The sequence below is a fragment of the Phoxinus phoxinus genome (genome assembly GCF_949152265.1).
Source record: "Phoxinus phoxinus genome assembly, chromosome: 5".
NCBI classification, from domain to species: Eukaryota; Metazoa; Chordata; class Actinopteri; order Cypriniformes; family Leuciscidae; genus Phoxinus; species Phoxinus phoxinus.
The window spans coordinates 18,389,761-18,446,254 of NC_136880.1; the positions used below are offsets into that span (position 1 = coordinate 18,389,761).

The window sequence follows — 56,494 nt, forward strand, 5'->3', positions numbered from 1 at the left end:
TCTGTTTAGTGGCGGCAGCACCTCTGTTGCTGCCCCCATAACAAATGAATAGTTGCTCTGACTTACGCCACTGGCTAGTACGGTGGACGTAGGCCTGAAGGGCACGGACTGGACACAGTCTGTGAGATCTCTCCCGCTCCAGCGTTGTGAACGGTGGAAGGCAGAAGGCCTCTAGAGTGACCGGATGTACAGCCGAGAATGGTACCTTAGGCAGGTAATCAGGATGAGGATGCAAAATCACTTTCACCATTCCTGGGGCAAAGTCTAAGCAGGGTGGCGATATTGACAGAGCCTGCATGTGCCCGATTCTTTTTAGAGAGGTTATAGCCATAAGAAAAAAACATATTTATGGTCAGAAGTTTATCAGACGCTGACTCTAGAGGTTAAAAAGGGGGTCTCAACCAGACCCTCTAGGACTATTGCTAAGTCCCACGAAGGGATCTTTGGTTCTTACGGGAGGCCTCAGTCATCTGGCCCCAATATTGAAGCGAGCGAGCAGAGGATGTCTCCCGAGTGGCACCCCGTCAACCAAGGCGTGGCAAGCCAAAGAGCGACCACATAAACCTTGAGAGTGGCGGGGCATGTACCTGTTGATAATTTTTCCTGCAGGAAATCCAGAACTGAAGCAATCTGGCAGTTGACCGGATCTGCATTATGTACAACACACCACCTTTCAAAGACACCCCATTTGTTGGCATAACTCTTTCTAGTGGAGGGAGTCCTAACACTTAGAATGGTCCCAATAACGGCAGGCGAAAGCCCAGTGTCCCTCAGTTGGTACCCATCAGGGGCCAAACATGAAGATTCCACAGGTTGGGCCTGGGATGGAATATCGTACCCTCCGCCTGAGAAGATCCCTCCTCTCCAGAATCGCCCATGGCGAGCCGTTGAGGAGAGAAATATCTCCAAGAACCATACTCTGTTCGGCCAACGCAGCGCTATCAGTAAGAGGCAAGACCCTTGCTGGCGAACTCTGGCTAGAACTCCTGGGAGCAGAGCCACTGGAGGAAACGCATACAGGCGCATTTTGGGCCATGTGTGCGCAATCGCATCCAGACCCAGGGGGCTGGGTGACTCAGAGAGAAGAGGAGACATTGCGCTGTCCGCTGGGCGGCGAAGAGGTCCACCTCCGCTTCATAAAATCTGATCCAGATCTGTTTTACTACATCTGGGTGGAATTTCCACTCCCCCATTGGTAATTTCTGTCCGGACAGTAAATTTGCTCCCACATTCAGATGCCCTGGAAATGTACACTGCCCTGAGTGACAGGAACTTTTCCTGGGCCCAGAGAAAATCTGCCTCACTATTCTGTACAGATTGCGTGAGTGTAGACCTCCCTGGTGATTTTAAGTAAGAGGCTGCTGCTCTAGCACTAGGACATGACAGCCTAGGACATGACAGCCTCTCAACTGAGGGAGAAAGTATTTCAGGGCCAGAAATACATATTTCATCAACTTGAGGCAATTGATTTGCTAGTCAAGATGATGCCTCCCCAAACCCTTGGGCTGGACGATCACTTAAGACCGCTACCCAGCCCGACAGGCAGGCGTCTGTCGTTAGCATTATGCGACGAGAAGACGCACCAAGAGTGGGACCCAAGGTGAGGAACCGGGGTCTGAACCACGTAGAAAGGGAACGAAGCTACAGCGCGTAACCCTTACCATAAACATGGATTTTAGAAAGTACACGAAGCGTTCAGCGCGTGACTTACCATAAACATGGATTTTTAGAAAGGACACAAAGCACCCAATGCGTGCTCTTGCCTCTATTTGCCCTTGGGGAATTTGAGCCACAAATGAAGTGGTCTCATGTGCAAAAGGCCCAGAGGGATCCCTGTGGACGCAGCTGCCATGAGACCTATCCTGATCTAGCCAGATGTTGCTTTAGGGTGTTAAAAAATGGTCTTGACAAGCGGGGGACAGTTGTGCCCCCGATGGTGACAGAGTCCCATTTAAACCCCAAGCACGTTGGAGAGTGAACGCTCTTCTTAGCGTTGCAACTCAACCCCATAGAGAGAAGCGTGGATCGATATTGATGTCGAAAGCGCAAGCTCCTGAGACTGTGCCAGTATCAGTCAATCGTCTATGTAACATGGCTAGGTCGAATGGAAGAACCCGATATTGGTAGGCTTCGCCCCCAAAAGCAAACCTCGGGAACTTCCTGTGTTGTGGCAATATTTCTATGTGAAAATATGCGTCTTTAAGATCGACCGTGAAGATCCAATCATGATGTTGAATTTGCAACACGATCTACTTGATAGTTAGCATCTTGAACTTGAGCGTTCTGACGGAACGGTTCAAGCCTCAAAGATCTAAAAACAGACGCAGTCCCCCATTTCTTTCTTGTGACAGCAGATGCGCCTACTTCTGTTTTATGGTAGTGGGAACACACCGTTAAAACGAGGAGGGCAACATATTCCTTTTACTGTCTTTAGGACACAAAAAGAGATACTCGGCAGTAGCTTTCACACTGCCAAAGTCTCTTAAAGGGTACCAAATTTAATACTTCGAATTGGGGGAATGTTAAATGTTCTGTGTCCTGGGCGATAACAGGAAACAACAGAACCTTCAACATTTCGCTGGACACCGCTACCCCCTGAATCACCAAAGGTGGCAGGGATGTAACAGTGGTTTCGTGAGGGTGTCAGGTAGGAGCTGATTGATGTATTTTACATGCCCTATCCCGGAGGGGCACACCCCCACAGACCTGGGACAAAAAACTCAGGATTTCTGTCTCTGGTATATTATGAGGCTGCTGAGCGCGACAAACCGGTCCCCAGTCATTACGAGGGGGAACGCAACTCGCCACACTCTGCTTTTGAGCCCTCTTTTTTTTAAATCAGATCAGCCTGGTACGTCTGCAACACTGCCATAGTGTGCAGAGCAGCACCAGTCTGACCCCCACCAGCGTGGATGTCCTTATACACAGCATGGTGGGGAGTGCTGACTCCTTAAATGACGATGAGCCACAGAGAAGAGATAGCCAGCGAGCGTCTCTTCGGACTGGCGCATCATCGTATGCACATGCCCCCATGATAGTCTAATAAATTGACGTCAAGGGCACAAAGAATAAAGTTTTCCCCATGCACGAGTTAACGTCATGGAGATCCTCAAGGAGGACAGTCTAGCTGTAATCTGGCCACTGCACGAGTCACCAACTCGAGTAACCTCTCACACGCTTTATCATAACGAGAGAAGTGCTCGGAGTCGGTACTCTCAAAGTCCATCATAATATATATATTTTTTAGATGGCTTTTACAATATTTAATCCCTCAGAATTAAATGTGGCCAAAGAACAGCCAGACAATAAATTATTACAAGCATTTGATATATTGCATTGAATATCTGATTTCTCATCATCATTCAATTCATCAGCAATAAATACAGCCAAATATCAATCAGACACGGTCTGGATGACAGGCTGTATTTAAATCTTTCATAAGATCAGCCTGGTATGCCTGTAGTGTACAGCGCGGTACCAGCCTGACCCGCTGAAAATGCATGTGATAATACGATCCCAGGGGAGAGAAAGCTCGCGCGCGTCTCTCCAATCTGAGACAGCATCATATAATCGCGTGCCTTTGCACCTGCGATAGTCGAATTGGTCGACGTCGAGGGCACAAAGACACGTCATGTATAAATATATATATTATATTTACATCTTTATTTATAATCTTTGAGTGTCTTTTTGTTGTGATCAGTGTAGTCTGGCCACTGCACGAACGATCGATCGCCCCGAGCAGTTCTCCTTTTATTATCACGGGAGGAACGCTCGTAGGCGGCAAACTCACGAGATTAAATGTCCTCTGCCCGAGCCGAAGAAGCGCCGAGGCACGCTTCGGTAGTCAGGCAAAAGGACATCGCGATCTGGAGAGAGAGCGAGCGAAAAGGACGCACCCGTCTCTCGCTTCTCAGCCAGATCGACACGCGAGCCCCACAATCGCATTGTGGGTGCCACCCCTTTGAAATAAGCAAAGCGAACGCGAAGCACTTTAGCTGTGAACATTCCACTGTGCTCGAATTCACCATGCTCAAACGCAAGGGCAGCATGCTCTTTTCCAAACAAACAAAGCAGTAAGCTTGTGTATCCAGTTCTGACATAGGACGAGAACATGGAGGGACACAGCGCTTACTCCGTCGACACATTTCTCTTTCTCCTTTTTAGATCGTAGAGAGATGAGAAAGAGAAAATCTGCACACTGTCAGTGATAAACTAAATAACTCCTAACAAAGATCTGTAGTAGATAGAGAGGAGATAAATGCTTGCACACCAAACACAGAGAGATCTCTGAAGACAAAAGACCTGACGATGCACCTGCGGCTCATCTAATTATAGCCTCGCGTCGCGGGTGCGCGCCGTTGACGTCACCGACCGAGGCTATATTACTTCCGGTCGATTTCATCGACGTGTTTACACACTATATTCACAGCAGGTCACGATTAAAGACGTTCCCAATGCGCTAAGCAGCGCAGCATCGATTGTAGCTTTCGAAAGGGAACAACAAGTTACATGGTTGCCTTAAAAATGTGAGTTCATTGAAATTAAACAATTGAGTTAATGCAATGAAGGAGATTGGTTTAATCAATAGAAACTCAAAATATTATGTTATCTGAACTACATTCATTATCGAAGTTGATTTGACAAAAGATAAAAAGTTGTGATTACAAATAATTAAATTTCTTTTTTACAGTGTGGTGAAAACTACATTACCCATGATGCTGTGCAGAAAATTACACCAATCAGTGTCGAAACTAGCTAAAAGATCTCTTTAGCTCCGCCCACTCCCATGAAGCATTGCGAATGACATGATCTAGTCAATCTTCCTAAACTCTCAAAACAATTTGTGTAGACGAAATACTTTAACGAAGACTTTTTCTAAATCCCTATGGGAAAAATGTATGGAAAAAAATACTTCCGGAACCAGTGTCGCTGAAAAGGGGGTAGGCGCTAATGCGTTCTATAGATGTAACGTCACCAGCATCAGAATATTGTCATTCCCTCATAAACTACATTCCCCATAACTCACTGCCCGGTCTCATCATCCCTGATTGGATCCACCGGTGTCGATTGGTGCGTCCCAATTCGCATACTGTCCGTCCTAAATAGTATTCGAAAATTTAATTACATCCCAAATCGTAGTATGTTGAAATGAGTGGTACAAAGATTTTTGCGGTCAGAATCCGAAGTGCAGATGGATGCGGCTGATATTGCCCACAACCCATCGCGCTTTGGACGAAGATTCGGTTAGAACTACAAACATGAGTGATAAGTGTTTAAAAAACTACAGCCATTTATGGTTATTCAGAGAGGTTTAGATAAAGGGGTTTGAGTGATTAATTATCAGTATCTAAACTGACGATAATGTATTTATTCAATGTTGTCTACATTATATTGCATCTGCAGCAGCATTGTGAACTTTTGTAAAGACACGTTTAGCCCTTAACTTTTAAATGCATCATTACATTCAAATTGCAAACACATGCAGAGAGTCTCCGCATGAAAGACCCGCGACTGACAGATCAACGTGCTACTACATTTCTCCCCGAAAACCGTAGGAAATTAAATTAGATTGAATGGAGGATTTTAACTGACAAGATGATTGACAGGGTAGTTTACGGTGACAGGATGCACGCGACAGATCTGTCTGTTAAAGATGAGGAAGTAGTATGTCCCAAAGCTTGACTACTCTTTTGCTACACACTCAAAACTATGTACATTCTCTTCACAAAAAGAATACATTCTTTTAGGGCGTAGTATAAGTAGGCGAATTGGGACGCAGCAATTTATTCCCTGCGAAGTCTTGTTTAGTGTTACACTGCAATTCCGTCTCTTGGTTTTGGATTTCATGCCTGTTTTGTGGATTACTCTTTTGCCTGTGTTCCCTGCCTTGTTGTGTTTGTTTGTATGGACTGCCTGCCTGTACTTTGGATTACCCTGTTCAATAAATGCTGCATTTGGATCCACAACGTTCTTGCCTCGGAGCAGTCCGTGACAATAGAGAACTGCAGTGATGTGTTTTTGATGTGACGTTAGCATCACCCTGGTTCCCTCAACAAAAACTCAATAGGATTTTCCATTAGCTTTTGGATTATTCGAGAAAATAAGCTCTGTAGCTAACAATAGTTTATGATTCTTACAGGTTTTGTTCATCATGATAATTAGGGCCCAAACACCAATGGTGCATAAAGTGTATACAATTTCCAATACCTACTAAAAAGTATCTTTGAGCGAAGCCCTAAACGCTACAGGAAGTCAGGCGTTTTTTTTATTTTTTCTGTGATTTTTGTGTTTTTTGCCATTTTCAGGCGTCGTACTTTAAGGATCTCTTCCTAGAGTTTTAATGAGATAATCTTTAAATGTGGTGACTGTAATCATAAGGCTTTTGCAACACTAAATTGCGAAGATCTTGAGTTTTCGTCGAAGGGCGTGTCTTTGGCGGCCTGTTTCCCCATGAAACAGGAAGTTGCTGTAACTCAGGCAAGCAATGTCCAATCTGCCCCAAACTTCACGCGTTCGATAAGAGTTGTGTCCTGACCACATGCCCAAGCCCGTATTAAGTTACAGTAATAGCGCCACCTGCTGGCAACAGGAAGTAACATGTTTAACACTCTTATGGACTACTAGAAATATACTAAAATATGCCATTGAGTGCTAAACATGCTAGAAACATGCTAGCAAAACTTGGCTGAGTGCTAAAGCATGCTATTATCGCCATGAAACAGTTGTTGTAACTCAAGCATACAATGTCCAATCTGCCCCAAACTTCTCATGTTTGATAAGAGTCATGGCCTGAAGTCATCTACATGCCAAAATGTAGTTACAGTCATAGCGCCACCAGCTGGCAGCAAGAAGAGTGACAGTTACAAATTACTTTGAAGTAATCCTTCAATATTTACCTACTTAAATGCATATTGCCCACCCATACTCTGTTTTCCTAAAGCCACTGGGTGGCGGTGGCACCGGTGCGAGGGCCCTATCATCACTGCTTGCATTTGTAATCTTCATAAATGTACTTTTATGAATTTTGAAGCCTAAATACAAAAAGAAGTAAAAATCTAAATGTAAAAACAACACCACCGTTAATCTTCTGACAACTTTATATAAAAACATCTTCCCTAAAAGTTTGAGTTAAAATAGTTTGCAAGATCAAGATTATGAACACAATGAGGCTGTGAAAGCGGACTAGTGAGTCTGTGTGATGATGTTTAATGTCCAACAACCTCTGTAGTCCCATTTAGACACTTGTTAGCAACCAAGACAAGTAAAAACTTTAAAAAGACTCTCTCTCTCTCTCTCTCACTCACACACACACACACACACACAAGGGGATTTATTGATGTATTTTTTGTTAAAAATAATTATTATCTTATTTCAGGCATTTAACCAACCAAAAAAAAACCTTTAAAAAAAAATACTGCCTTTGGAACGACGCTAAAATGCTCATTTGAAGGTTTTGGCCTACAGAAATACATCATCCCTGCAGTACTCCATTGCAACTCATTTTAGCCAAGAACTGGCCACTTTTACCACTGAACGAAATCTGACTGGAGCTCGCAGTGGTTTTGTGTCTAGTCTGTTTTGGGGGCGGGTGTGCAAGTGTGCCGCCTGAGGCTGCGACTAGTTGTGCTGAGCAAACATGGCTAACAGGTACTTAATGTTTGCAATTTGTCCCATTTCCAGTTATTTATTCTTTCTTTCCTACAAATCATTTTCTTGGAGATGGCCGCATCTACCTCCTGATGTGAATCATTAGAGCTCATGTCAGGCTTCCAGCTGTCTTCAGCGAGACCCACGTCTGCTCCACCGTCATCCTATCAAATCAGACTGCTAGTGTCTCATAGCAGACATCAATTATGCATACGCAGACAGACTATACTGGAATGCATAATGTCTAACTTTGGGTTCCACCAAGCAGAATGGAATTAAAAATATTTATATTCAACATTTCACTGTGTTTCTATATGCAGCATGAATCTGCAGAACAATTTTGCAAACCATTTATTTAGAAAAAGTGCATCATGGCCTCAAGTAGGGTGGATGACAATACCAACCCCATCTCATAGGAAAAGTAAATAAGCATGAAGACCCACCCCTAACCCCATCACTAAACATAACTGTCATGGGGTATAAGCAGATCGTACAAAAATTAATTAAATCATACGAAATTCATAAATTTACCCTTACGCTGGGTTGAAAGCCCTGTAACACCTTTGATGTTCCCAGCCAAAAGTCACTGGCCTTTTTAATTGCTTGTAAATCGCTTATTATGCTATATTATCACCAAATATTGGATTAACTCTTTTTGTCAACTTGTTTTCTTTTAAATAGGACAGGTTTTGTATTTCTTTTTTGAAACTGCTTGATTGTATGCCTCATTGATCTGAGGATAAAGTCCATCTCTGTGAAAGAGAAAGCATGAAATACCAAAATTAGTGCGCTGTAGCGCAAGTGTGCACGTATCCACACAGGTCCGAGGCCTTTATCTTTTGCAAGCACAAATGATCATATGTGAACATGATGAACATGCTCCTGAACACTAGGGCCCCATCTTGCACCCAGCGCAAATTACTTTGTACGTCGACGCATGTATCATTCCTATTTTGCACCCGACGCACAGCTGACTTTTCCCTCCACAGACGCACGTCTGCAAATTAGGGACTGAACTTGCGCTCGTGTGGGGCGGTTCAGTGAAAAGAGGAGGCGTGTTCCGGCGCAAACGCTCCCTGGTGCTATTTTGCAGTTTCAGAAAACAATTCCGCACAGACCAGGAAAACCCTGGTCTAAAGTCTATGGCACGTTATTCAGATGCTATTTTAAGGGCGCATGCTTGGCCGTAATGTAGCGTTTACACAACGCGCATACACTTTGATTCTCTCATCTACACAGACACAGCAGTTCATATTTTTGCAAACCATACATAATTACAAGGAAAAATATTACCACACGAGGGAAATCATTGCGGTGTCCATGAAGATGTGAAAAAATAGGCATAAATCTAGCTTACACATTTACCCAAATTATTCAGGCTAATTGTAGTAATGACGGATCAAACCTGTTTGATCAATAGTGGCAAGACACATTGGTATACAAGGACACCTGACAAAGTGGCTTGTCCGTCAAGAACCAGGAAATAAAATTCTGAAGACTGTGAAATCCCCTTTACCATCATGTAAGTTGCGTGTGCCTGGCAAATCCGCCGTTATAATAGCAATCCGCCATGGAACAAGCGCGCCTGCTCTTAAAGGGAATGTGAGATGACACTCTGATTGGTTTATTGTGCGTTACGCCCAAACCACACCTATGAGTAATGAAGCTACTTCAAACCAACCCATTTTAGATTTGCGCCGAGATCCGCCCACAAAGTTACTTGCATTTCGCGTTTTACTTGCGTTTCAGATCGTTAAAATAGGGCCCTAAATGTTTCTCTTATTTTTTAATGGATGGTCATTTTTGACTAATATAAGATCAATGAGACCTACAGTCACTCAGTTTCAAAAAGAAATACCATACCTGTGCTAATTGAAAGAAAACTAGTTGACAAAAAGATTGAATCTAATATTTGTCATAATATAGCATAACGAGAGATTTATAAGCATTTTTTTGCTGGGGAACACCACAAGTGTAATAAGGTGGGAAATAATCCCAAAAAAGAACAAAATTATTCCAAAAGTTTTAGTCCAATACGATAACATTAACTAACATTTTGGGGTTACAACAACCATAAGTATTATTGTTGAACAGTGCATTTACAATTTCTACTTGTCCCCTATACATGTTTTGAACAACTTGAGGGTGAGTAAATGATGACAAATTTTGATTCTTGGGGTGAACTATCCCTTTAAGGATGCAGTCTATAAATCTTTAAAAATCCTTAAGCATTATCAATCTTAAAGTTAATCAGACTAACACCATAAAACCGTAATGATAATAATTAGCCCTAAAATCAAGCATTTTTGTAGAACGATTATTTTAATAGCTATTAAAGTGGAAGAACTGAGGTTTCATGAATCATAAATGGATGTTGACTAATGAACTGTTTCATGAGCTGTGTGAGATCGGGCAGAAATGTGTCGTCAGTACAAACACAGAAGACTGATTATAGCTCAGACTGTACGGAAGATGTCTTACCATAAGGCAACCTAAATGGACGTTTGCTCTAAGTGGCCATATTAAAACAAAGCTTCATTTTTTTTAGTTCGAGTGGCAAAACTCTTGTTGTCGGAAGTGTAATAGAGAAGAGTGTTACAGTGCCATGATCAAATGTGTTGTTGTGTTTAACACCCCACAGTGCTACTTTTAGATACACCAGATGTTTCTGCAAAAAGCATTTGACCCTGACGGGAAAGAGAAGCTATACACTTAAAGCGATAGTTCACCCAAAAACTAAAATTATATCATTTACTCACACTCATGTCGTTCCAAACCTGTTTGACTTTATTTCTTCCTTGGAATATGAAAAATATCTTAGTGTCCCCCCCCCCCTCCCCCCCTCCATACAATGAAAGTCAATGGTGTTGAATATAGTTTGGACCCCATTGACTTTCATTGTGTGAAAAAACTATTTTTCAAAATATCTTCTTTTGTGTTCCGCACTAGAAAGTAGGCCTAATTCATGTATGAAACGGCATGAGGTCGAGTAAATGATGACCGCATTTTAGTTTTTGGGAATAATGGGTTTCAGCAATATGACTGAAGTATTTACTCCTCTATGTGTCATTTAAACCACCATTATCTTTCTAAGCTACACAAATGACAAAATGCGGAAAGGGTTATGTGTGTTTTTGCTGTCATCCTAGAGCAGACTAATAAACACTTACAGCACTTCATCTCTCCATACCGCCATTATACAGCCATGCAGCAGAATATAGTCAGTTAATGATATATTTTAGCTGACACTAACAGAAAATCAACACACAAGAACTTGAACCTTATGTTTGTTTGTGTGTCATTACCAGACAGATGGCATGGCAGTGTGTGAAGATTTTTTTGTTTGTTTTTTTGCCCTAATAACACAGATCCATCTCTGTTGATGCTTGTAAGAGTGGTGGGGTGTTGTGCACTGGGATGCTTACTGTGCAGCAGGCCAAGAGGAACAGAGAGGAGAGGAAGTTCATTTAGAAACCACAGCTCCCCCTGCTGGATGACGGAGTATGTACACTTTGACACATGACATGAAGGTTGTTCAAGTTAAAGCAGAACTCCGGTCAATTTTAACATTGAGCTCAATTTTTAGTAAATTTGGAGTGCTGTCAATACAGAGAACACCGTGTTATCCTCATTTTAAAATTTGCACCCTATTGACTTAAATGGGGTCTAATTTTAAACCTGCTTTTATTTCTCTTATCATCCTTGATGTGTCATACAAGTGCCCAGCCATGTTGAGTGATTCCTTCAGAGTGAACACGAGTGAATCTGACTGCAGTAGATGTGAAAGATATTAATAAAAATGATGTTATATCAGCCAGCGCACAGACCTGTATTTACTTCCTGTTTTCGGTCGAAGTCCAAAGTAGTCTATTGTCGAGTTCACGCGCGTGATCTAAGTAACTAAACCTATGCAAGTGAACTCGACAATCGACTACTTTGGACTTCCACCAAGTTTTGAACTGCGATAAACAGGAGTTCAAGTTTTGAAGTTGGGGAAATCCTTTAATCTGGTGGTGGTTTATACAATCCCATTTCCAGTAAAGTTGGGACATTTTGTAAAATGCAATGAAATCAAGAATCTGTCATTTGTTAATTCTCTTTAAAGGGTTAGTTCACCCAAAAATTGTAATTGTTCTATAAATTACTCACCCTCAAGCCATCCAAGGTGTATTTTTAAAGGGGCACTTGGCAAATATTTAAACTTAATAAAAACCGTTGAGAAATCATTTGGATGGTTAAATAACCTGTTCTGGTGAAAATAGTGACTTTCCCCACTCCCCCCAGCGTTCCCAGGCGGAAAACCAACCTTGCAACATGGGGACTACCGTCGTCCCGGTATATTGGAAATAGGAAGTATCGAGAAACGCGAACTGCTTTACGGCAATTCGACATACATGTCAATGTTCTATGATACTGTATTACCCACCTCGGTAGACATAGCTTCACACGATAAAGTTGGCCGGCTCCGATAATAACATATGCACATGAGCAGCGGTAGAAAGGGGGAGGAGGGTGCCGCAAGTGATTTTTTTTTTTTACGACCGTGTTGTGAAATATACGCCCCACAGCTGTAGGGGAAGCTCGTTGAGAAAACATGCCACAACAAAAGTGAAAATCAGCGAAGAAATGGCTAAAGTTACCGTGTTCCCCTTTGAAGAGAAATGTCGGAGGAGCTTGAGTTTGTTGTCCAGCACTGTTTGTTTGAACCGCGAGAGGCGTCAAAGCTTTTGCCATTCCTACATCCTACGTCGTCAAGTGTTACTCTTTTGGCGTAAGCCGACTTGCATAGGCCGTCTGCCTGAAGCTAGTTATTTTAGTTGATAAAGTTTTAAATATGGATGTTTTTCTTACACGAAAACATTGCTTCGCTTGGGCTTCCCGGGGCCGTGTGGAGCACTTTTATCATGGATAGATGCACTTTTATGGACTTCAAAACAGAAACGGCCATTCACTGCCATTATAAAGCTTGGAAGAGCCAGGACATTTTTTAATAAAACTCTGATTGTATTCGTCTGAAAGAAGAATGTCATATACACCATATATGACTTGAGGGTAAGTCAAGAGTTGAGAGTAAATCATGGGCTAATTTTAAAGGAGAACTCCGGTTAATTTTAACATTGAGCTCAATTTTTAGTAAATTTGGAGTGCTGTCAATACAGAGAACAATGACAAAAATCGGTGTTGCCTACACCGTGTTATCCTCTTTTTAAAATTTGCACCCTATTGACTTAAATGGGGTCTAATTTTAAACCTGCTTTTATTTCTCTTATCATCCTTGATGTGTCATACAAGTGCCCAGCCATGTTGAGTGATTCCTTCAGAGTGAACACGAGTGAATCTGACTGCAGTAGATGTGAAAGATATTAATAAAAATTGTTATATCAGCCAGCGCACATACCTGTATTTAGTTCCTGTTTTCGGTCGAAGTCCAAAGTAGTCGATTGTCGAGTTCACGCGCATATGTTTAGTTACCTATGATCACGCGCGTGAACTCGACAATCGACCACTTTGGACTTCGACTGAAAACAGGATGTAAATACAGGTATGTGCGTACATTTATCCATGTTCGTAGAGTTCGTTCTTGGAGTAAGAAAGTAAGTAAACTGTGTGTTTACAGCTTTTCAAAAATGGCGGGTGCTGTTTCGTATGGCATGCGTTCGGCCAATCAATTTATACTTACATCACTGGTAGTTCCTATTGTGCTGGGTTAGACCCTACTCTGAAGTAGAAGCTAATTTAGTACCCCAAAAGGCGTTCCTATAACTAAAATCGTACATCTCCACTTCCATGGTACCATCACGCTTTATGCAAGTCACCCATGCCGTTTGCACTAATGCACCCCCATACCATGACAGATGTTTGCTTTTGCACCTGTCGCTGATGAACAAACTGAAACGTGGACTCATCTGACCACAGCACACATTTCCAACACACTACTTTTAGACTATCTGAGATTAAATATTGTGAAAATGTTCAAGAGAATTAACAAATCACAGATTTTTGATTTCATTGCATTTTGCAAAATTATATGCATTACCATTCAAAATTTGGGGTTGATACATTTGTTCCCGAAAGATCATTTAATGAATACCTGGTTAGAAATCAAACAAATGGCTACCCCTGGGGTCCTAGACTGAACTACAGTAGATAGACATAATGAACTTTTCATGATACCGGATCATTCCAGCCCAACTTTACTTCTTATTACCACCCAACATTTGGCAGGCACAGCTTGATTTCTATCTGGATTCTCACAAAGAGAATTCTAAATTTAGTTTCTTGTTTTCAAGCTTGCCAAGGGGAATGCCTGATCTCACTGACCCTGTCGAACGCAAAAAACACACAGACGTCAGACACACACATGGGTTTACACAGGTGCTACAAACAAATGACATAGACAAATGAGTGAGTCTCCAACAAGACTGTTTTCAGCACGGCATTCACTTCACAGCCCAGTGTAAACGTAATGATGCATTACAGTCAATTCTACCCAGTCTGGAAATATGAAAATGTGAATTATTAATGTCGTTACAATTTCTGAAACTGTGCACATCTCCGCTTTCAATTTTGCGGATGAACCAGAGTATGAAAAATGTGAACAAAAGGGAGATGAGCACAAGACGAGGGAAAAATAAAAGCTGAAGGTGTATGTTATTGTGCGTCAGAGTGAATGAACATCTTTGATTTCAGCAGTCAACACAGGTGAGCATGTCCTCACTCTTGCCAGCTTTTTTGGAAACCAAATTCTCCTGGCCATGTGTAAGTCATTATGCATGCAAATCTGCCAGAGGATTTTCCATTGCTTCTAGAGATTTACATGGCCGCTGACAGACTGAGTATTATTAAAGGAGAGCTCAGAGGGGATCGACTAGGGATTTTTCTCTTTTTTTTTATGTGATGACTTCAGATGAAGGTTAGATAGGTGATTCGTTTGCAGTTGAGACACTTTGTTGTGTCCAAAAATAGAAAAAAAAGTGGTCAAAAAGGGGACATTCATCTGTTCCCTAACCTTCAAATGTTGTGTTACCCATGAATCAAACCATAACCTGTGGTAGGAAGTTTAAATACCACTTTTCCACTGGCCGCCCATGACCATCACTCATCTTTTCCTGTAAAAAAAAAAAATTGGTGTAGCAACCCCTGATCCCACAGTATTCAAAATCGCAGCTCATTATAGTAAACCAAATAGACACAAGCAAAATCAAACATAAAAATTAATATTGAACTGATTTTGGGCACCCTCAGATCAAGACGACAGTGGGAGAAGTAGTTGGTAACAAAAAAAGATTTGTGAAAAAAAATGTGTTTGTAAATTTCAAAAACAGAAACAAGCACACTTCTTCATTATTACAGTAAACACTAAAGCATTAAAAATAGATTGTTGTTTTAAATGATTAAACAATAAAACTGTTCAAAATGATGAAGTATTGATGAAGTATGATGGAGACACTTTCCAGATGTCAAACATTGGTGGATCATGTTCACAGTTTTTCTCGATTGTTTACACACATTTTCTGAAAGTATGCCTCATACTCTCAGAACTCTACACACAAATCAAAACACACACACACACACACACACAAAATGGGCAAAACCCCTCAATTCTCCTGCAAAATGAAACTTTACATTCAAAACAATGTTCTTTCTTCTCAAAATGGTATTTTGTTTTCAAATGACACACACAAACTATTATATGAATAGACATTTATAAGAACCAGTTGAACACTGATGTGCTCAATGTAAAACACTATGATGAATGGAAAACACTTCTTTTCCATTCATCATAATGACTTAGGCCTTTTTTTCATTCAGTGTTACACTTACAGACAGTAGTGTGTTGTACAATAAGTGTGTTGTACACACATAAGTGTGTTGTACAATATTTGAGAATATTGTTTTTATACTCAGAACACACAAATACACAGTAACAAATCTATTTTATTTTCCCCCACAAAAACAATGTACACAGTGTACATCCCAACCAACACAAAGTAGCACATACAGTGGTCTACATACAAAATAACAGAAGAATTTACTGTATACAGTTACAGTAAAAACAAAAAAATAACATCAGCCTCTGTTTCCAATGTTGGCATCCATTGCTCCATTGAAGAGCTCACCTGTTGCCCTTTTATGCTAAAGCTCTGATTGCTAATTGTAAAAATGTGTGACGGGTGTTTGCTCATGTGATGAGTCTTGTGAAAACAAGAGATTTTTTGCATGAAAATTGTGCCAAATGCAGAGAATTGTGTGTAGTGTTTTGAAAAAAAGTGTGTTTTAGAGCTGCAATTTGAGTGTAAAGCAGGAATTGTGCTTGTAGTTTAGCAGAATTGGTTCAGGGGGTTGGTGCATGAGTTACATGTTGTGGTCATTGTGTCTCAAGTACCAGTATTTGTGTGTAAACAATTGAGAAAAACTGTAATGTAATGAAGGTGTGAACTTAAAGGGATATTTCTTAAAGGCAAGTTAGCAAGTCCTTTGCTGCAAGTATCACTTCCATCCTTTGGGGTTGCAAGAATTCAGCATTTAAAAGAGAGCAATCAGATATTAGTTTAGTCTTAAAGGGATAGTTCACCCAAAAATGAAAATTCTGTCATCATTTACTCATCATCATGTCGTTCCAAACCCTCAAGACTTTCGTTCTTCTTAGAAAAACAAATGAAGATCTTTTGTGTTATTATTTGTGTTCAGAGGATGAATGAAAGTCTTATGGGTTTGGAACGACATGAGGGCGAGTAATTGATGACAAAATTTTCATTTTTGGGTGAACTATCCCTTTAAGGAGAACTGACTTCCTACATCTACTAAAATCACACTGAATCCAGTTGGTTTCAAATCATCGCAAAAATGGCTTGATTTACGAGACAAGCTCCAGCATCATCTGTTTGCAGATGCCTCTTGGTTTGGTGTGTTGTGTCTAAATGCAATGATTTTCAGAAGTGCTTATCCAGCGTCCAAATACTTTTTGGCATAACTGTTTGTTATATAATATGATATTTGAGATGTCTTACGTTTTGTAGCTTTGACTGCGGGGGAATGATGGAAAATTGAGCAGGAGATCCTGCATTCCGGTATCATTGACAGCATTAGATCATAAACAGGCAAATACTTCAATTTAGGTCTATTTCAACCACATGCTATTTGATTATGGCAGGATTTCCATTCTGTGATTTCAATATTGTGGATATTTGTGGTGATGACCTAATGGAGACCCACCTGGACCATCACACAGGCAGGTGTTGATGTGGTACCAACCAGATCCAGCGGTGGGCAAGGTAAAACTTCTGCGCTAGTAACACTATGTATTTGAGCATAATTAAACTTATTTGAAACATTACCCAATGTTGAAATAAAAATGTATGGATTACATTAATGAGCTCTTTGTGACCAATACTTCAGATGTTGAAATTTCCAGTCAAATACAGAGAATATTATGTGAATTATCAGCGGCTATTCAGGACAAATCTAAACTGCTTTTTCCCACGTGTGTCACCCTGTGTTACTTTTGCATGGCAGGTTTCAAGACAATCAGTCAATCAATCAATCAATCAATCAATCAATCAATCAATCACTTTATTTATAAAGCACAATTAAACACAACTTCCACTGACCAATGGGCTGTACAGAGTGAAAGGGGGGGGGGGGGACAATAACATGATAAAAGACAAAGACAAACAGGACAACTGCATCAACATTCATATTTTATACGACAGATCAAATAAAACACATTTTTTACCTAACTTTACAATTTGACAGGGTGGGTGCAGTTCTAATTTCAATAGGGAGATTGTTCCAATCAATCAATCAGAAATGTTACATCTTGAAGTATTAAAATGCATTAATTGCCCCTGACTATTTTTATACAGATGCTGAATATGTATTATTTGCATATTTAAATATACTATTTAAAATTTGAACATTTTATATATTTAATAAATTAAAAAATATATTTATTACTATTGACATTTACTGTATGTAAAGCAAAAGGAGCTTGAAACATCAACTATAAAAAAAGAAAATTAAACTACACATTACTTTATGGAGGGCTTATGACCTATTACCTTCGCCTTGGGATAGTTCACGTAAAATTGTAAATTCTGTCATTATTTACCTTTGTGTCATCCAAACCTGTATAACTTCCTTTCTTCTGTGGAATGTAAAATAATACTTTTTTTTTTAAGAATGTCTCTTCTTTGTAATGTAGCAACTCGATCCAAAATTTCCACCTTGAATTTTCCCTGCCTCATCTATATGCTTAAAGAGATTTAATGTAATGTCAAGTATTTGATCAATTTATTATTTGTAAAAAAAAGTGCCTCACAGCTAAATGCTGAGAAACACGGTGAAGCCAGTTAATGTTTTATTTCTCCACAGATTTACAAATGAAAGCATGTATCAACATAATGATGCTTTCTCATGAGCATCTCTACTTTACTTGCATTATCTCATAAACCAAAGTAAAAAAAAATTTCACTGATGAGCAGGCCATCACCTCCGTGGTGAAGATGTTTTCTACATGACCTTACAGACTGAGGAGGTGACCCTGCCCAAAGCTTTGCATGCTGATTTCCATGTGTTCCATTCATGCCAGTAAATGTGTTTAGACCCTCCAGAGCCAGAACGAGTCACAGAGTGAAGGAGACTTCATGCAGAGGACACTGCTGACAGAGATGGCCATAAAGTGAGTCCCTGCTTATTAATGATATTTTTAAATGATATTCAAGACTGCTACGCCTGAATTTACTGGTCACGAGGAATTTCAGATTCGAAGGATTTGAAGTTAGGAATAATTTTGGCAGAATGCAATTGGTTACGTGTTTTGAAATCAATATATTTGAAATCTGTATCACAATCAGCTTCACCAGTGAAGGATCTCCATGTAATTTTCAAGGGTAGATTTTGTTGCTTTTCTCAGGAACCTGTTGATGATGTTGACTCCTGGGGCGAGTCCATCGAGAAGCTTCTGTCCTGCAAAGGTGAGAAAATTCACTTCTGAATATAGTGAATATCCTGCGCCATTAAACAGAGATCCATCAAAGAAAAGTCTTAATATTACTCTTAAAGGCTTTGGTTTGTTCTTTATCGGCAATAAAAAGTGTTCACATTTGTTTTTAATGGTTATCCCATAATAATAACATGACAAATGAGACATAAAATAGAGCTATATGATAAATATTTTGAAATCTAAAAAATGTTGGGTTGTTTTAACCCAATTTTGGGTCAAATATGGACAAACCCAAAAGTTGGATTAAAAATGCATTTTAAAAATGTAACCCAACGGCTGGGTTAGTCCATATTTGACCCAAAATTGGGATAAAACAACCCAGCATTTTTTAGAGTGTAATAATTTTTTATACAGGTAATATATTTATAGAATCATTTGTAGATATATTACTTTTTGTCTATTTTCTGTATGGAAAGCATAAGAGAATACTTGATGATTATTATGCAGTTGATGATTGATGATTTTAAATGGCATAATGCAAATAAATAAAGAGTCGGTCGATTGTAAAGACTAGTCAAATTATGTTTGACTGAAGTCAATGGTTCATGTTGAAGTGAAGTCATCTCAATCTCATTCCTGCATAAAGATGTATCAAATAATTGTTTCTCATATGAAATTTAGCTCCTTGAATTCCATTCAAATGTTCAAACTTTTTAAATTTCAGTTTCGTCATATAAATTGGAGAACGAATACTTAACTATTTTCCATAATAAATTCTAACAATGGTGTCATGCTGCAGCGGGACAGATGGCTTTCCAGGACTTCTTGAAGTCGGAATACAGTGAGGAAAATATTCTGTTCTGGCTGGCATGTGAGGAATACAAAAAGATCACGAGTGCACCAGAGATGATCAGCATGGCAAACCAAATCTACACTGAGTTTGTGCAAACGGAAGCACCTAGACAGGTGAATTACAGCCCTCTGACTGAACTGAGCTGAGCTCTTGTAATGCCCTACTGAAGAAATCTATTAGTAGGTCCTGCTGCTCAAACGTTAGTTAGCAAGTCCTTTGCTGCAAGTATCACTTTCATCCTTTGGGGTTGCAAGAATTCAGCATTTAAAAGAGAACAATCAGATATTAGTTTAGTCTTAAAGGGATAGTTCACCCAAAAATGAAACTTCTGTCATCCTGTACTTCTTTCAGAAACTGTTTGGTTACATGCTACAGGTTTAATTATTTTGTGTTCAACAGAATAAGGAAACTCATGTAGGTTTAGAACAACTTTAGGTAGAGTAAATTATGACAGAATTTTTATTTTTGGGTGAACTATCACTTTAATTACATAATATCCAGAACCAGAGTTGGTGTAAAGTTACTTTGAAAAATAATGTGTTACATTATTGTGTTACTCCCTTAAAAAGTATCGAATTGTATTACTTAGTTAGCCTACTTTTTATGGAAAGTAATAAGTTACTATCCCTTTAATTGCATACGTCCAATTATATCCACAACCAGAGTTGGTAAAGTCACTTTAAAAAGTAACGAGTTACAATATTACACTGTAAAAAATGCTAACCTCCCCAACTCAAAATCGATTTTTCACATCGAAATTGTTCAATTGGCCCAAGTAAAATTCTGCAAATTGATAAAATTCACTTGGGCCAATTGAAAAATGTAGACGTGACCAGTCACTAGAAAATTTTGAGTTGGGGAGGATAGAATTTGTTTACAGTGTACGTTACTACCTTAAAAAATAACTAATTGTGTTACTTAGTTAATTTTTATGAAAAGTAATGTATTACTATCCCTTTATTTGCATAAGTCCCATTATATCCACAACCAGAGTTGGTTCAAGTTACTTTAAAAAGTAATGCGTTACAATAGGGCATTACTCCTTAAAAAAGTAACTGACTGTGTTACTAAGTTACTTTTTACGGAAAGTAATGCGTTACTATCCCTTTAATTATATAAGTCCCATTATATCCACAACTAGTGTTGGGGAAAGTTACTTTTCAAAGTATGACGTTACATTATTGCATTACTCCATGAAAAAGTAACTACCGGGTAATTGTGTTACTAAGTTACATTTTATGGAAAGTAATATGATACTATTCCTTTAATTACATAGCCTAAGTCCCATTATATCCACAACCAGAGTTGGTGTAAAGTTACTTTTAAAAGTAATGCGTTACAATATTGTGTTACTCCCTTAAAGCTACACTGTGTGATTTTTTTAGTTGATTCTTAGCAAAAAACACTTTGTTCTTTCAAAATGATATGTGCTCATTAATGTATAATTGTTCTACCAACAAGTATTCTCGTAAGCGTAGAATCTACCATTTATAATACATACGAGTGAGCTGCTCGAATGGCGGAAGCCATGTTGTGCCTCCATCTTGAAAATACATTAGCCAAAGAGAGCCATTCGATACCTGGAAATTCAAGCTTTGCCTTTCGCGCTTTTACACTCAGTGGCACCGTGACGAATGCGAGGGGGAGATTACTCGCGACTGCCGGCAGATTTTTAAATAATACAGCCACCGTAGGAGTTAAAACGCTCTTGCAATGGGAGGGGCTAGAAAGTAATATTCAATTAGTAGTCATATACAATTTCACAGCAAGATGGGAGTAATTCCTACACCGTGTAGCTTTAAAAAGTAACTAATTCTGTTACTAAGTTACTTTTTACGGAAAGTAATACGTTACTATTCATTTAATTACATAAGTCCCATTATATCCACAACCAGAGTTGGTGTAAAGTCACTTTTAAAAGTAATGCGGTACAATATTGTGTTACTCCCTTAAAAAGTAACAAGTTACTCAGTTACTTTTTATAGAAAGTAATATGTTACTATCCCTTTAATTAAATAAGTCCCATTATATCCATGACCAGAGTTGGTGTAAAGTTACTTTTTAAAGTAATGCGTTACAATATAGCGTTATTTAGTTCACACACTGCAAACAACGCCTCTGTACTTACTCCTGATTTCTCTGTCATTCAATAAATGGGAACGCAAAGTAACTTGTGTTACTTGTTTGAAAAAGTAACTCAGATATTATTTGTAAATTTAAAAGTAATCGGTTACTAGTTTCTGATTACGCAACTCGCGCTACTTGTAATGCAGTATCCCAACACTGTCCACAACATTAATAATAATAAAAAAAATCACATATTTTAATTTGATCCATTAACATTCTCAAATAATGATTCAAAATTTTTAGCCCCATCCTGACATCCCAAACTCCAGCTATGTCTTTGAGATGGCTAAAATTGAACAATACGCAATCATTTATTTGTTTCTTTGCTTGCTTGTCTGTTTAGTTATTTAATTAGATATGTTTAATTTATTTATTCATTTATTCGTTAACTCATTTTTATTTTTCTGAAGAAAAAAAGAAAGAGGGAAAAAAAGAAAAAATGTATTGCCGTTATTTTCAGGTCAACATTGATTCCGGGACTCGCACAAATATTACAAACAACATCTCGGAGCCGACCCTGGGCTCATTTGATACTGCACAGAAGATGATCTTCAGTCTAATGGCGAGAGACTGCTACCCCAGGTTTCTGAAGTCCGACATCTACCAGTGCATTCAGCAAAAGCATGGAAAGAGCTGATTTCAGAATGACTAATGGTACATCGAGTTTAACTATTACCAGCAACATATTTTTTTTAATGATTTTATATTTGGTAAGCAAGACCTTTTTAGTTTTGGACTGTTCTGAAATAGCTCTATTTTCATCATGATGTTGCCATATACGTTTTTTTTTTTTTTTTAAGGAAAAACATGTTTACAGTGTCAGATTAGGATCTTTTCTGGTTTTCATGCACTGTTGGCTTTTGTTTTATTTTCCCTCTTTACAGAAAATCAAACCATTTAACTACATCTCATATTGTACAATAACAGAAAATCATGCATCACAAAAATGTTTCCTGGTTATCAAATCAAATAACACATTGAGAATTTGAATGCTGCTTTCTTAACACAACCTGTACAGCCAATTTATCTACAATTCAGTTATATAATAGTGCAACCTATTGGTCAGACAATTTTTCAAACAATTTATTATTTTTTATTATTAAACCTTATCCTCTCTTCCCGTACCTATACGGGGTGTGTGTGTGTGTGTGTGTGTGTGTGTGTGTGTGTGTGTGTGTGTGTGTGTGTGTGTGTGTGTGTGTGTGTGTGTGTGTGTGTGTGTCTGCGTGCGTGCGTGCGTGTGTGCGTGTGTTCCAAGTTACGAGTCCGACAAATCTCCCAAGGTCTTGGGCCACTCCGATGAACACTTAATCTTTAAAAATTAAAACAAAATGAATGTCAGATCAAAATGACCTGAGGAGAGGATGATGATGTAAATCTTTTTTGTTATTAAAAGATGTTTTGTTTAGGTTTTCTTATGATTGATGTTATGACCGTCAGGAGGAAATTTGTAAAATGAATTTACAGAACCATTTAAATATGACCACTTTATAAAGGAACACCCTGGATTCCTTATATAAAAAAAGTGAAAATATATATAAAAATATATAAAATTTAAATAAATGAACATAAAACATGAAAAATTGTGTGAGTAATTTATATTGATTTTTTTTTTTTTTTTTTTTTATCTTTGCAGTTTTGTGGACCATGAGTAGATGGCACATTTAGTTTGACAATGAGGAACAAAAGTGAATGGGTTTTTAACAACTAAGGTCCATTCTTGCCAAAAACCACCAACTTAGACAGAAAAAGCATCTGACGGACATGTAAAGTGACCAACCACAATTAGTTTTGTTTTCATGTGATATTTAAAGGCAGATTATACCACAATAATAAACAAGCATTTAAAAAATAATCATAATAATAATTCATTATGCCAGAAAAATGTCTTTATAAAGTGGGAAATCTGCATAGGCTTTTATGGACCAGTGTCCTAAAAATTTTGTATTAGGCAGTCAATCAGACTAGAACTTGCCCATTTTTTGCACAATTTTTTTTTTTTTTTTTTTGAGTAATACTTATCAGACTCAAGAGTCTGAAAACAGTTCACTCATTCTGTATTCCCTATAATGCCAAATACAGTAGGCTACTGTATATAGCGAAGGTGTGAATGACCCATAGAGGGCTCTGGACAGTTGTGAAACAACTTCTTCACATAGGCTATATGTTCTTTATTCACTGTTAAAGTTTGGAAAATGATAATGATATCTTAACTATTCAATATAGTAACTATCCACCTTATGTGGATGGCATGAAAATAAATAATATATATATATCATTGAACTCTTCCATCCCTACTGGGAAGTTTTTCTGTACATCATTCGTAGTCATGAACTTGTGTGTATAATAAAGTTCATGTACAGTTAATATTATAATTTACATAAATTGGTTTAAAAATATGCAGTCCCATTCGCATTGCATTAGGCCTGTAATACTTAAGCAAGTGTTCACAGATTTTACACAAGGAGGTCTATATTACCTGGATAAAGCTGTCTGACACTAAGGTAAGAGCAGGTATTTATTTATTTTATTTTGCAAACATATTGCATATACTTGACCACTTGGTGGCGACAGAGTACTATATTAATCAGTTCTGTAATACAGCAACATCAAACTGAAATGAATCACACAAACTGAAGACACCCATACGCTGATAATTCATATTTAAATAACCCGTTGTACCGGTTTACATGCAAACAAAATTCCAGGCAGTTTTTTTTTTTTTTTTAAGTGGCAACAACACCTAATCTTCATTTGTGTAACAATAAAGCGGTCTGCATGTTACTCGTCTACTACATTTCACACACATGCGCACTTCAATAAACCAACTGAATGCAGGTGTGTTTGCAAATTCGGCACGACAACACCGGTCGAAATCTGGGTAAGGGGGGCTGGGAATCTAGCTGTGTAGATCGGTTTAATTTTAGCGGCCCGTTTATGATTTTTCTACAGTAGGCCTAGCCTTTGTAAAGAAAACGGGTTACTTTACATGAACAGATTGTCAGATAAAGAATGTGCATGTGGAGTTTTGGAGTTAAACTCTTTAACAGTCTCATCCTAGCAGTCAAATTGTGTAAAATGTAGGTTCTTTGTTATATTTTCTTGGACTTTTAAAATTCTAGCACAGCATTTCAGGTGAAGAAGATGCCCTGTTGGAACGAAAGGCCTGGTGCGCGTGCTATTTTTAGCACAAATAAAAATTAGCTTGTTTGTTGATAGCAGAAAAATATAGCTATGTTTGTATTGAACTTTGATGGAGCAATAGATTTTGTGTAAAAATAAATCATAAAAGTGGTTTATTTTGTTTAAAAAAATCGTATTATGAGGTGACAAGGTGGGCCTTTTACCCCATACACGGTTTGTTCAAAACAATTACTAGCGAAGTTTGTACTATTTTATGTTTATTTTGATCAATAAAATATTACATTTTTGTTCAATAAATATACTGTCATTAAAATTATATTTAAAAATTAAAAATATATTTTAAAATTCAGGAATTGAAATTGATTTTTAAAAGTAAAGATTCTGAAAGCATTGAAGGAGATCCCATAATAATTTAATATAGGCTAGCTTTACAGTAGTGACAATAAATTATATTTTATTAGCCTATCTGATATGATTAATACTATATAAAAAAAATTCATTCAGGGTTAGCTTTTGTTGGCTATCGTTTGCATGTGTGTTGTGGCGCTGTACCATTTAAGCCCATCTTATGGTGAAAATCAAGCTTTTAATGTTGTTTTATGTCTATGTGGTGTTTTTAATATGCTTTAAGACATGTTCAAGTCAACACCATTCCTGTATTTTTTCCTTAAAACATGCAGTGAACCAAAGACAATCTCAAAAACGTCACTGACGTCATAACCAATCAGGTCAACATGTGATCGTCAACGAGTGGATCTCTGACCTGGTGTGAGTGAGTGGAGGCGGGGCTAATTTGCATATTCATAGAACCGTGTATACTAAATGAGGCAAGGGTGTAGTTACAGTCAAGCTATTTTAAGGCATGAAGATGTTTTTTTCAAGGAAAACACTTTTAAATATGTCATTTTGGTGATCAACGAGGAGTTTTAGGGATTCAAATTATGGACTACAGACTTTAAAGTAATGTGATTAATTTTAAGGTTTTAAAATGTAGTCTTGTTTAACATTATGTAATCCTCTGAAACGAGTTTGCAGTCTCGTTTGCAATCACATTGACCGCGACAGCCAGAGGGTCATAGGCCTCTCATGAGTCCTTAGGCCTTTTCAGGCCTCCTCAGTGCTTTGAAACATAAGCACTGGATAGATCTGTGGAGCGAGTAGAGAAACTCCCCTCGCTGGCAAGGGTTGTAAGCGCTATGCTGAGTCAGGCTCTCCTGGATACCCCGTCTCTCCGTGATCCGTGCCGAGGGGTTCACTGTCAGCTTCGCAGTCCCTCGGGTTGGATGCCTTACCTAAAGGCAAGTGTCCAGAGGAACTGTCTTCGGACAGACAGGAAGTTATCAAGACTGAAGTGTCCAATGTAAGTGACGCCAGGTCAGACCTTCCTGGTGGCATTTCGTGTGAGTATGTTCCCCTGAATAGTGATTGGCTGGCGCTCCTTCGGGTTCCCTAGCCACATTCCCTAGAAGGGACCCCTTCTAATTTTAAGCTGTGGTCCTAGGCCCTTGAGAAGGCTCTGGTAGGCCTTTCATTAAACAAGGTTCATGGAGGTTTTCTGTGAAGCGTATAGCTTGGGCTATGACCGTAGGGAATGCTGTCACTGACAGCCCAGTGTGACCTGAGGGTGAGTGGTTCTGGCATTTCACTTGAATTAGCAGGTTCTGACAGTTGTCACTGCCAATAGGCATGCACTTTCCTTAGCATGGCGGCATGGGTATATCGTTCCCCAAAGTGTCAATCAACTTTCAAAAGGGAACGTCTCAGGTTACGACTGTAACCTTTGTTCCCTGAGAACAGGGAACCAGACACTGCATCTTTCTGCCATGCCTCAGGGCAGTTCCTTCAGACGAAAGGTGATTGTCATGTTTGCAAGGTGCCCTTTTATACTTTCAGGTTGCACGTTTAGTGAAGTCAGCGGCTGTCGCCGGTCAATGTGATTGCCGTGATTTGAAAGTGATTTCAGACACCTGTCAAGCCTGATGCGTTCCCCAAAGCGTCATTCGATGCAGTGTCTCATTCCCTGTTCTCAAGGAACAAAGGTTACAGTCGTAACCTGAGACGTTTTTGGGTGTCTTTGTATGAGGTCCCCTGAGACAGCATGCACATGAGTGGGGCTAACTCAAAATTGCCAAATGTGATTTATGCAATAAAAGTGTCAGGGAAGTAATAAATCACTGGATTGGTTAAAATAATGAGCAGCATAAAATATGATTTTCTATTTTTTTTATTTGACTTCACAGTTGAAAGTGGGCTTAAAGGGTACATGGTCTAAGTAGGTACACTTACCCTAGATCATATTAGCACAGAATCATCTTTGCGTTGTGGCCAGTGATCGCGTCAAGAATCAGCCAAATTTCCAAGTACATCTTGGAAAGTGCTGCGGCAAGTTTTTGTGCCATCCAGTGGTTTTGAGGAAAATAAAATCAAAGGCGCCTTTTGTACAAAATAAAAAAAGACGCATTATAACATTCAATAATATAAAAAAACTATAAAGCCTAGGATAGGTTTAGTTAGAATAAACATTTGTGAACAGAATAAACAGAAATTAACCGGAGAAGATTTCCATGTGAAAGAAGGCGGAGCCTCTGCGCACACCTAACTATCATGTAATGACCAATGGTAGTAGGCTACAAAGGTGTTTACAAAGGTGTAACTTTCCGGAAAAGTTTGCTACGGCAAGCCTCTTCGAACTCCGAAAACAAACTCCAAAAAGAAGTTCGTTTTGGTCTGATTTTGTTCGAAATTACGTCACATCAGTTGGTTCTTCGATTTCGCTTGAAGTATATCAGTGATTTTGGGGGGGTTTGATAGTGGAGCATTTGAAGCAGCAAGGAACGAGGAAAGGGTATGAGACTGAGCTTTTCAAACCTACAGTAAAACTGTTTCCCCCCACATAGGGTTGTCTTGTATTTACTGATGTTCCTCAGGCCTGACCAGACTGATGCCGGGACATTGGCTGAAATTTTTTTCTTTTCAAAAGTCTTTTAGCCACTCTGATCTTCTTTGTTAGTCTGTTTCTGGCCTGGTTATACAAGATGTTATCCCTACTTCTGTAAGCATCCTCTTTGGTGTGATGAAGCTGTTTCCCAGTAAACCATGGTTTATCGTTATCTGTCCAGCCAGCTGTTGCAGCGCTCACACATGCGTTTGGAGGGACGTAAATATTCACAAGAAGACTTGCATGAATAAAAGGCATGAAGACAATTGAATATAATCAAGAACAATGCACACAGTTATCAAACTTCCCTATTCGGATGTATTTTAGGAGAAAACACATGCTTGTTTGCGTACAAGTTTTTTTCCGAAACATTTGCATGGGTTACAATATAGACATTGGCATGCAAAATATGTGTCTGTTTTTACATCAGCACAACTAAAGACTGCAGAACAGTCTCATATGAAACCAGCAACAACGTCATGTAGGCCTACTTTCAAGCTAAAAAGAGAACATGACACCGTCAAGGTATTTAAATTCCAAGTACAGTAGCTGCTTCTTCATTTACAACTTCCAAGGTTTTAAGTTAAAAAGTAAGCAGAGTCTTATCAGAGACTTCCAAAACAATGCCTGCTTGCTTACAGTAAATAGGCCTGTACAGTATGCATTAAGCGGCATTTTTTTTATTGGCCTAATGGGTTATTTAGTCAACGTGCTTTTAAATTGTTTTACAATTAAATTTTTTCTGCATGGTTCAAGTGACCCAATTCCGATTTTTTTCCTCTCATGTGGCACAGATCGGATATGACCGGCAAACGTGTGCGCAGGAAAAAAGCAAATTGATTCCGATATTCTCAGATCGGTTTCAGGCCTCACTCATATGTGGAAATAAATCGGATATGAATTGGATATGTGCATTTGCGTCTGCCATGCAAGCAGACAAATCGGATATTCCCCAGTAAATGCGAGTCGTACGTCAATAAAAAAGGGACGTCAACTCAGGTGGACAAACAATTGCGATCACATGACTTATTAATGGCGCGATGGAGGACAAAGGCTCATCAACACAGTGGAGTAATGCGGAGGTTGCGAAGAGACAGTGCAGGCAAAAATGCAGGGGTATTTCTGTGTTTGAAGAGATTTCAAGAGATGGGGAGGCACGGTTTTAAGCGCTCGTGGCTATAGTGCCAGCATAAAATAAAACGTTTAAAATACAAATACAAAGCGGTCAAAACACTGGAAAATAATTTTGTCTGCATCTGCATCCATTGCATATTGCGCTGTTTTACTTCCTTTTCCGGGTCAGGACGTCTACATTGGGTTGTTTCGGCAGTGTTTAGTGTAAATGCAAATATTGGATACGGGTCGCTTTTAAAAGATGATGTAAGCGGGTCGTCAAAAATAGTAAGTAAAAGGATATAGTCAGCAAAACAGAATTGGGCATCAAGACCTGCAGAGTAAATGCAGCCTAAGACAGACCGTTGAGGGTTTGGACAATGCTAAGTGGGTTTGGGGTTTCACGCTGAACTTTTTCCTCTTTGTTTGCTCTATTGATCTTTAGATGTCTTTGCCTCAGGTTGACATGGTAACAGACTGTGTCTGTGTATGTACCCTCTTGTGTACCACAGTGACTTCCTCTTCTTTTTTTTAGTGTATGTTGCTCATATCCAAAGAGGAAACGTTTGCTTCATCATCATGAGAACACGCTTCAGTAGACATGATGTCATGCATGCTTTTTCCTATGTCAATTTTTATGTGTAATATTCATTATAGCATTGTCTTTTTGGCAATGGGACATAAACTACATTTTAACACAGTTTACACATTGTTTTACAGAAAATGTGAGCGGTACTTGATCCACCACAATGCTAGGGTGTTGTGGATGGATGCCAGGTTATTGCATTGTGTTTGCTAAGGTTTTCTGATTGTTTTTTAGTTTTTAGTGCAGTTGCTTGGGTATTCCAGGGTCTCTCTGTCTCTCACCTGTAATGTTGTCAATGGGATTTCCTTTCCAGCTGTTGCACATTGTTTGTAGTTTCCGGGTTCTCATTTGACATCCTGTTTATCAATTCTGTCTTGAGCCTATCTATAATTGTTCAGATTATTATTCATAGCTAGACTGCATCCAGTGGTGTAGTCTAGTTTTTTGTAGTGAGTATACTGTGAACCCCCCCCCCCCCCCCCTCTCATACTAACCCGTCTTATACTAACCCGTCTCATCACCCCATAAGCACCACCACACTCACTAATGCATACAGTAGCCTATGCAACGACATGTAATTGAGAGCATTATGAGACTAAGTGTTATCAACATGTCAATTTATTATAAGCAACACAAGACTTTAACAGCCAATGACATTTACAGCTGAGGAGACTGGACTGGTTTTCTACTGTTTAGTGTTAATCACCATTTAACTTAAAGGTGGGGTATGTAATTCTCTTTTTTGGCCATTTTTTCAAAATCACTTAAAATCCTATTCCTAACCCACTTACAGCCACGGAGTTAGAAGCACTGAAATAAAAATGAAGCAATTTAATCATCTGTGGAACGGGCAGGACTCGAAAAACACCAGCCAATCATTTCCAAGACCACCTAGAATCATTGGACAGTAAGTGTGTCAATCAATCGGTCTTACCATCCCCCCCCCTCCCCCCTCCATGTCCATGTTCTTTGAGTGGGTGGAGTCAAAGGAAAGAAGGTAGGACCATTTGAGTTGTGTATTTTCAAAATCTGCCAGCCGTTTTGCAAATCACATACCCCACCTTTAACAGTTAAGAGCTACATTTAGCCTTCGATGTTATATGCATATGGTCCCTGAAGCACAGGTTTTATCAGCTGACAATAAAAAAAATAAAAATAAAACATTATAGGCACAAACACAAATTTACTTTTAGAAATGGTGCTTTTGAAAGAAAATTGTTATTGTTTTGGCAAGTTTACTGTTTAAATTAAAACATGTATGAAAACTTGTGTGATATTCCTTTTTAAAATAAGTTTTAATAGATTTCATCATTATTATTATTTTACAGTACATTTTACTGTGCAATTTCTTTCATAATTTCTTTGAGTTTATACCGAACTTTTATTTTGACAGGTTCAGGTTGCCGTAAAGACATTACAGTTTCTGTGTGTGTATGATACGAATGAATGACGATAGTTTTATCAAATGAAATGGTGAAATTCTCATGAAGTGACTCTCATAGCAGCTCTGTGATGAAGTTCATGTGTCATGTGTAGCCTACATCATGTCCTTATAGCTACAGTGAAGCGCTGATACAAGCACGCGCTTGCTTCAGTGTGTGTGTGTAGTAGAGCACACATTGAGCGCTCATTCCCAGAGACGCGTTGAACAACTGCAGTCTCTTTGAGTTTTTAATATTCAAGCGATTTGATCTGTGTCCATTGCAAACACAGACGCGGTGAATTTATGAATGAAAGTGTGAAAGTTATGTCACAAAACGAAGTTGTTACGTATCCTCACGCTTTTTTTAGTGGGTATACGGAAATACTTGGCATGTCCTAGTGGGTATACGGCGTATACCTGCATATCACGTAGACTACACCACTGACTGCATCTTACTAAGGTAAATGAACTGATCTAAAAAGGTTGGACACTTGTACACTGACACCAGATATCCTACAACACTAGTGAATACACTACCTGAATACTCAATTCTGCTTGGCTAGACCGTGTGACCGCAAACAAAAAAAAGAACGTTTAAAGTGCCCCCTATTATGTTTTTTCGAAAATTCACTTTCATGCAGTGTATAATATAGCTGTTTGTGAATGTAATTGTTCTGCTAAGTTGTAAAGGTCGAAAGTGCACGGTAAATAAAGTTATTGTCTTCCAAAAATATTTTTTGACGCAGACCCGCCTTAACGGGTCGTTTTTTATTTAGAATTTTCTTTCTTTTAATTAGAAATATACACATCGGTTTGTTGATGGACATACACTTGTCAATGCTGATGGTGAGAAATTATAGTTGCAACATCTCATAATGTACCTCAAACTGAGTAGCGCATCACCGAGAAACGTCCTGCTCAAGTCGTCCTTGCGATGGAGCTTCGGTTGAATAACTATTTCTTCCAATGTTTCATCATCGGACTCGTGTTCAGAATAATATGGTTAAATCGACAAAGCCGTTACTATCTTTACAGTGTGTACAAGAGGCTGAGGAAGCCTCCAGACAGAGCTGAAGTTTATGGTAATGGGCATTTTTTCCGACGTGTGCTGTAAGCAGTAGACCAATCACAGACTGGCAGAGATGGGACCAAGTCACACATGTCCAAGTCTCAAGTAAGTCCCAAGTATTTTTTTCTTGGTCAAGTCAAGTCAAGTCCTATAGTAAGTCAAGTCCAAGTCAAGTCACCTTATTATTGTCATTTTACCTGCAGAATCTGATCTTAATAAAGTGAAAAGACAAGATTTAAGTAACTGTCAGTAAATTACATTGCATTGTAAATACTCATGTTCAGTAAAATACATCATGGAATCAAACTAAATTGTAACTTCATAAAATTATTTATTTTTCACTTCTGCCAACAGTGTTTGAAATGTTTAAAATTTTCAACATTGAGTCCATAAAACAAATAACAGTTTAACATCCAACAGACTCCTCTCTGAACACCTCCCTCTCTCTCTCTCTCAAACACAGTTTACATACAACATTAAAAACTTTGTTACATTTCTCCCCGCACCGCCCCCACCGAAACCGATGCATATGCGCACATCTCGTCGGTTATTGGTTGGAACACTTTATTTTGCCTTTGAGTGGTTGGTTAACACTTGTTGGTATTGTCTTTGTGTACAGATCTCGGAGCCTATAGGCTGCCTACAGAGACGCGTTTTTTTGACGGCCTGCTTATGGGGCATGCAGCTAGCGGATCGTTAGGAAAGATTAGATGAATGTGATCATTTATGTTTGGGCCTTTTTTGGGCCTGAAATCGCTGATACAACCTTTAATGGCTACTTTAGCTATTATTACATTAGCTAACTACCAACCTACCAGATAACATTAACAAATTGACAAGCACTTACTGGGCAGAATGGCTCTTCAAATGACGGACGAAATTGGAGGTTGTCGTCTGGCTGTCCGCGATGTTAATGTTGCATGTCATAAGAGCAATCCGCCATGGAACAAGCGCGTCTGCTCTTAGAGGGAATGTGAGATGACGCTCTGATTGGATTATTGCACGTTACGCCCAAACCACACCTATGAGTAATGTAGCTACTTCAGACCAACCCATTTTGGATTTCCGAGGTCCGCCCACAAAGTTACTTGCGTTTTGCGTTTGTACTTTTCAGATTGTTAAAACAGGGCCCACAATCTATTTCTACCAGAAAGACTCGGGAGATAGAATGATGTAACAACGCATTAATTTATTGACAGCCCAGCAAGCAATTATTTATAAAGTTATTTGGCGTAGTGCATAATCCGAGGGTAGCGGATCTGCATTTCCTGCCTGAAGACGAAGACACATACATTATGTGATGGACAGAATTATGCAAATGTCATCCAATACCAGATATCTGACTCTATCTGCACATATAATTTGTTCTGAGTCATTGAAGTTTTTTTATGGGAAATATTCAATAAATTATATTTAAGAGGGCAAGAACAGGTCACAATGATAATGTAAGTCCAAATTCATGTCAAATGGAGTTGCAGTTGCAATTTCCTGTCTGACACTCTCATTTTTACTCATTCTTTTCTCAGCCCTCATTCTTGATTAATTAGTGATGCATGAGAGGAAATGACTGTGCATGCATTAGGATGTAAATTGTGAAAGGTATGAAACTTAAAGGGAATGAACATTTTTAAAAGTTTCCCAAACAATGATGCTTGCTTATATTATGCATGTAGTTTTACAAGAAAATCTTGTACCAATGTGATGGTAACTGACTGTCTATCATAGCTAGTAGTTTTGTCTCATGCATGTTAAGGACACCCTTGTGATGTATATTCAAGATGTATATTTATTGACAGCCCAGCAAGCAATTATTTATAAAGTTCTTTGGCGTAGGCCCCGTCCGTAGTGCATAATCCGAGAGTAGCGGATCTGCATTTCCTGCCTGAAGACGAAGGACAGGACCATCCTGGTGGCGGTAGGTGGGGAGGTAATTGTTTGTGTCAGCGTCTGCGAACTCAAACATGTGTAAGTACCGATCTTTTATACAGCAAGTATTAGGACATGATTGGATAGATGTGAAGGTAATAAGTGACATAGTAATTGAGTCTTCCTGGCAGAACTTATGCTAAAGCTTTCCTTTTCTTTCTCTCACACACACACGCCTCAAACAAGCGGCTTTCTGAAAACAAAGAAGCCGATTAGTTTAATGCCGGTGCCCTTTTATAGACATGCCGGGGTGCTAGTGATGTCATATGACTGCCGTAGCCAATAGCACTGGTGTGATTTCACACGCTTCAGACACCAGCATACACTGAAGGTGTTCCCATAGTGTCAACATCATGACGCAGCGTCGAGTTCCCTTGAAAGGGAACTAGTTAACGCTGCTGCGTAAGTTCCTAACACGATGGGCCCTATCTTGCACCCAGCGCAATTGACTTTGAACACCGACGCATGTATCATTCCTATTTTGCACCCGCGCACAGCGGACTTTTCCCTCCACAGACGCACGTCGGTAAATTAGGGAATGAACTTGCGCTCGCGGGGGCGGTTCAGCGCAAAGAGAAGGCGTGTTCCGGCGCAAAACTTCAATGGTGCTATTTTCCAGTTTTAGAAAGCAATTGCGCCATTGACCAAGAAAAAAACAGTCTAAAGACAGTGGCGCGTTGCGCGTTAGTGATGTGGTATTTTAAGGGCGCGTGCTTGGCCATAATGTTAACGCGCATCCACTTTGATTCTCTAATATAAACAGATGCAGCAGTTTTCATTTTTGCAAATCATACATTATTACAAGGAAAAATATTAACACACGAGGGAAATCATTGGTATGTCCGTGAAGATGTGAAAAAGATCTATCTAGATAAAAAAAATAAAAAAATCTAGATTAGGCTACACATTTACCCAAATTATACGCCTGTTTAACCGAAGCTAATTTGTGTGGGTTTCTCCCATCATCCCCAATGTCACTTCTCTGTGTTTTACGGCCCTGACGAGAACGTCGGTTTCCTCGGCTGTGAACCGCTCCTGCGTGCGCCGGCAAATCCGCCGTTATAATAGCAATCCGCCATGGAACAAGCGCGCCTGCTCTTAAAGAGAATGTGAGAGGACGCTCTGATTGGTTTATTTCACGTTACGCCCAAACCACACCTATGAATAATGAAGCTACTTCAGACCAACCCCTTTTACATTTGCGTCGGGCGCAAGAGTCATTTATCCGCCGGGAAAATAGCAACAGCGCCGGGATCCGCCCACAAAGTTACTTGCGCTTTGCGCTTTGACACTTGCGTTTCAGATCGTTAAAATAGGGCCCTAAGACTGAGGTAGTGACGGAAAATTTTCAAGTATTTATCTCTTCTGACGACCGTAATTAAGCTCTCGCTTTTGCCTATTTTGTGACGTCATAGAAACACTATCATGGTTTTGTTTGTTTTTTTACTCTTTGAGCAAATGGGAAATGTTTTCCATTTACCACAACTATAGAAGTTTACCCAAATATGAGGACTTCTACATCTGAGCACCCTGGACGTTTGAACAGGGTCCATTATAAATAGTATAATTTGACAGAGCCATAGAATAGAGGTCCACTGTTTCACCAAGATCCACTCATTCAAATATATATATATATATATATATATATATATATATATATATATATATATATATATATATATATTGGCCTCACCACTCACCACTGGTCTATGGAGTTTAATATATTTTTATGATTTATTTACCAGGAGTCTACCTGGAGAAAATCTATTTTTGTAAGTTGCAGGTTGAAGTATAATACTTTTTATGCAAACCTCTAAACTTTGAACAATAGTAATAGTGATACCTGCCTTAGTAAGCACCGATACACACATACAGTATTTGACGTAATTTTCTGAAATGAACAGAGAGTGCTGCTTTGCATCAAGTACAAAGAACATTTCCAGGCATGTGTACCCCTTAGGCAAGAACATTGTCACGTGAAACTGTCTGATACATTATGTGATGGACATAATTATGCAAATTGCATCCAATACCAGAGATCTGACTCTATCTGCTCATATAATTTGTTCTGAGATGATAGAGTCAGTGAAGTTTTTTTTATAAGAAATATTCAATAAATGATATTTAATAGGGTAAGAACAGGTCACAATGATAATATAAGTCCAAATCCATGTCAAATGGAGTTGCAGTTGCAATTTCCTGTCTGACACTCTCATTTTTACTCATTCTTTTCTCAGCCCTCATTCTTGATTAAGTAGTGATGCATGAGAGGAAATGACTGTGCATGCATTAGGATGTAAATTGTGAGAGGTATGAAACTTAAAGGGTATGAAAAGTTTCCCAAACAATCATGCTTGCTTGCTTGCATGCATGTAGTTTTACAACAAAATCTTGTCTTATATTTTAAAGCATCAAGGTGTTGGTAGCTGACTGTCTAGCGTAGCTAGTAGTTTTGTCATGCATGTTAAGGGCATCCTGGTGATGTATATTCAAGATGTAAATCAGTTTCCATGTGCGAGGTCAAACAAAATAGTTTGTTTCTTTCCACACTGGAAACATTAGTACCACATACTGTATATAGCATGTACAAGAAAAGTGTACGGCAGGGTCCAAAACCCACACACAACTAAAATAAATTATATTTTGAATAAATTTGCAGTGTAATATTAAACATTTCCTTACCAATTATATTATTGGATTTCTGAGTAGGGCTGGGTATTGAGTTTGATACTTTTTAGGCACAGACCGAATTGCTTCGAAACCATTGGGTATAAAAAAATCTCTTGTCATTCTGTACCAAATTTTGATACCTAAAGGGTTTATCTCGTCAAGACAAGTTCCAAGTCATCTCAGTCATCCCTGGACAATCCCAGTTCCAAGTCAGCGGCATGGATCCGCCTGGGGCTTCTGGCTCCAACTTGGTCCGTCGTCGGTCTGGCTTCACCTTGGTCCATTGTCGCTCTGGCTTCACCTTGGTCCATCGTCACACTTGCTCCATCTTGGTCCATTGACACTCTGGCTTCACCTTGGTCCATTGTCGCTCTGGCTTCACCTTGGTCCATCGTCACACTTGCTCCATCTTGGTCCATTGACACTCTGGCTTCACCTTGGTCCATTGTCGCTCTGGCTCCACCTTGGTCTATCGTCGCTCTGGCTTCACCTTGGTCCATCGTTGCACTTGCTCCACCTTGGTCCATCGTCACACTTGTTCCACCTTGGTCCATCGTCACACTGGCTCCACCTTGGTCCATCGTCACACTGGCTCAACCTTGGTCCATCGTCACACTTGCTCAACCTTGGTCCATCGTCACACTGGCTCAACCTTGGTCCATCGTCGCACTTGCTCCACCTTGGTCCATCGTCACACTTGTTCCACCTTGGTCCATCGTCACACTTGCTCCACCTTGGTCCATCGTCACTCTTGCTCAACCTTGGTCCATCGTCACTCTTGCTCAACCTTGGTCCATCGTCACACTGGCTCCACCTTGGTCCATCGTCACACTGGCTCAACCTTGGTCCATCGTCACACTTGCTCAACCTTGGTCCATCGTCACACTGGCTCCACCTTGGTCCATCATCACACAGGCGGATCCGGGGGCGGGATGGAGGGCCAGGCCCGTGGAGCGGAAGAGGGCCTGGAGACTGTGGGAGGACAGGAGGCCAGGGCGGAGCAGGCTGTGCAGGTGGCCAGGGTGGACCAGACAGTTCAGGTGGCCAGGGTGGACCAGAGCGTTCAGGTAACCATGGTGGCACGGCCCTCATGGTCCTATCAAGGGACCCAGATGCAGATGCTGTTTGACTTAAAGTTTGACCTGCTGTGAAATGAAAACTGGTGTCGCTCTGGTTGTTTCAGACATGGTTGCATCTGAAGGCCTTGATCTGTCACTCAGTGTGAATGTTTTATTAATAAAGCCTTAATTATCATGTTCTCCACACATTTCACATCAGATTTTTGTATTTTTGAACTCGCATTGATTAAGGATGCAAACACAAGCACAACTTTGCTGCAAACATGGTGCTTCACTAATCTCTTTAATGATAGCCTGTTACATGTATACAACAGGTGCATTGAAGCAAGCAAATTCGTTGTTTAATTACTTGAGATAGATTTGAATATGAATATGCACAAGTTGCAGTGTGCCAGTTGTTCATGATATATATCTCATATTTCCTTGTTTGTTTTACAGTAGTAACAGAATCTTCTAAATCTGAAAGATACTGTAAAATGTATATATATATATACATATATATTGTGTGTGTGTGTGTGTGTGTGTGTGTGTGTGTGTGTGTGTGTGTGTGTGTGTGTGTGTGTGTGTGTGTGTGTGTGTGTGTGTGTGTGTGTGTGTGTGTGTGTGTGTGTGTGTGTACACTCACCGGCCACTTTATTAGGTACTGTATACCTGTTCAACTGCATGTTAAAGCAAATATCTAATCTGCCAATCACATTGCAGCAACTAAATACATTTAGGCATGTAGACATGGTCAGGATGATCTGCTGATGTTCAGTTTAAACATCCAAACATCCCATTAAACATTCAAACTGAACATCAGAATGGGTAAGAAAGGTGATTTCAGTGACTTTGAATGTGGCATGGTTGTTGGTGCCGGACGGGTTGATCTGAATATTTCAGAAACTGCTGATCTACTGGGATTTTCACACACAAACATATCGAGGGTTTACAGAGAATAGTCTGAAAAAAGAGAAAAAAATAGTGAGCAGCAGTTCTGTGGGTGAAAATGCCTTGTTGATGCCAGAGGTCAAAGGAGAATGACCAGACTGTTTCAGCTGAGAGAAAGGCAACAGTAATTTAAACTAAAACGTACATTTCCTGAAGAAAATGTGAGTGGTGCTTGCAGTGGCAAAACTCAGCACTCGGTTGCTAGGGTGTTGTATATGATTGCATACGAGATGACAACCATGTCTGTATAATGTTGTGGAGCTGAAATATGGCTTCTATGTGTTGTAATATGGTTGCTAGGTGGCTCTAAACGGTTGCTAGGGTGTGGTTACATAGTTACCATGGTGATATTTACAGACTGGTTTCCCAACCGAAACAAACAAGCCCACCTCCATGTCTATACGATGTTCTGGTGCTGAGATATAACTTATTCATGTGTTTGTACGGTTGCTGGGGTACTCTTTTTGGTTACTAGGGTTTTCTTATACAGTTTATGGGTTGATATTTAAAGACTGTTTGCCAGTCTGAGTCAAAAAAGGCCAACTCTGTGTTTCTACAATGTTCTGGTGCTGAGGTTTTGCTTGTTAATGTTGTTTAATGGTTGCTAGGGTCCTGTAACAGGTTGCTATGGCGTGGCTATGAAGTGTTTATGTCACTACTTATTGGTTACTTGATAGGCCGAGTCAAAAGAACCAAACCCCAAGTCTCTCTGACCTTCTGATCCAAAGATATGATCTTACAAATTTTGTGCCAATGTTAAGTCTATGGACATTTTTCGGCCGATTTATCGCCAATTTTTACACCCAATCGCTTAGAAAAGTCATAGCACACCTCTCCTCAATAAACCGGTCGATTTGACTCATCATTTATGGATCTACGTCAAACGGTGCGGAGGAGTAGCGTGCTGAAGTATAAGTATAAGCATTAACAATAGTGATGCCTTGCCTTTGATGACTAGATGACTAGTAATTTCCTACTACATAATCTACTACTTTCTACTCTGAAAAAACAGAGAGATTCTAATTATTGGACAAAAAACTTCCTCACATACTAACCTGGAATGGGTTAAAGTGAAAAAAAAATGTACTTAAAAAAAAGGGGGGGGGGGTGCACGGACGGACTTACCTTCAATGGCACCATTTATTTTCAAGTATTACGGCTGTATGCTAATGGAATATTTTTTTATGAATGAAGGCCAGTATCACTGATATTAATATAGCTACTGATGTTACTGATGCTTTCATGTTAATATGGACCAAAATCAAAGAGGAATGTTTCCAGCATCTTGTTGAATCTCTGCTATGAAAAATAAGGCAGTTCTGAGGGCAAAAGTGTGTCCAACCCGGTACTAGCAAGGTCTACCTAATAAAGTGGCCGGTGAGTGTATATATACATAATTTTTTTTATATTTCCAATTATTAAAAATAAATATATATTGCTTAAAGAGCTTTTAAAACATATTTCCATGGTCTCAATAAGTTTTAGTTACTTCCCAGACATGCAACATAGTGTCGGCCCAGATCCAGCCCACATCTGGTATGGGTTGAATCCACATGTACCAGATGTGTTGCTGTGTTGCTGTCTGGGTTACATCCATCCATCCATCCATTAATCAAACCTCTTTTCTTTTTTGCATATACATATAGCCGTATGGATAAACAAATTAAGTCTCAGAAAACATCAAAAACAGAAGTGAAACTGTTGACTTGAATGGGGCTTTCTGTTGGGGCTTACAGTGACTTGCCTCAGTAGACGGTACATTATTTTCCTCTGCAAAAACCCCTCAGGCATGTTACAATTTTCTTGATTTTCTTGAAATCATATTTCTTATGAACCACAAGCAAATGTCCCTGCAACTCCAGGTATTAGCTAACTATCTGTTTATGTTGTTACCTCTTTACTGACTATGGTTGAACTCATTACTGAATAAACACAATTCTTGAGATAAAAAAAAAACGGGGATATCAAACCTTGGGATAACAAAACTTGCAGAGTTTTTGCATAAAGTTGAATTTGAAAATGTTACCTAATTCATACATGCGCATGCATGCATGGCATTAGCTATGTAGGGAATAGTGAATAAGTATATACTTGGGACACAGCAATGGCATCAGTGCACACATGTAACCAAACATTTCCCTTTCTTTTTGTGTTCCTAATTCCTTTGGATAGCAAACGAACACCTTAGCCAATACTAGTTTAGCATAGCGCTAAATGCTTAGGTGAAGCACTTTTGATTAGCTAGAAGAAGATATCACGGGACACCTAAGGGTACTGTAAGTTTACACAACAACAAAAAAACAGAAAAGTTCTTCCTTTTTTTTTCCGCATCATTGTCAAAATGATCTCCGCTCACAAGGATCTGCGAAAATGACAAAAAAAAATTGTATTCTGCTGCCAGGCCAGTAGATGGCGATGTCACTTTGTAAAGAAACACTACATGCCTATAGCCTGAACACGTAATACACACGCGCATGACGTCACAGTTTTCACAAATTTACGTTTTTGTAGTTTACACGTAGACAATAAAGGTATCGTCTTCAAAAACGTGCACTTTGAAACCCGATTTCAAAAGTTTGAGTTTTCAGGCCTCCAAAATGCTGTTATCGTGTAAATTAACTATCCAAACTCATAAAGTTTTTAGTTGAAAACGGTATCGTGGAAACAGCCCCTAAGATACTATTAACATTCGAGAGGACTTATGAAACTATATTGAGTGCCCTCTTTCATCTAATTAAGAAATTTGTTACGTGCCCTAGTGAAAATTAAATTTACTGAAATGTATTTGAAATACATTTATTTTATGCTAAGTATACTACAAATACATTTATATGTGACCCTGGATCACAAAACCAGTCACATGTTGCACAGGTATATTTGTGGCGATAGCCAACAATATATTGTATGAGTCAAAAGTATCGATTTTTCTTGTATGCCAAAAATCATTAGAATATTAAGTAAAGATGAAGATATTGTGTACATTTCCTACCGTTAATATATAAAACATTTATTTGTGTGAGTGAATGCAGCACAATCGCAAACATAAATGGACAACTAAAGGCGATTTTCTCAATGTTTCGATTTTTTTTCCACCCTCAGATTCCAGATTTTCAAATATTTTAATATTTTCAATTATTGTCCTATCCTAACAAACAATACATCAACTGAAAGCTTATTTATTCAGCTTTCATTTGGTGTATAAATCTCAATTTCATAAAATTGCTCCATGTGACTGGTTTTGTGGTCCAGGGTCACATATATTAATTTATGTAGGCCTACTAAATATAAATACCCTGCAATTGTACTTTTAGTGTAAGATATTATACAGTGATCATACTATCCTTACTAATAGATTAAAACAAATGTTAGGTTTAATATTAAGAAATGTCCATTGTGCAATAAAGAAATTACCCAAATAAAGTAGAATTATAATATTTATATCAGTATTAAGTCTCAAGCGATATGTCAGTAAATATGTTAATGGGTTAGTAGTGTACTTACTATGAAATAAATGTATTTTCACTAGGGTGGTTACATGTTACATGGTTGCCATCAGTTCAGATGACTTACAGTACACCACATGATAGTATATTAATGATGAAAACAGCCATGGTTTGTTTTCTAAATACAAACACAGAAGCTTGTAAAAAAAAAAAAAGATCTGATGTAAAAGTCAGCATTTGCTTATCTGTCCATGAACTTTCCAGTCTGATTTGCATTATCTGCATCTGCACAGACCTGCTGTAGCTGGTTTCATAGACAGAAACACCATTGCGCCTGTCTCAGCTAGTAAGCGTCACCCTGAAAACTTCCTCTCTCTTTTTTTTTCTTTTGTGGTTAGGTGGTTACTGATGACGCCAATACTGCATAAAAAGGGTTGTGAAAACAACCCGCTCTTATTAACTGAAATAACTGAAGCACAACAGCACAGCAACACGTATCAGCACCAGAAAAGTGTTTGTTAAGATGCCAACCATATTGTCTTCTTCAACTGAAATAAAAAACATGAACCAGGAGGATAAAACAGTCAATCCCCGGTGAGTGGTGTTTGTTGTTACTTTTAAAATGTATGAAAAAAACAGAATATATCATGGAATTGGAGCATTTGTCTTAGAAATTTAACTAAACTAATTCTCACTCCTCAGGAGACTAGACAAGTGGCGGTTTCGTTGCCCACTGACAGACAAGTAAGCTACTTTGACTTTACTTTTTTCTTGTGAAATATATCACAGTTGTAATCAAGTTTTGTTGATTGCGTTTGAATGTACACTAATTATGATTTATTCAAACAGACTGAGCCCTGGTGAGACCCTGCTGTGGTCCCAGTCATTGGAAAACCTCCTCAGATCCAAATGTAAGTGGCATATGCATGTATTAATTCTCATACTGATATTCTTATAGTTCATATATGAATGAATGTATCGAATCTAATACGCTTGACATTGTGCACATATGTCTGTGAATTGTATATTCGCAAGGACATTTCATCACAGCATTCAAAACCACTTCTTTTGCATTGATGATTTAGTTGACGTAATGTAGGTCAAGGCAAATATTCACGAACAAAACCTGCACTGTTTACTAGATGGTCAGATAGCTGGATCAAGGAACTGACTATATGTATGCAAAGCAAAAGAGAAAAGCGGTTTTAGTTTTTAAAAAGTTATTAAAACACGTAAGCTACACATGAAAATGTAAGGATATAATTGCAATTGGGGGGGAAATATTTATATATATACATATTTTATATACTTTTTTCATATACAAGTCTTGTTTGCCTTTTCACATCATTAATGGAAATAAAGTCCCCTGAACTATATATATTTTCAATTGCAATTATATCCTTGCATTTTAAATGTAAAACTTTTTAGTCAACTCTTTTGAACTTTTAAGCCATCAAAAACCCTAAAATAATTATCACACAATGTATAGCAGATTCAAATGATTTCTGAAAGATCACGTGACACTGAAGACTTGAGTAATGATGCTGAAAATTCAGCTTTGCATCACAGGAATAAATTAAATTTGAAGATATAATGAAATATAGAAATCAGTTATTTTAAATGGAAATAATTTTAATTTTTAACAATTTTACTGTATTTTTTTATCAAATAAATGTAGCCTTAGTGAGTATAAGAGACTTCTTTCAATAAATGTGTTCAATAACATTGATATATCTCAATGTCCAAATAGTTTTTATAAAACTAAAGCAGCTTTTGGCTTTCGGTTTGTATATTAGAAACCACTTTTGCATTCATACATTTCTTTCTTTCTTTCTTTTTTTAGAGCAAAAAAATATTTTGAAAATAAACAAAGAATTTATTTTAATATCAAGCCAAGATTAATATTATAAAGAATGATCACCTTGCTACCAGCTGGTTGAAAGTCATTTTAAAAAATTGCTCATAAAAGCATTTGCTCTGAGAAAAGCACATTTTTTTGCAGCTGCCACTTGATATATGTACTCATATTTTGTATCTAACACAATGAAAGTCAGTTACTCAGGGGCATTTAGGTGTCCAAACACAAGCTGCCGCACTGACGCAAACAGATGCATTTGCATTGAGCCACAGATTAACCCACCGGTTTGTTCTTGTAGATGGCATGGCAACATTCCACACCTTCCTCAAGTCCGAGTTCAGCGATGAGAACATTGAATTTTGGCTGGTTTGTGAAGACTACAAAAAAATCAGGGGTTCGTCCAGGCTATCCTCAAGGGCCAAGAAGATATTTGAGCATTTCATCCAGGCAGAAGCTCCCAAAGAGGTAAGCACACTAGCGCAGTCTGAATATCTCTATGTGGTTTTATTGAGCGATGGAGCGATCGATCGACGTCAATATGTTTCTCACTGCTTCTCCGTCAATCTCTCCTCAGATAAACATCGACCACGTCACGAGAGACCTTATCAAGCAGAACGTCCAAGCTCCAACCAGAGTGTGTTTCGATGAGGCTCAGAGGATTGTCTTCGGTCTCATGGAGAGGGATTCCTATCCCAGGTTTCTTCGCTCGGACATGTACAGATCCCTTCTGGAATCAGTCTCGCATAGGATTAAGGTCTGAGAACATCGTAAATGAAGGACTGTATGACTTCAAACGCATCTTTGGGACTGTTGGTGCAATGGACAAGATGGCCGTGGCATAATCAGGCTTTGTCGATATGCAGGCCTGGACTCAGGTGGCACTGAACATTGCGATCCACATTAAAGCTTGAATAAGCTACTGTTCATATATGTGCTGTGTTACACTGCTCTATTGTCCCACACAGATGTGGGACTCACAAAGACAAAAGAGCCTTCTGTGAAGCTCACCTGTGATGAACCACAGGAGATCTGAAACGTGCCGCAACCACAGGAACAGCATATGGACCTTATTTAACTTTCATTATTTTCAATTCTGGATGAGTGTCATATCTGGTTGGCATGAGATGACTTGGGAATAATACTAATGACAAAATATGAACAATTTCATGTGACGTGAAATGATTCATGGACACACAATGTACAGAGTAAATGTAAATCCGGCTGTTTTTGTGTGTGCAGTGGGGAACTGATGGGATATTCTCACATTAATCTGTATAACACACCTAACTATTTCAAATTGTCTAGATTCCCTCAGTTGGATATTACTTCATCGGGCCAAAAAATATTTAAAAAGGCTTCATGACACAATACCACTGATTTTTCACTATAGAAATATTGGCTACACTGATTTTTTTTTTTTTTTAAGAAGAAAGTTGTCCAGGTTGACTGGTGTTCATATTTAAGAGCCAATAAATAACTTAATAAACACAACTGCAAATAGAAAGTCGTACTGTATGTTGTTGTTATGGGGGAAATTTATTTACATTCAACATTGAAAAATGTATTTAAATGTAACTGCATTAGATTCTGAACCGACTGACATTTATTTGACAGGAAGGAGCAAAATGGTAAAACTTTATTTTGATAGTCCACTTTAGACATTCTACACGTAGCTTTGCAACTCCATGTCAGTACCAGTCATTAGAGTATTAATAGACTTTTCCTAATACCTGCTGACACTTTATTGTGATGATTCCGCTACAGACGTTCTACTGACTATAAGTAACTTGGCAACTGCATGTCAACTTCTTCTACTAACCCGAACCCTAACACTTGTAACATAAGGGGCCGTTTTCATGACACCGTTTAACTAAACTAAACTAAATTTGGTCGGTCATTTACACACGACAATGGCATTTTGGGAAAACATGATGTTAGCAAAAGTGCAATCTTTTGAAAATTATGCCTTTATCCTCTCCGTGTAAAACGGTACGGTTGTGAAAACGGTAATGTCATGCGCATTACGTGTTCAGTCTATAGGTGCGTAGTGTTTCTTTACAAAGTGACATTGCCAACTGGCCTGCCAGCAGAATACAGCGTTTTTAGTCGTTTTCGTGGATCCGCGTGAACAATGCTCATTTTGACAACGTTGCCGCCTGTGCGCGGAACACGCAAAATAAAACTTTCACGTTTCTAGTACATCGTTGTTGTGTAAACTTACCCTAAGAGTCTACTACTCTCAACCAGCTGGTCAGGGGCCTCAAGATGACTTACAATTATTTAAAATAAGACCAAACAAGTATTAAAATAAGTTAAAAGAACTAAAAATATCTTCAAATATTGTTGTGGACAATGGAAACTCAAAAAGTTTGAGATCAACTGCTCTAATGAGTTAGTTGGCATGTGACTAAAAGTTACTTAAACTTTATAAAATGTCTAAAGTGGACTATCGAAATATTGTAACCCAAAAATATTTCACCAAAAATATGTTTGTATGGTCTTAAATGATAAAACAATTCTGTTCAAAATGTAAACTTCATGGTTCAGAAAAGTTAGTTCTAAGAAAGATTTGTTGATGTCACTTATGTTTAATATGTTGCTCTATTTGTTCCGTACAAATCAGATGCAAAGTTCTAGGGACTTTTCTTTACAATTCAAAATATCATCTGAATTATAAGACACAGATGTAGATATAAGAAATGTAAATTGGATATCCCCTTCAGCATGCTGCTTTCTGTTTCATGACCGAAAGCGTGAGGTGGGGGGTTGGGTAACATCACATGGTGTACTAAGTTTCTGTCACCACTTCCCTATTTACACAGACAGTGTGATAGTCATCGTACTCTTTTCAAATATCATAGGCAGAAGGGAAGTTGAGGTGACCACTCAGTACCCCTCACCCAGGACAAAAATGATCACATCACACACGTAATATATATAGTTATTTTTCTTTTCTTTCTAATGCTCACTTGCAAAGGAAACTTTGTATTTGCTCTGTAAGAAAATTGCCGGTTTTATGGCCAGTCAGGTGCTCTGTAAAAATTCAGTGTAATTTACTTCCATTGTCTTGTACCTTTCACCACAATAAGCAGCTGTAAATTACTATTAATTAGGAAAAAACTGTAGATGATACGTGTACATTGTACCAGTCAGAAAACTCCATAATCACCCCAAATTGTCACTTTTTCCTTTGAACTCCACTGTTTTTTTTTTATTATTATTAATCCAGTAATGCTGTCAACTATATGTTTGAATGTCAATGTGATCTGAAAAACACATTTAATTCAATATCACCATGATGGCAATAAATCTGTGATGTGATATCTACGATATAAGTGTAGGTATTAACCATCACTCACTGTAAAATCATTTTTACAGAAATAAAACTACTTTTACAGTAAAAAATGCTACAGTAAAAAGCTTATTGAAAATAAAAATTGTATAAATTAAAAAGGGTTTAATTCACATTATATGTAATTTTACTTTAAAATACTGTCAAATGTGTGTGTTTTTGGATATAAAAATGATGTATTACCATATAACTTACAGTAAACTAACAAATAAAACAATCACAGTAAAACTTCACAGAAGTCCCTGCATGACACATACCATATGTTATTTAAATAGTTTTGTTTCTTCTTGTTTTTGTTATCAGTAATGTACATTCAGGAGTTTTCTATTACACTCTCTGTTATTAAGGTTTATGACATTATTTTAGCATATAACCCATGGCCAAGTGAACAGGCCACTCGTTGATGAAACTATTGATTCATCGTGTGGCTTTCTGTTAAACCTCCTGTATTATTATGGTGGTATTAGTACATTTTAAGGTAAAAAGCTGATTTAGTCCAAGTAACTTTGTATATTGACATTACAGTTTTTTACAATCACTATAGGACACTTTTCTCAATACTCGGGTCTCTTCCTCAAAACTCTTCACACAGTGAGCACAACATCAATCTAATGTGGGCTAAACTGTGGATTACTGTATTTATCATTGCATTGCCACAACATGCATTCTAAATCTTTCACTAAACAAACACCACCAAAACTACAGGCCAATTTGCACGTTTACATACTATTTTCAAATCCCAACAAAATATGTTTAAATCCTCACATAATACAAAATTGAATAATGCAGCAATTTGCTACATTTCTACAGTAATACTATATTGAAATATAATAAAAACAATTAAATTTTGGCCCAAAAGCAAGCATGAAGATCCACCCATTACCCACCCCTAAACCTAACCCTCGGTTGGGTGTAAGCAGATCATACAAAATGTATGAATGAGAACTTCAAATGAATGAAATGAATTAATTTAAATTCGTCATAAATTCGCCAAAATGTAAAATAGTTACGAATAGCCATGAGAGTGTGTTGTTAAGTCAAACAGAATGAAATAGGAGTAAATCGTTTTTTCTTCCCTATGTTTCGGTGAAACAGCTTTTCGGATGAAAAAAATGTGGGGACGGGATTCGATTTTGTCCATGGTGAATTGATTGGATCTATTGCTGTGATGTCATGTGATTGACAGGTTGTCCTGCCCTCACGCCATCAGAGAAGAGAAGAGATGAAACCAAGAGGGAGAAGTTGGTTTAAAGATTAAGGGGCACGTTGATTACAGTTTTTTTTTTAAATTGCTTTGGTGCAATTTTTACAAGCAATTGGTAAAAAATTGAAAACTCTTTGGGCCCTATCTTGCACCCAGCGCAATTGACTTTGTACACCGACGCATGTAGCATTCCTTTTGCACCCGCGCACGTCGGTAAATTAGGGAATGAACTTGCGCTCGGGGGGGCGGTTCAGTGAAAAGAGGAGGCGTGTTCCGGCACAAACGCTCCCTGGTGCTATTTTGGAGTTTCAAAAAACAATTCCGCCACTGACCAGGAAAAACCCAGTCTAAAGTCAGTGGTGCGTTGCGCGTTAGTCATATGCTATTTTAAGGCCGCGTGCTTGGCCAATATGTAGCGTGTGAACAACGCGCATCCACTTTGATTCTCTAATTTAAACGGACGCAGCATTTTTCATTTTTGCAAATCATACATTATTACAAGGAAAAATATTAACACACGAGGGAAATCATTGTTGTGTCCATGAAGATGTGAAAAAAAGGCATAAATCTAGCTTACACTTTTACCCAAATTATTATACGCCTGTTTAACCGAAGCTAATTTGGGTGGGTTTCTCCCATCCCCATACATTGTCAATTCTCTGTCTTTTACGGTCCTGACGAGAACGTCGGTCTCCTCGGCTGTGAACCGCTCCTGACGTGCGCCTGGCAAACCCGCCATTATAATAGTAATCTGCCATGGAACAAGCGCGCCTGCTCCTAAAGGGAATGTGAGAGGACGCTCTGATTGGTTTATTTCACATTACGCCCAAACCACACTTATGAATAATGAAGCTACTTCAGACCAACACATTTTAGATTTGCGTCGGGCGCAAGAGCAATTTATCCCGCTGAAAAATGGGGAGTCGTCTTATATGCGCGAAATAGACAAAATTACGGGGGGAAGGGAGAAAGCTGGGGGAAACAGTAGAGGGCACCAACGCGATAGGCTACGTAATTAGTGACAGTGTTATGAATTAAATAAACAGTAAAGTTCCGCCATGGAGAAGTCAAGAGATCATCTTGAGAAAAGAGCTTCAAAAGTTGGTCAAATAAACCAACACATTCGAAACAGTTATGACACCAACTTTAAAATTATGACAATGAATTCAAAGCTAGCACTGGGCGGTGTACACGAATGATGCGGCGCAAAGGGATGACACTGCGTCGTAGAACAAGTCTGGCCCAGCGCCTGCCCTCAGACTTACACTTGACGGAGCCCGTCAAAACTCAGTTGCAGAAAATGGACTGCGATCTAGTGATCATACCGGGGGGATGACCAAACCAACTACAGGTATTGGATGTAGTCGTCAACAAGCCATTCAAGGATAATCTGCGCAAGAGGTACACATGGTTCACTGATGCCTACTGGAAAACTTAAGAAGCCAGCAGTACATCTGCTCTGTACTTGGATCCTCCAAGCATGGGATGCCATAAGCCAGGAGAGCATCATTCATGGATTTAAGAAATGCTGCATATCAAATACCCTTGATGGGAGCGAGGATGACATTCTGTGGGAGGGGCTCGTGGAGAGTCATGATAGTGATGACAGTGAGAGTGAGCATAGCGAGGCAGGGGATCTCTGTGAGGAATAGGCCTAGTTTAATGTGCAGCATAAAGGCCCATTTGCACTGCTGTTCTTATTGCAACTTGTTTCAAGACTTTAATGTCAGATGTGTTTGATTAAAAGCAGATGGTTATTTTCTATCTATCTTCACAGTACCACAATTACATGCATACATAGGTCTACATAATTATTGTATTTTTGTGAAAAGGTTATTCATTTTTGTCACTCATGCATTCATTTCTGAACTCATTGACAGAGTGCACTTTATTTTGTGACAAATTAATCCAAATATTTAATGAATGGTGTTAAAATGTTTTTTCCAATGAATTATCAGTAGAATTTTCAAATAAAATAATTTTCAGTTGAAAACCCAATTTTTTCCACAAAAATATATTTTGTCCCCAAAATAAGTCTGTAAAATGGGGGAGTCGTCTTATATTCAGGGTCGTCTTATATCCGGGTATATCCGGTACTGTAAATGGTTCTGACTGACCAGCAGGAGTTGGCTGTGGTGGAAATGGTCAGGGAAAGGAATGACATACGGCTGACTGAAATCAAGCAGGCTATCAAGGAGAGCAATGACACCTTTGCCAATGTAGTATCAATTAGCCTTTCAACTATTGCCCGCCTTTTGAAGAAGCAGGTTTCTATGAAACAAATTTACCTCGTGCTGCCTTTTGAGAGAAACCATGCCCGGGTGAAACAACTGCATTCAGAATATGTTCAGGTACAACACAAAATCTGTGTACTGTATGTGCAGCTTTTACTGTATTTTCTAGACATGCTATTTACAGTACTGTACTACAGACTATCAGTGTCAACTATTGTTTGTAAAAGAGCTAACCAAATTATCATTTTAGAGGGTGATGGAGCTGGATGCTGCTGTATATTTTTGTTGATGAGGCGGGTTTCAATCTGGCAAAAACCAGATGCCGTGGACCTAATTGGCCAAAGGGCAACCATCCAAGTGCCTGGACAACATGGGGGAAACATCTCAATGTGTGCGGCTATATCTGCGGATGGTGTGGTAGGCCGTAGACCAATTCTAGGATCATACAACACCATACTCCCCTTTCCTCAACCCAATTGAGAAATTCTTCTCTACATGGAGGCGGAAGGTGTATGATCGCCATCCCCATGAGCATGTCACCCTTCTTCAAGCCATGGATGAAGCTTGCAATGATATATATCTGCAGAGCAATGTCAAGCTTAGTTTGATCCTAAACATCCACTGTGATGTCTGTGTACACAGTTCTACAGTTAAGTTACATTCATTCAGCACCGAGGGTAATGTGAAACCTGTTATTGTCTGCTTGTCTGCTACTGAATGAACTGATTGTTAAAAGTACTAAGTTAAAAGAAGATCTAACTGTTGTGTTTGGGGGATTAAACCAAATGTTCTTATTACATATCATATCACAATGATTATGTGGAATGAAAATATGTGCAACTAGAATGAAAGCATGAGATCAGGCTTTGAAAGAATGACTAGCTGTGTTACAACAAGTGTGATCAAAGTTTTGTACTAAGAGTTTTGAAAAAATGTACACCTTTCATGTGAAAATAGTACCAAAACAAATTTTCAAAAACTGTACAGAAAACAATAATGTGCACGGATAAAACATTTTTAATACTGCAATACTGCAATAAAAAAAAGAATAGTCAGTTTAGATTTAATGGTGATTTTAAAGATGCTTATAATTGTGTTAAATCTGGGTCTCAGGCATTCACAAGTTTGTGAATCAATCTAGTGCGTCATAATACACGCTCAGGCTGACACGGTTCATGCGGCTGAGACGTCAAAGCAGAGGTTAACAGTGTATTTAAGCGCACATGCAAACCACATCCTTTTCATCAATTCACTCTGTTCGGTGATGTAGGTACTGATACCAAAACAGCGCAAATGGAGGTCGCACGATTTAGAAAGGACAGCACATTTCAACTTGTCGAAACACGTAAGCGAAACATTCGCACCACAAATATACACTATCTTTTCAGCTGTCTCATTCACAGATGCATATCTTAAACACAGAAATTGCACCTACTCCGGGAAAACCCAGAAATGGCAAAGTCACTTCTTAGGAGTAAATCAAGAAGGTACAGGAAGGACATTTTAAAAGGACATCTTTTACTGTAAAATAAGGCTGAACTTTTAAGGCCTCTTGTTTGTTTTCCTTCAGACTGTCTTATGCTAAAGTGAATCAGAGCATTCAGTCTCTTGAGAAACTCTTTATGTAGCCTAAGTTATGACTCTAAAAATTATAATAACAGTATTTTGAGGAGACATTCTGTCACAACACATCAGCAATAAAAGTGAATATCATTTTTGTTCATTTCAAATGTGATTACTAAATGCTTGAGGCTTTCCAATTCCTAGACACTAGCAAAATTGAGCAAAAATAGCATGACAGGTAGCATGTCACACTTTCTTTTTAAAAACATAGGCTACAACCTATAATAAACCTATAATACAATCTACAATATGCAATCTACTCCTCTAGATGTAAAGTTCTCATAAAGGTCACATATCAATTTACTAATGTCACATGTCTTCACATGACACAAATTGAGGAAACAAGGCAGTTCACCAAACTTGAACTTTTCCTGTCTCCAGTATTCGCACGAATAGAAATCAAAGGAATGAAAAGTGAAGTGTGAATGTGATCACCGTCTTCAACAGGGCCTTCAGTAGTACCACAATGGTGTTAGACACTGCACTGCTATCTGTCTTGTCTCTGAGTTTTATGTCATTTAAAATGATGCGAGTTTTAGGAAGAAATTTATACAATAATTATTTCCTTAACCTGTCCTTGAAAAAAAAAAAACTTGCATCACCACTCAGGATTTTCTCAATCATCAAATCATCCCATCTTGTGTGTGCTATAGTGACAAAAGTCCTTTGAGCTAATTGGATGGTAAAATGATTCACTGTTTCGAAGTACTCGAAACGCCACACGCTGGTGACATCTGCTGGTCAGAACAATGCAAAAGCAGCAAAAACATGAATTCAAACATGGATAAAAACATCTTTTACAAATCAAAACATTTTGTTGAATGTGTAATCTATTAAATACAATTAACAAATCATCAAATAGCATTAAATATAAAGTGTCAATTGATTTTTTTTTTTACTACCGGTAATTAATCGTAAATTTTACTGTAATTTTACTGTAACTAAGTGTGATTAATAAATGAACTAACATTACAATTTGTAGTATATTTTTATTGTGTAGCCTAATATATAATTTCACATTTACTCTTGAAATGAATGTAGAAAAAACATAAACATGGTATATTTTAAATATTTGATTAATGGCATATTTTTACTTAGTACTATGAATGAAGGCCAGTTTCACTGATACCAATGTATTTTAAATAAATAAGGTTGTTATTATATCACATTTCACAAAAAAATTGTCTTTCGAATATAAAGTTAAAAAAATTAAAGACAAGTAACAGTCAAATAAACAAACAGGCGATGTAACAGTTAAGAAATACAGAAATTTAATACAGTTATCAAATGTAAAATAATTTGTTTTATTTTACATAAAACAAATACCTTTTTTTTTTTAAATGTATCATAAAAACAAATATCGTAAAATATCGTAAAATTAAACAGAATAATCAATCAGTCAAGAAGAGTGAGTCATTTTCTCTTTGTCTTTTGTTCCCATATGAGGGATGGAGAAGCCGAGACAGGAATCTCTGTCCCGGCCAACACAGGAACCTCTGGAGCAGCCATAAGAGCAACTTCTGGGACCCTTATGACAGTCGACAGGGCATTTTGGAGCACCACCACCTGAATGAAAGACATTTTGTCTGAAGGGTATAGGCCTATAAGCTTCCAAAACAGTGGGATATGGTTGAACTCGTCGCGAGAATTTAAGTCCTAAACTACAGGTTTGATGCATAATAGCTACATACCGCAGAAGACGTCATAGTCAGATTCTCTCAGCAGATCCCCGCACCCAAAGTCAATCAGCTTGACTTCAAGGGTTTCTGAATTGATCAGCAGGTTGTTCAGCTTAATGTGTCTGTGAAACACTCCGCGGCGACAGCACATGTCAGCGGCGTAAGTTGACATGACAAGCCACGCTAAGTCAAGTCAAGTCACCTTCATTTATATAGCGCTTTCAACAGTATGGGTTGTTTCAAAGCAGCTTAAAGTCCTCAGTGAGGGTCCCTCCAAAGCGATGGACGTAATTCCCCAGATCTTGACATGGCGAGGGACGTTCCAAGACCATGATGTATTGGTCAAGCTTCTCCTGCCATTCTAGCAGCTCAATGATGTGAGGAACTTTAGCATCCTGATTGACCAGGATTAAAAGGCCGACCTCTAATGGAAGGGGTGTGGGATGACCAGGCTAGAAGAGAGATCATTTTTAGGACTGTTCGATGGAGCTGCTTTCTCAAATAAAGAGTTAGACCTGTCTTGAACTAATTGTTTACAATGAAGAACTGAAAAGAAGTAGTCTATTTGCAATGTTGATGTCTCGCGTGTTCTTCTTCCTTCTGGCAAATTTTATCGCCACCTGTTCAACACAACAAAAAATTGGTTACACGTGCACAAAATGTCAAGCACTGGCAGCAGTGTGTGTGAGGTTATGGCAGTAAACTCACCCTCAACTGTCACGTCCACTTCGTTGTTGTCAACTGGACTGTCTGACCTGTGGTGGACTTGAGCTGGAGGGGTTTGAACCTGCTGCTGGTTTTCAAGGGGGACAATTTCAAGACCACTGAAAGTAGCCTGTTCAAACTCTCTCTCTTCATCATCTTTCTCTTCGGCATCATCGACAGGAAAGGCAAAAGGCCCAGAAGTGATACAGAGGTGGGCAGTGTTGTACTTTTCCTTTTTATTTTTGTTGCATGAGACATGTATTGAGTTCATTGTTTTGAGGGCACAGGGTGACATCCGTTCCCTATATAAACAGTCTTCAACACAATAGTATTTTTCCCCTGAAAAAATAATAATAATTAAGGGGAGAAATAGAACTTGATGAAGGTCTATCAGCTGCAAAGATTACTTACTGATAAAAAAATTTCCCAAAGAATAATTGAAATAAAACTCTCAAGGCACTGAGCATATTTGTCTTGTCTTTTATTAAACACTATGTTGGTCCAAGTGCACTGGCTGGAGGTCATCATCAGATTGCACCTCCTTCTCCACCACAGGGGGTCCTCTCCTTTCTGTTGTGTAATACAGCACATGCAACAATAATGTCGCAGATGCAACCCTCAGAGTTTTCACACACTGAAATCTTTCCATTTCAATGCATGTCCTCCTTGTCCTAGAGCTGCATTGTAATGGTTTTGGGTCAGGGAATGGTGTCATGAAATACCGCCTGCCCCTGTCTCAAAGCAGCATCCCGTCATAATCACCTGTATAATGGGAAAATGCAGTTCTGTTAGCCCCAGCAAGTGTAATACAGTGAGCTTGACATTTATAATTTCCCTTACCACGTTCAAATAATGTGCATGAATGCGGCTCTCTGGAAATTCTTGAGTCTTACTTTTTTAAATTCCATTTTCATTCCACTTTTTTAAATACTTTTTTATTCCATTTCTTTATTAATTTGATATATTACTAATCTGGAATTTTAAGAATCCTAATAATTATTTACCTGCACATGTACTCCGTGAACCCCTTTTGGTTCACAAAATCCCCTTCACTGGGGCCTGGTGGGGCCTTGATGGGGACGTGTGCGCAGTCTATGGCACCATTCACTTTAGGGAAGCCAGAGGGACACATAAGTGGTATACTTATTGGCATGGTTATGATAGCATGATCTTCATTAACAATTATAATGTACCTGCTTTCAACCTTATTGGTGTGTCCTTTAATTGCATCGTAGCTGATTTGTGTAAACCAAAAAATATTCTCCAACCATTGCTGTTAACTTAGGCTAGTGATCATATCATTTTTTTTATAGTGTAAATGGCCTGAACAAGGTTGAAGGTACAGAAGAGAATCTATGGGCTGATGGATAATGTTGATTATAAATGCCTGTCTTTATTGGTATCAAGAAATAACACTTCTGTTTTAATATAAACAAATCAATATCTACAGGCTGCACGGTAAATGATCCCATACCGATCCGTTCAAAGGATTGGTTTAAAATAAAATATGGTCAATTGCGTCATCTAGTGGCGAGTGGCTTAAATTTTAGCATTTGCCAAACACTATGTCAAATGTGTCAATGTACTTACATTTTATCAGTTCATTTTTACCAGTTTAATTATTATATTATATATTATATTATATTATATTAAATTATTATATTATATTAAATTATATTATATTATATTATATTATATTATATTATATTATATTATATTATATTATATTAATTATATTATATTATATTATATTATATTATATTATATTATATTATATTATTGTATTGTATTATATTATATTATATTATATTATTATATTATATTATATTATATTATATTATATTATATTATATTATATTATTATATTATATTATATTATATTATTATTATATTATATTATATTATAATATTATATTATATTATATTATATTATATTATATTATATT

At 38.5% G+C, this 56,494-nt stretch overlaps 2 protein-coding genes across 4 annotated transcripts; both read left to right on the forward strand.

The window, feature by feature from the left end:
- The first annotated feature begins 18,270 nt into the window (after positions 1 to 18,270).
- On the forward strand, positions 18,271 to 23,090 carry rgs1 (regulator of G protein signaling 1). Its single transcript, XM_079613428.1, has 4 exons — positions 18,271 to 18,328; positions 18,544 to 18,623; positions 19,392 to 19,558; positions 22,033 to 23,090. The coding sequence occupies exons 1-4, from the start codon at positions 18,294 to 18,296 to the stop codon at positions 22,207 to 22,209; spliced, it is 459 nt and encodes a 152-aa protein (XP_079469554.1). The 5' UTR covers positions 18,271 to 18,293; the 3' UTR covers positions 22,210 to 23,090.
- A 1,276-nt stretch (positions 23,091 to 24,366) lies between these two features.
- On the forward strand, positions 24,367 to 47,335 carry rgs13a (regulator of G protein signaling 13a). Of its 3 annotated transcripts, XM_079614518.1 has the most exons (8): positions 24,399 to 24,453; positions 31,812 to 31,950; positions 33,679 to 33,772; positions 42,292 to 42,487; positions 42,596 to 42,637; positions 42,743 to 42,804; positions 44,050 to 44,216; positions 44,326 to 47,335. In XM_079614518.1, the coding sequence occupies exons 4-8, from the start codon at positions 42,417 to 42,419 to the stop codon at positions 44,509 to 44,511; spliced, it is 528 nt and encodes a 175-aa protein (XP_079470644.1). In that variant the 5' UTR covers positions 24,399 to 24,453; positions 31,812 to 31,950; positions 33,679 to 33,772; positions 42,292 to 42,416; the 3' UTR covers positions 44,512 to 47,335. The 3 variants fall into 3 exon arrangements, with proteins under 3 accessions (XP_079470643.1, XP_079470645.1, XP_079470644.1); XM_079614517.1 differs by lacking the exons at positions 31,812 to 31,950; positions 33,679 to 33,772 and having other exon boundaries at positions 24,367 to 24,453; XM_079614519.1 differs by lacking the exons at positions 31,812 to 31,950; positions 33,679 to 33,772 and having other exon boundaries at positions 24,367 to 24,410.
- The last annotated feature ends 9,159 nt before the right edge of the window (positions 47,336 to 56,494 follow it).

Bases quoted from the DNA above. Each gene is read 5' to 3' on its own strand.
- rgs1 (XM_079613428.1), top strand. From the start codon at position 18,294: ATGCAGAGGACACTGCTGACAGAGATGGCCATAAA. The intron at 18,329-18,543 runs GTGAGTCCCTGC...TTTCAAGGGTAG, and splicing joins CTGACAGAGATGGCCATAAA to ATTTTGTTGCTTTTCTCAGG. The intron at 19,559-22,032 runs GTGAATTACAGC...CGTTATTTTCAG, and splicing joins AAACGGAAGCACCTAGACAG to GTCAACATTGATTCCGGGAC.
- rgs13a (XM_079614517.1), top strand. From the start codon at position 42,417: ATGCCAACCATATTGTCTTCTTCAACTGAAATAAAAAACATGAACCAG. The intron at 42,488-42,595 runs GTGAGTGGTGTT...CTCACTCCTCAG, and splicing joins GATAAAACAGTCAATCCCCG to GAGACTAGACAAGTGGCGGT. The intron at 42,805-44,049 runs GTAAGTGGCATA...TTGTTCTTGTAG, and splicing joins AAACCTCCTCAGATCCAAAT to ATGGCATGGCAACATTCCAC.